This window comes from Diabrotica undecimpunctata, chromosome 11 (genome assembly GCF_040954645.1).
Source record: "Diabrotica undecimpunctata isolate CICGRU chromosome 11, icDiaUnde3, whole genome shotgun sequence".
NCBI lineage: Eukaryota > Metazoa > Arthropoda > Insecta > Coleoptera > Chrysomelidae > Diabrotica > Diabrotica undecimpunctata.
In genome coordinates this window covers 4,373,460-4,445,548 of record NC_092813.1, presented here as the reverse complement: position 1 = coordinate 4,445,548, position 72,089 = coordinate 4,373,460, and the positions used below count along the sequence as shown (strand labels likewise).

General features: G+C 34.2%; 1 protein-coding gene across 1 annotated transcript; it reads right to left on the bottom strand.

Moving 5' to 3' along the window:
* Positions 1 to 56,078: 56,078 nt before the first annotated feature.
* LOC140452604 (uncharacterized) lies at positions 56,079 to 59,779 on the bottom strand. The gene is made up of 2 exons (XM_072546921.1): positions 59,063 to 59,779; positions 56,079 to 56,087 (listed from the first exon to the last, which is right to left on the bottom strand). Exons 1-2 carry the CDS (start codon positions 59,777 to 59,779, stop codon positions 56,079 to 56,081), a joined length of 726 nt encoding a protein of 241 aa, XP_072403022.1.
* Positions 59,780 to 72,089: the final 12,310 nt, after the last annotated feature.

The window sequence follows — 72,089 nt, the reverse complement described above, 5'->3', positions numbered from 1 at the left end:
ACTCACAATAAGTAATACTGCAATGATTAGAGTTAATTATTAAATCTGCTTATTATAAACTGCTTTTCAAGTAGAGCATAACACCAATCAAACACATACACGAGTTTATTATGACATCCCTAAAACGCAGCTTATAGACAAGACTCTTCCTTTCTAGACGAAAAAGGAACATTTTATGAACAGATTTTTGGGTCGATGTCAAATACGTCTATTAGATGTTAAAAATATTTTAAAAAATTTCGTTATATTATCAGAAATAATTAAAGTTAATTCTAAAAAGGTTCTCAGGAAACCATAAAATACCCATAGTTTCAAAAGCTGCAACAGTCACTCAAAACTTTCGCTACTATTAACTATTTTTAGAAACTAGTTTTATAGATCATTATAAAAAATATCATAATGTTAACAAAAACTTTTTTTTTTAAAAGGGATAATATTTTTTTTAATAAATAGAAAATTGAAACACTAAAAAATTTTTTTCTAATTAAAATGTATTTAACAAACTTAATATCAAGTATTTTCATCACGGGTATCAATGTTAGCCTAGATTCGAGCTCTAATACTAATAACAAGTCGATATATTATTTCCCGTGACAGATTCTCTCATTCTTCTCTACAGGCACTTGTAAGTTAATGATGGGTTCTAGGAGGATTCCTTCGGGCATAATTTCGATAATTTCGATATAATTAGAGTTAATTATTCTACTTCTTCTAAAATGCTTCTCAGAAAAAGGTAAAATACACATAGTTTCAAAAGTTATGCATCACTCAAAATTTTCGATACAGAAATTTTTGTTTCAAAAACAGAATATTTTTTTAATAAATAGAAAATTAAAAAATTAAAACATTTATTTCTAATTAAAATATAATTTAACAAACTTAATATCGTGTATTTTTACCACGGGTATCAATGTAGCCTAGATTTGAGCTCTAATACTGCTAACAAGGCGATCAATTATTTCCTGTGGCAGATTCTTCTCTACAGGCAATGTAAGTTCCTGATGCTAGGAAGATTCCATCAGGCATAAGGGCAGCTCTGAAAAGCACATCCCATGCATATTCAATGGAATTCATGTCTGGAGAAATCTCAGGCATTCCAAACAGCGAATACATTCTGTCTCAAGATAGGCATTAACATATGTGGGCAGGCGTTATCATCCATAAATACAAAATTGTTCAACCACATCTCTTTGCGATAATTTCATATGAAGTTCTAGAATCCGTGTGATAAACCTTTGTCCTATTAGAGTCCCGTCAAAAACCACCGATTACGTGCGTCCACCTGCTATAATGCCTGTTCACAACATAAGACTGCCACCAGAGAAAGGAAGTATGTTATGAGCATATGGTAGTTGTAGAGCTCTTGTTGGATCTTTCCAAAGACGAATTCGCTAGCTATTACTATTTAAGTTGATTATGTTTTTGTTTAAAAAAAAGCACAAAATTTTAAATCTGCTAAGGGAGCTGCATGTATTCTTAAGCCCACTGGAGGCGCTGCAAAACATGTCTCGGTTGTAGCTAAGGAACCCTTATTGGTCGATGACTCCTTAAATCTGATTCTAAAATGATTTTTCCTATTGTACTCCAACTCCTTTCTGACTCCTGTAGCATGCATGAAGTCTCCTTGGGGGGCTGAGACAGACATAGAAGAATTTTTTTAAATGACAATTCTGATATATCTATTAATTTTATTGTTCATTTGTAACTCAGAGTCCACCAGATCGAGCTCTACTCTGTATAGAATTTGTTTCCAGAAACTAATTCCATATCCGTTAGACATCACTATGAGAAACAACCGCTCTTTCCGACACGAACCGCTGTGAATGGCCTTGTTTAACTAAAGCAATAATGCTTGCCGGTCCAACTCACAAATTAAATTACGATTCATTATAAATGACATTTTCACAAATCTTACCAAAATAAATTTCTCAAATGTTTAGACCTTCACAAAACCAGACCAATTGAATGGGAATTTAAATAAAATAGAAAAAAAAAAACCAAAAAAGGTGTATTTTATATGAAAGAGGACTATTAAATATATGATAAGGACACAGATTTAAAAATGCTTTAAAAACGTGATTACGAGGGATGGATTCCTACTCGCAGGAGGAACATTTTAGGACTTCTTTTTCCTGAAAATTGTAGCAAAAGATTATTTCCAAATGTTGAAATCTTATTGGGCACTTCATGTTATATAGCTAACTAGTGTTGTATCAATTTTTATATTATTTTTAGACTTTAATACTATTTTTTAGTCACTTGATATTGTATATTGCTGATGACCTTTTATATTTTAACATTTTATATAAGTAACTGGAGTTAACTAAGACCTATATATTCTTAGTACCACTTTAAATGAATATTTTATGTGTGTGTGTGTGTTTGGTGAGTTGGCTTGGAAACTAGTCCTTTAGCCACAGAATTGTAATGTAAGATATTAGTTTTTAAATAATGTAACCATTTTTAAATAAAAAGTTACATATTAGTTCGTATACTTCTCTACTATCTAAAGAGAGTAAATGGGTGATGTTTATGGGAGTCTGAATTTTAAGTTCTGATAGTTTTGAATACAGCTGATCTGTTTCATACCTATGTTTATCGCACTTAAAAAGAATATAGTTGATGTCACATTGTGATATATTATCGCATGAGTATACCCCAAAAGGGATAATATTTAACTTAGCCAAGTGAGCTGGGAATGCACCGTGATTAGTTTTCAGTCGTGTAATTGTGGATGTCAACTTCTTTGGCATTGCATATTTGAAAATATAGTCAACATCTTGAGGTAATGTAGGGTGGATAGTATAATATTGATTATTTGAATTCGTTGCTATGTTTTTTCTTTTTTTTTCCAATTTATAAAAATTTTGTTATAATAATGTTGTTGTAAGTCCTTCAATGTAAATATGGGAATATAGAGTCCAACATGGGTCGCATCTTTAGCAAGCTGGTCAACCAGTTCATTTCCCTCGATACCAATGTGACTTTTAACCCAAATAACTGTAATATCTTTACTATATGTTTTATTTATAATAGCACAAAGAATATCATTTCTTTTATGTTGAGTCATATCTGAGTTTAATCCTTTAATGACCGACAATGAATCTGATAATATTACTGCTTTATTTAAATTGTGTGAATCTAGCCAATCTAATGCTTTTTCGATAGCTACCGCTTCAGCAGTATATATTGAACAATGCGATGGAAGTTTAATTTTCAAAGATTCGCTTTTATGTGGAATGTAAACTGCCCAACCTCTGGCACCATCCTCTTTTTTGGAACCATCGGTATACATTATTACGTGATCATTATAGTCACTCAATATGGATCTAAGTAAGACAAAGTTTATTTGTGGGGATTCTGTGTACTTTGGTATTATGACTTTTGGTTTATTTAATGTTACCTGAAAATTAGCTTTATATATTGGTAATCTTTTTTCTTTGCCATAGATATTAGGATACTCATTAGTTTCTAAGAAAGCATCAGCAAGTGGAGGAGAATTTTTTATGCGCCAGTATTTATTTAAGAGGTTTTCAATAGATAACTCATACAGTTGACTAAGTAGATTATTATTATTTTATCTTAGGTTCAGGATATGTTTAATTGCCATAATTTCTCGACTCGATTTTGAAGAGGTATTTCATTACTTTCAGCAAGTAGTACAGGGCAAGGAGTAGACTTCATGGTGCCCAAGCATATTCTTAGACATTTAAACTGAATGCGGTCTACAGTTAATAAGTGTGTGTTACTGGCGGCACCATACAGAATGCAACCATAGTCTACAATAGATCGCACGTAGGCTCTGTAAAACATCAATGCAACTTTAGGGTCAGCACCCCATTTTCGATTAGTGACACATTTAAGAATATTAATACCTTTTTCACACCTACTTTTTATATATTCCACATGTTTTGACCATAAGAGTTTGGGATCAAGAAGAATGCCAAGATATTTGTATTCTTTGACAATAGGTATATCATATCCAGACAACTTTATTTTGTCAGGCGTACGAATCTTATGTCTAGTAAATATCATTGTGGCTGATTTGCCAGGGGAAATGGTCAGTCCATGATTTTTTACCCAGTTATTAACGTTTTCCATGATGAATTCCAGAGCCTCCAGGCAGTCAGTATACGAGTTACGCTCTGTATAGATGCATATGTCATCAGCGTATTGGATGCAATTGATTGTGTTGTCAAAAATGCCATGAATACTTGCTGAAAATATGTTGAACAATAACGGACTTAAAACTGATCCTTGTGGAAGACCTGTATGAGCAATTCTAGGACCGTGTAGTTGGTTTAAATGATCTTTAATATATATAACACGATTATTATAAAGATGAACAATATTAGTCGCTATATTTTGAGGTAATCCTATATCATATAGTTTTTTGTGTAAAATGGTTAAATTAACAGAATCATATGCCCCTTTTAGGTCTAAAAACAAACAAGCAAGATAATTGTTTCTGGAAAACGTTATTTGAATGTTGGTAACTAAATGTGATATTGCATCCAGTGTACCAACACTAGCCCTAAATCCATATTGTGTACTTGGAAGGATACTATAATGTTCTAAAAGCCATTCTAATCGAGTCTTAATAAGTCTTTCAAATGTCTTGCATATGCAAGACATTAATGATATCGGTCTGTAAGAAGAGGAGAATGTTTTATCTTTATTAGGTTTAAGAATTAAACAAATAACTATTTCTTTCATATGATCCACATATCTTCCATTGAAAAGCCAATCGTTGAAAATTGTTAGTAAACTTTGTTTAGCTATAAGAGGTAATTCATATATTATGTTATAAGTAATTTGATCGCGCCCCGGAGCCGAGGACTTTGAAGACTCGAGTGCAGCCTCAAATTCTTTCATATCAAAACTTTCCTGGAAAATATTGTATTTACAAGTTTTACTGTTATCCTGAATAGGAAGGTCAACATATGGCGGAGCAAATTTGTCGAGAAACTCTTCTATTAGTTCATTTGGCAAGGGATATCGTCTTGTACGGTAATTTTTATTCACTAGTTTATTAACAAAATTCCAAATTTTACTGATGGGAGTATTTTTGTTTAAAGTATTTACAAAGTTAATCCACGAACTTTTTTGTTTGTTTGTAAAGAGGAGTTTACTTTTGGCTTGAATTTGTTTGTATTTAATATAGTTTTCAAAATGTTATGCTTCAATGTATCTTTTGTATGCAACTTTTCATGAAATGATCGTATTTTTGCATTCATAATCCCACCAGACAGGAATTCGAGATTTTGGCTGAGAAAAATTTTTGATATTCATAGAAAATGAGGCAGCATCGTCAATTGTCTTTAACAGGAAGTCAAAACGTTCCGCTGAAGTGATATTATCGGTTATATTTTCGGATAATGTTTTTTCTATATGACCTTTAAAGATATTCCAGTTTGCTGAAGACTCTTTCCATTTAGATGAAGGAATTATTGTACATGGGTGATAGTCCAAGTCGATGGTGATTACTATAGGTAAGTGAGTTGAACCCAGAGTATCGGGAACAGGATCCCATGTGGTGTATCCAATTAGATTTGATGTAACAAGGGATAGATCCACCATTGATGGAAGTTCATTAGGTCTTGTTACTTTGGTCGGTCTACAGTCGTTTAGCAGAACTAAATTACTGTTATCTAGCGCGTCTACTATACACTTGCCCTGAGCGGTATCCTTCAAGGAACCCCACCTACTGTGGTGTCCATTGAAGTCCCCACCAATGACAACCCTACCACTAAATTGAGTTAAAAGCTTTTCCCAATCTCTATTATTGACTATTACTTTGGGTGGTTTATAAATACAAACGATTACCAATTTAATTTGTTCTATAAAAACTGCACACGATTCAATACCTTTATTAAAGTTTTTCGTTACATTAATTTCAGTAAAACAAAGGTTATTTGATATGAGGATGGCTACACCACCGTAACCATTAGGTCTATCGCTTCTGATAACGTTGTAACCTGTTAAACTAAAATTTTTATTTTTAGAAAGCCATGTTTCATTAAGCAAAATGACATCAACAACATTGTGCTCGAGATAATTAAGTAAACTAGGTTTATGTTTATTTATAGATTGACAGTTCCACTGCAGTATGTTAAATGTCCTGTTGTTCCCCATCGCTTTCAATATCTGTTAGGTTGTTCAACATTTTTTCAATTTCTTTTTTTTTTTTTTTTTTATTTAGAAAATCGCATCGACCAAATGGCCATTAGCGAAAAATTAGTGGATTACATTAGGTACAATTACTTCAATACAATTTGGTTTATTTAATATTGTGGTACTTATTAATGTCTTTCAAGAAATTCAGAGTATTGTTAAAGTTACAGTCTGCACCTAGAGCTTCTATAAGTGTTCCTGGTATCTTGTTATTGCTTCGTTGTTGATTGTAGAGGGGACATTCACATAGTAGGTGCATTATTGTTAGTGTCGTATTACACGTTTCACATCGCGGTGGTTCGCACTTTTTAATTAAGTAATCATGCGTTAACCTAGTATGTCCGAGTCTGAGGCGCGTTACTATTATTTCTTGGCTTCTTGACTTAGGTAACACATTCCATGCCTCTATGCTAGGTTTCACTTGTTTTAATTTTGAATTCGACACATTCCATTTATTTTTCCACGCACTTAAGATTGATTTTTTTATATAAGCTTTTATATCCGTTGATACTGATGTGTTTACGATCTCGGAAACGTCACTCACTATCGCGTCTTTCGCACTATGGTCAGCAGTTTCGTTGCCTTTTATTTCTATATGGGATGGGATCCAGATGAAATTTATCTCATTATGATTGATATAAGCCTGAAGAAGGACTGTTTTAATTTTTTTTAAAAGCGGGTTTTTTGGATACAGTTGTCGGATGCTTTGTATGGCACTAAGTGAGTCTGTTAAAATAATATATTTGGAGTTTGTTGTCAGATTGATTAGTTCTATGGCGCGATAGAGAGCATATATTTCAGCTGTATAGATAGTACTAACATTAGGTAGTTTGAATTTAAGAACCTTCTCTGGAGTTACTACAGACGCTCCCACACCTTCGGATGATTTTGAACCATCAGTGTATATCTGGGTATGATTTTTATAACGACTAATGATTTTTCTAAAATGGGAAATAATTAGATCAGGATTAGTGGAGTTTTTATCAAATGACGTAAGTTCTAAGTTACATGATGGTATGTTTTGAATCCAAGGTGGATTATGATCATATGTGTATGGAAGACATTCAGGTATGACAATATCAAACAGATGCAAATGGTCTTTTATTCTTTTATAGAAAGGTTTATTAGAACGGTGATTTGCATTAAGGTTTGGGTAATTATCGGTAAAAGTATTTCTAATGACAGGATTTTTTGCATTATCTTTAATTTTTGTTGCATATGTTAGACTAAGGTAAGCTCTTCTATCATTTAACGACAATTCATTTGCTTCGCAAAGTAAACTTTCAATCGGTGTTGTACAAAAGGCTCCCAGGCATATTCTGAGTGCTGTGTTATGAATAGTATCGAGCTTTTTAAGTACTGATTTCGATGCTGAGTCGTAAGCTATAGCCGCGTAGTCTAGCTGTGATCGTATCATAGTTCTGTATATAATTAGCAATGTACTCCTGTCTGAACCCCAATTCTTGTGTGCTAGAATTTTTAGTAAATTTAATCTTCTGTAACATTTACATGCTAGATTATTGATATGTTCTTTCCAATTCAACTTTCTGTCAAAAGTAACTCCTAGCAATTTTAGCGAATCTTTTTGTTGTAGCGATTGGTTGTATAGATATAATGAGATTGGTGTACTGACTTTGTTTTTAGAAAATACTATATATTTAGTTTTAGTTGTTGAAAAGATAAATCCAGTTTCCTTTGACCATTTGTCAATATCTAACAAGAAACCCTGTGCAAGTTGTGAGAGGTTGTTTAAGTTTTTGCTTTGACCAAATATTACGAGATCGTCAGCATATAAGCGGCCTTTAAGTGGAAGTTTTAAATTTCGTAGAACATCATTTATGGCAATTATAAATAGCGTAGGACTTATAACAGATCCCTGAGGAATTCCATTTTCCAATTCCACTTTTGACGACAAATTACCATTTACTCTAACTTGGATATATCTTTTATATAAGAAGTTTTTTATAAATGCAAGGCAATGTCCTTTGATTTCTAAATCGTACAGTAATCTGATGATACGGTGGCGCCAAGCTGTATCAAAGGCTCTTTCAATGTCGAAGAATATTCCAATACATTTTTGATTAAGGGAGAAGGCTTCATGTACACTGCTTTCTAGGTCTATAATATTGTCTAGAGTTGATCTATTTTGTCGGAAACTACTTTGTTCTGGAATAATAATATTTCTATCTTCAAGTGTCCAGAGGAGACGACGGTTGACCATTTTTTCTAACAGTTTGCATGCAGTACATGTTAGCGAAATTGGTCTATAAGACTCAGGATCTGTTTTGGGACATTTTGTTTTTAATATAGGTATTATAATAGAATCTCTCCATGCTGTTGGAAATTTCTGTTCTGTCCAAATAATATTAAATATGTTAAGAAGATGATTGTGTGCATTCTCAGGTAAATGCTTAAGAAAAACCATTGGGATGTTATCTGGACCCTCACTAGTCTCTTTAAATGAGTTTAATGCATCTTTGTATTCATTTATATTAAATTTGGTGTTTAAAGCATCTGTGTCATCTACAAACGGTATAATTACATTGCATTCTTCGTTCTGTTTAAAGTTGATAAAATTATTATTATAATTGCTTGTATTAGATCTATTTTTATACGTATTAGCAAATTCTTCTGCTATTTCTAGGTCATCTGTGATTATTTTATTATCTTTCTTTAGTTGAGTGATTTTGTTATAAGCCGGTATTCCAGATATTTTTTTGACATTCTTCCACATTTCAGACATAGGGGTCCTACTGTTTATACTGGACACAAATTGAGCCCACGAATTTCTTTTTGAAATTTTTACTACTAACTGAGCTTTAGCTTTAAGTTTTTGAAATTCTATTTTATTGTTAAGTGTTTTATGTCTTTTGTATTTGTTAAAGGCTTTTTTGGAAGCTTCGATCGATGTCTTACATTGTTCATTCCACCAAGGGACTGGTTTATGTTTTGTAATAGGTGCAGTTTTCTTAATGGTTTCCTCGGCTGCTTTTGATATGATGCTGAAGAAGGTTTCGATGTCTGTGTCAATACTGTTGGATATTTTACAGTTTGTGACATGTTTTTCTATGATATCTTCAAATAATGTCCAATTTGCTTCCTTCGTTTTCCACCTAGGGGCGTGCTTTCCATTTTTGGGCTTGAACAAGTTATTGGTGATTATTATTGGGTAATGGTCACTGTTATAAGTGTAGTCTAATCTGTTCCATGTCATTAATGCAGAGAAGTTATTATCCGCTATCGTTAAGTCCAAGGGCGTTGATTCGCCTGTTTGTATATTGAATCTTGTAGGGCGTCCATCATTCAACAGTGATAAGTTATACCGATCTATTAATTCCTCAATAATAAGTCCTCTTTTGTCGTCATATGTAGAGCCCCAAATACTGTTGTAAGTATTAAAATCACCTGTTAAAATACGCGGAGAAGGTATTTGTTTCACGAGGTTAAAAAGGTCCTGTTTATCAATTGGTTGTCCTGGGGGTAAGTAAATCGTGCAAATATTTATTTTTGTGGTCCCTTCTAGAGAAATAGCTACAGCTTCTAAATGTGTTTGTAGGGGTAACCTACTTGCGGTTAATTTGTTATTTACAAGAATTGTCACTCCACCGCTTGCTATTCTTTGGTTTACTCTATTTTTTGAAAAACTTTGATAATTATGTAAACAAGACTCTTGGTTGCTCTTAAGATTCGTTTCTTGAAGACAAATAATATCTGGTAGATACTCTGATTGTAGAATTTTTAACATTGGTAAGTTATTACAGTATCCGTTTATATTCCACTGAATAATTGAATTAAACGACGCCATTTTTACTTTCTAGTTATAAAAAAGTTTTAATTTTATTAAGACTCTGGGTCTGTTTCAAGTAAAATGTCATTTTCGTTGTCGGTAGAAGAAAGTTCGTCATTTAGGTGTTTTGTGATTTTTTTTCTAAGTTTGGTACATTTGATTTTAAGAGATCTATCTGTTATGTGAGCATATAAGTTACTAATCATTTCTAGTAATCCAGTAAAATCATGTGTATAATTAGTTATAGTGGTGATAATATTTGGAGAACCTGGTGCGTTTTCTAACAGATCTATAAATTGGTCGTGATTAAGGATATATGGTGGTGAATGTTCATTTATTATTATTTTTAGGTCAGTATCAGAACTTTTCTTGGGTTTTTTGTTGGGTTTTTGTGTAGGTTTCCTAAAATTTATTTCTCTTTGTTTATCTTTTTCTGACAGAGCTGGTGTATATGTTGGTGAAGGTGATAGAATTTCATCTACGTCACGCTTACGGCTTGTCTGTTGAGTAATATCTAGTGATATAGCGCTGTTATTTTCTGCAGATGTAATGGTATTGGTAACTGAGGATGCTTTTGGTTCGACATGTTCAGGATTTATACTGTTTGTTAAGGAAGTAGATTGCTGATTGGGAAGTTTTTGTATGGTGTCCATTTGTGAAGGAGTATTTAACGACGTTGAAATAGTTTGAGGTGTGGGTATTTGTTGAGAGTTTGTGGGATTTTTACAATTATTAGCATTATGTCCTTGCTGTTTGCAGTTAAAGCATATCTGATTATCTTGCGATAAGAAAATTCGATAAGATTTGTTATCGTAATTAATCAAAAAAGATTCTGGTAAAGGATTTATAACAGGGTTGATAAAAATTTGTCTTCTAAAACTGTAAATATGATTGAATTCCGGTAAGGTAGAGCTAATACGAAGAAAGGTCATTGATGACATTGGCTTGAGACCTAGGTTTTCTAATTCGTGAATGAGAATATCATGGGGAATTGAGGGGCATACATTCGATAGAATTAACCTATCCGCTGGAGTAATATATTTTCTAGCTTGAACTGGTTCATCATTTATTAGTATTATACCATCATATACCTGCATAAAGTTATCCACAATTTCTTTGCTCGCTAGATACATGCATACTCGATTATTGGACAGCCTTGAAGAAAATAAGATGTTTTTGGGCTGTATAAGTGCTCCTAGTGGTATGAGGTAGTCCTGTAGGCGTAATCCATCCTTTGAAGAGAAAACAATCGCTTGTTCAGGACTAGGATATGTATGTTGGCTTAAAACTTTTGAGTAGGATTTAACTGTGTTGGTATGTTGTGGTACAGAGTTAATTACATTGGAACTTCCATCTGATGTTACGGACATGATGAATCCTCTATATGCGATTTTAACAGGACTTTATTTTATATATAGATTAAATCAAATAAAGTCCGACTCTGTTTATTTTAAAACTAGTTGATCGGCTGGTAATTACCAAATTAGCTGAATAACGATAAGAGTACAACTAGTTTTTTGGTTAATTTGTAATTACAATTATTGATGAGAATATGTTATTGATGCTTAAAAGTGATTTCTAATCAAACTATGATTAACTGGAAAGAAGTACTTACGGCACTTAACAAATCACTGTTAACTTCTTTGATATATCACTTTTATTTATTTAAATTTATACTTTTTCTATTAAAAACTATAAAAGTTGTGGAGCTTAAAATTAAGTCGACTTTTATGCCTGACATTCAGGTGACGTTTTTGTTTTCAATTTCTTCTTTTGTATTTTTTTGTAAGTTGGGTAAAAATATTTTAGGGTTAATTTTCTTGATGATATTTTCTATCAAGGCGGGAATTTCATTGATTATTTTACATTCTATTTTTTCTTTATACGCCATAAACTCGTCCCTGTAAGGATTAGGGATTATAGGTTGGGATGAGGTGTTTGTAGCATTTGGAAATCTTGGGAAAGTTGGTGCGTTTTTGACCGCAGTAGGAGAGATAGCTTTACGCTTGTTTCTTGTTTTTTTAACGGTAGGTACATAGGATTGATTTTGATTTGTACCTTCAGGGACGTTAGGGGTTAAGGCGGGGAAATTTTGTATAATATTGAGGATATCGAATCTATTATATTTGTAGTTACCTTGGCGTATGAAGGATTGTTAGCGATGGTTTCTGCCTCTTTAAAGGTAGTGTTTTCTAAAGCCATTATTGATTTTATTTTGTATTGGTGTTTAAATGCAGGACACTGTTTAGAGAGTGAGTTGTGTTCAGTGGAGTTGCAATGTAAACAAAATAGGGAGTTAGTGCATGTTTCATTATTATCATGAGTTTGACTACATTTTTTACAACGATTTGATGTTGATTTGCATTGCCGAGCAGTATGACCGAAACGAAAGCAATTAAAACACTGAACAACCGGATATATATATGGTTCAACATTAAACCTAACCAAGTCTAAATTAACAGTCTTAGGAATGCTATTTCCTTCAAATGTCAAAGTGACCATCCGGCGAAGTATAAGAATTGTTTCACTATCCGAATCAATTATTTTCCGTTTTAACCTTTTTACTTCGACAACATTTTTATCTGAAACAATATTTTCTAAAATATACTTTTCATCCAAAAACGTATCGACTTCCCTAATAATTCCCTTCTTTTGAGTAAAAAATGATGGAATATACGCTACAAGTTTATTATCCTTAATAAGCTCATGTTCAATTAGAGAATTTGCACAAGTATAAGTTTTAAAAATTACTTTTACCTTATTTCTGCCAACAGGTTTAATGTCTAGTACATCGTGTTTAAAATATTGGTTTTTAAATAGATAATGACCGACACGTACTGGTGATAAACGGGACAAGTTTTTGTCTGTAGATTCTACAAAGACATTATAATACCCTGAATCATTTATTTTATATCTGTTATTTAAATTAATATACCTTTTGTCTTCCGTATCCATTAATGATATATTATTCTGGGGTGGCTCAACACCACCCCCCGATTCACTTATAATAATAAATAATTAGATCCTACCTTTTTTGAAGATCGGTTGGTTTATTTTCAAATTAAATACCTATTAATTTGATAATAGCACTAGTTAAGGACCCGGCACAGATTTATCGAACGATGTTCACCTGTTAACTAAATGAATATTTTATTTCTATACCTATTGCCTTACATATTATATAATGTTTTTCAGCCTTAAATTTTTTAACATCCTGATGATGCTGTATAACTAATAAATATTTACAACAACTTATGGATTATGAGCATAAGTTTCTAGTCGCTAACATTCATGAATAAGTGCTCACATCAGCAACCTGTTTATCATTATTGTTTAAGTTATAATTGTCAAGAAAAAGAAATCCTTAGACTTTCCTGCTTTGACTAGGAAAATTAATTTATAGATAAAAAAACCAATGTCAAGCTGTGTTTTGGATGCTATGAGATAAACTGTGTATATGATAGATTATGTCGTCCGTAGAAAGTAATTCACAAATAGGCAGACGATAGAACTAACTCTAATTATGGTAGCAGTAGTTCTTTCATTGTGAATATCGGTTTTTGAACTAGTTTTAACTTTTACTAATACACCTTTTTGAAAACTTTTCGAAATCTGTTCAATAACTGCAAATAATTTTTTTTATTAATTTTAGTTACGATTCAATCATCAAAATGAGATTTTAGGATTTGAAAATAACTTTCTTTTGCTATAATTTTCAGGAATATCTACAACAACTTAACACGGATTGTAAGTATAAGACAATAAACCCTAACATTTGTAAGCAATGATATTTACAAATCTGATTCCGGTAATTAGCTGGTAGAAAAATTTGGTTTTTGGAATCATAAATCAAATTGATAAAAAATGATTCGCAGTTATTGAACAGATTTCGGAAAGTATTAAAAATGGTTATTAAAAGTTAAAAAGAGTTTAAGAAATGATACCCACAATGTAAGAGTTACTTAGAGTTGTTCGTATAATCTGCATATTGCAAACTGCTTTTTGAGAATATCGTAGCAGAAGTCGATCATATATACGACATTCTATCATGGTATCCTTAAAACACTTAAATATTGCCTTGGTTTCTATACAGGAAATGATTAGTAGTTAGAGTAGGAGAAATCAAAGATTTCTTTTTCCTGAAAACTATAACAGAAACAAAGATATTTCCAAATGCTGAAATCTGATTTCGGTAATTGGCTGGTAGAAAGCTTTATTCTTTGAAATGGTAGATAAAATTGATGAAAAATTATTCGCTGGTATTGAACAGATTTTGAAATGTAATAAAAATGTGTATTAAAATAGATTAAGAAATGATATTCACAATGTAAGATGTACTGCTATAATTAGAGTGAGTCCTATAATCTGCTTATTGCGAACAGCGTTCTGAGAATTCGATGACAAAAGTCGATCATATACACGAGATTCTGTCATGGCATCCTTAAAACACTGCTCAACATTGGTTTGGATTCTATACATGAAATAATTTTCCTAGTTAAAGGAGGAAAATTCAAAGATTTATTTTTTATAAAAAACTGTAAAAAAAACAAAGATAATTCCAAATGCTGGAATCTGATTTAGATACTCGGCTGGTAGAGAGACTTACTTGTTGTAGATAAGTAGCTGTAATTGCAGAATTTTACGAAAAAAGAATTGAAATTAATACTAAGGAAAATCGGAAACTATGTTGTAGGGTGTTTAAATCATATAGAAAAACAAAAACCAATGACATAATGACGATTGAAAATGCTTACCTACTGAAACATTAAGGAGTAGTAATTGATGATGGAAAAAATATTTTTAAAATCTGTTGGGTCAGCATGAGAGACAAAAAGAAGTAAATATTTCTGAACATCAAGAGCACTTGGAAGTCAGTAGAGAAAGAAATGAAGAAGAAATAAAACAAAAAATATGCACTAAAGAAATAAAATGTTCATGCACGTGTAACACATAGGAGGAAATATTTCTATAAACATGGTAATAAAGCATGAACTTACCATGTCCAACAAAATAGGCGATGGGGAAGATGGGGACTAATTTGTAAAATGGGTGACCAAATAAACTAATAATAAGAAAGAAAGTAGATTAAGGATTTAAAAACCACAACAAGTATTATTTTTTAAATTTGGTACTTGATGGCATATTATTAATAGATAAAAATAAGAAATAGAAAAAAATAGAATACCTAAAAACATGAAAAAGACCTAACTAAGTATGAAACAAAAATAAATAAAACAAAAATAATTGTATCTAATATTAGCATAAGACAAACATAAAAATTCCTACTATTTGAAATATAGTTACTACTATTTGAGAATACCGAAATAGTAGTTAGTAACTTGAAAGTTCTTTTGGATAGAAATGACAGATTTGGCTGGATTTGTGAATTCGGTAGAAATAAATAACATTTTTATATAAACAGATCGATACAAAAGGCAGTTGCTTATTAAAACAATACGAAGAAATTTTTGTTTTTTTTACTGCAAAAATTTAGTAAAGTAAGTCAAGGGGAAAACTACTCTGTGCAGAATAAAGATACCGAATAATTGCCCAATTTTGTTACCTTTTATTTCTGTTACCCTCGGTGCCAATCCCCTTTCATTTGACGCCTCTTATGTCAAAATCAAATCAATAGCAACGAAGACACGATCTAATGTTCCTTTGGAAATGCCTTCATATTTTTTTTTATGTCTTTGTATTTGTCATCTCCTTACTTCTAATCTGCCATCTAACGTCACCGTACGACGATATCTTACGTCCCACCATAAACGAGACAAAACTAACCAGAATAGACCTTAGAATCGTTGTCTCATAAGAAACAACATGGGACGCATCCACCAAATACGCTCTTGCTGTTTTAAAGAAACTATAATGTGTCCCCTTAAAAGTTATGTACAATTAAAATTACATGAAAATCCAAGCAGCATATCAACATGTAAATCACGAATATGAAAATTTATAAAATTAAACGATTTAAACTGAACTGAACTGAGTTTGTACTTGAACGAGGTAACATCGTATCAGTGTTTTGCTCCAAGTTTTAGTGCTTTTTGTGAAACCTAACAACCACTTTTAAATACTATTAACACCAGACCGTATGTATTGACAAGCCTAATTGCATGTTTTTTTTCTTTTTAGATCGATTAGTTAATTAGCAAATCGATAATCTCTTCAAAAACTTGGGCCAGATACCAGTGGCGTAGGCCTACATAATATGTATTTTTGGAAGAAAATACATAAAACCTAACTAAATTCAACATATAATTAAATTTTTTGTATACCTTTGGCTACAGGTGTACCGATAATAAATACAGTTCTCACATCAGATCCTCACAGTTCACAAATTTTCAAGATGTCAGAAGATTTTCAAAATATTTAGCATCACTTTACTTCAACTTCCTCATATGCAACTGCAACCAAATCAACTCCCAGATCAACCTTTCCAAAAAGGGGTTAAGCTAAAGTATTGCATGCCGATGGAAATCTAAAATTGTTTAATTACGTCAAGGCAGTAGGTGACGCTATTGGCCCCAAACAAATCCTATTCACATCCAAAATATCTAATATCAGAATTTCTATATATTTAACTAATTCAGAACTCGTCTACAAACTTCTAAAATCTCATCCAATTTTGACAGTACGAAACTCTGTGATGAATATTGAATATTTGCAGGCTAGTCTCCCCCACAAAAACAAAATTAATATCCCATATATCTCCATGTATACCACACGACCTTGCAGAAAATGCTATAAAAGAACTTGGGCTCCAACTGGCCTCCACCGTCTCATTTTTAAGAGCAGGTATACCTGGCGATAAATAATCGCACATTATGAACTTTAGAAGGCAAGTGTATGTTTCTACCTCTGATGATAATTCCAATCTGCAAACTTCATTAGCTATCCCATTCAAAGGTAATGAAAACAGAATATTATTTTTGTCTACAGACAAAATGGAATGCTACATATGCAAGAAGACAGGGCACATTGCTTCAAATTGTCTCAATCCTCCCTCCAATTATATAACATCCTAGCCTCAGCCGTTAATATCAACCCAGGTAACAGATCCCTTACCACCACAGTCTTCTATACAATCCGCAACATTACCACATATGTCTGCTTCAGAACTAAACAATTCCATAATGACTACAACGCCCACACATAAACGTGGTCACTCTGAAATCGAGAGTACAAGTGAGCAGACTGATATTCCCGATAACATCTTAGTTGCAAATCCGTCCGAGGACAACATCATGCCTCCCCTAGTAGAGATATTAAGAAACCAAAAAAGAAACACAGAACAAGCTCACCATCAGAACGTTACCTTTCCCATTTAACAAAAGACGCTATCAAAGAAGCCTTTAAGCAAACCTCAGAATCACTTGTTATTCATCTAGAAAATCTAATAGCCTTTGTCGAAAACACTTTGGGCTGTAGTGACCCCTACGCTGAAGCTCTTAAGTTTACATAAAATGTTTCAGGGCTAATTTCTAATATGCACGCATTATACCGAACTTGTCAGGAGAGATCTATCAAAAACAGGCTAACCCGTTCAACCAAAAAACTGATAAAGGCCTTAGGCACTGATCCAGAAGAACCCGAAAGTATGCCCAGTCCAAATCTTTTGCCGATTCTAATGAAGATAACTAATGAAGAATGAAGATAACTAACGAAGATAATTCTAATAGTTCAAGTTAATCTGTCTTCAAGAAACTAATTTCACCAAAGATCACCCTACCTAAAAAACTACACTAGCTACAGTAAGTAAAGCAAAAAAAATCTTTTTATTTATTTAATTAACGGATATACCATTTTTACAGATATTTACCAAATCTTGGAAAAAACTCGTTAACAGAATAACTTTAGATACCCCTCCCGCCCAAGTGTGGACAAACATTAAACAAATGAAAGGTTTAAACACATGTCGCAAAATATCCGCAATAACAGATAAAGATAATGTCATTACAAATGATAACAAAATATTCAAAACGCTAGCCAAATACTTTCAAAACAAAACTTTTCGTACCCCACAAACCACTCACAACCTAACCCTATCCAAACCAATCCATTAAACCTTGCCTTTACAGAAGTGGAGTTAAATTTGACAATGTCATCAATAAAAAACTTATCTGCAGGTCCTTATTATATCCCATCTATCTTTCTCAAACATCTAGCGGCAGGAACCCTCTTGAAGCTACTTATAGACTGTGCTCTACAATAAGATAAGGTTCAGCCAAAGCTTTCCCAGTCATTGGCGACAGTCGCTTATCATATCGATCAGGAAAATGATTCAACTTCTAACGCTGCCAGTGCCTAGAGACGAATCTCACTAACATGCACAATGTGCAAGCTAATAGAAAAGATGATAAATAAACGTTTGCTCTGGTTTCTTAAGGAAAATATTCTGATAGATGCAGCACAGTCGGGATTCAGACCCAATCAGAGTACGATGGACAACCTGGTACTTCTCCAAACAGAAATAATCCAAGCAGTATCAAATAAGACTGACGTCATCACAGTTGCCTTAGACTTAGAAAGTGCCTTCGACATAATAAAAAGAGCTGCTATTATTAGAAATTTTAAGCAACTTAATTTAACGGGTAATATTCTCACCTTTATAAACAATTTCCTACAAGAGAGATCCTTCAAACTAGTTGCAAACAGGAAAACTTTTACATCACATATCTCACAAAATGGAGTCCACAAAGGCTCAGTTCTCAGCCCCACGCTATTCCTTCTTAGGATTAACGATATAAACTATCTCGTTTTCCCTCCAATAAAATACTCAATATACGCAGATGATCTTGTTCTTTATTGCCAAAGTAAAATTACAAGGAGCACATGCTCTTTACTCCAAAATACTTTTAACAATCTTTAAAACTGGTCCACTAAAATTGGAGTTACATTCTCATCTGGAAAATCTAAAGTCATAAACTTCTCTAGAAGACATCGCACTCACCCTCCTAATTTACCTAAATGGATCTCCTCTTTAAGTAGTTAATAAACAGAAATTATTAGGAGTAATATTGGATAAAAGACTTACATGGAGAGATCAGATACAGAATACACAAACAAACCGCCTAAATAGAATCAATATCTTAAAAACTTTAGCTCATCATCAATAGGGGCAGAAGAGAAAGTCCGCTTAAGAATTTACAGAACATTGATCTGCTCTAGGTTGAATTACGAAAGCATTCTCTACCAATCTGCTTCCGACACTCACTCACGTTAAAAGTCTGAATAGAATTCAGAACACTTCTTTACGTATTATCCTCGGCGCCTTTAAATCAAATCCTTCTGAAAGACTTTATATCGAATCTTCAGAACCTCCACTTTATATAAGACGGCAAAATTTACTACTGTCTTACTTCTCTAGGATTTATGCTATTTCAAAAAACCCAGTAATTAAAGTAATTAATACTCCCCACCCTGTCCCAGATAATAATTACCCTCGAGCACATTCTCTCTCACAAATTTTAAAAACTTTGCTAAAAGACACAGACCTAAAACTCACAACTCCGTTTACTACGACCACAATTCCCCCATGGACCAAAAAGCTACCTACTGTCTTTACCAGCTTGAACCGGTACAAAAAAGAAGAACTGTCCATAACTCTCTTGGTACAAGCATTTGAGGAACTTATACAGACACAGCGTTATGACAAAATTCTCTACACAGATGCATTCAAAGAAGAACAGGGTCCGTCGGCTGTGCCGTCAGTACCTCAAATACAATAGTAGCATCATATCAGCTTTTTCGCAGATGCAGTATACACACAGTAGAACTGTACGGAATACTTAAAGCATTAGACTCGCCCATTGCTAATGAGAAATCATTAGCAATATGAACCGATTCTATCTACGCAATTGACTCAATCAAAAATATATACTCCATACATCCCATTGTACAGTGCATACACAGCATCTGCCAACAGCAATCAAAAAATGGTGTTTTAGTAACTATCATCTGGATACCATCCCATGTTGGTATTAATGGAAATGAGAACACTGATCATGCAGCAAAACTGGCCTTCTCCTTAGAAAATATGGAAAACATACAACTTCACTAAGACCTAAAGGCCAGTATCAAGAACAACGTACAAAGCACTTGGAAAACACACTAGAACGTGCAAAATAGAAAAATACGTACAATTCGACCAACTGTTACCTCCATCACCATGCCTCAAATGAGCAGGAAAGACAATATTATTCTCAGAAGGCTCAGAATAGGTCACACTCGTCTTACTTATGGATATCTGATGTCTTCTGAAAACCATCCTCACTGTAAAAATTGTAATGAGTCGTTAACATTCCAGCCCATATTACTAGAATGTATCTACTACAACAAAGAGACTGGTGCAACTTTCAAAATAATTTAAGTGATCTACTAGGTTCTACCAACATGTACAGTGCCATAATTCATTTCCTAAACGACTGTTACCTTTACTACTTAGTGTAATTATATTAAGATATTGTTAATGTATCCTAACGTGTATATAAACAGAATATATTTATGTATGTAAACATAAACATTATAATAAACTTTGTATCAGTGTCAATGGCCCATAATTGAGGAGACACTTTTTATTTTAAAATAAAAAAAAAATCAAAAGTTAATAGCATAATATTTAAAAGATAAATTATTTTAAAATGTAAGATATAAATTTTAAACTAACATAAAAATTAAATAAGAAATTAAAAAATGATTTTAAACTAATACGAAAAATAAAATTTTAGATAAAACTAATATTTATACTACACTTATAATCGGCACATGCTAGTAAAAATGAGATACCCTTTTTTTAATAATTAGTTTTACCATTATGCTCTCGACTTATCAAAAACGGCAGATGATATAATATGTTCACAAAAGTATACGGTGAATTTGATGACATAAACATGATGACATTCTCTTGAAAGTAATACAACTGAGAAATGGCGTATATATAAAAAGCATAGTTTTTTATAAAAAAAATGTTCATCAATAAAAACGACAACTTTGGAAAAAATACTTCTCTTCTTTCTAAATAAAAATTTAGAAAGAAGAGAAAAGAAAAAAGAGAAAGAAAGGGACTATTAAAAAGGTTGCGTTGAAAAATGAAACAAAGGAGTGTAGTAAATATGATAAAAAACGTTAACAATTTTAAGTTGGAAACACTTTGGACATACGTGGAATTGAGAAGAAAGTTGGAAGTATATTTTTAAATATAGGCAAATAATTACACCGAAATAAAATCAATATTTAAACAAAGCAACAAATAAAGTAGAATATACAAGTAAAAAAATAGAGAAAAATATTACTTCATTTTAAAACTATATCAAGTGTTTTATAAATGGATAAAATAGAAACATAAGTTAAATGTGATCTAATACCTTACAACTAACAATAAAGATAAGGATGAAAAAAATATATATATACATCGGTTTAGAACGTCTTTCGACGTTGTCCGATACCTAAACACCATCTCTTCCTATCTTCGCAGTCGTTTGTTGTTAAATTTCTTTCGCTCATGGACTTGTTTACGCCGTGTTGCCATTCTAATCTGGGTCTTCCTCTTTTCCGTCGACCTATCGGTTGCCATTCTTCTCTATATCTTGAGTTATATTTCCTTCTATTCCCATACGTTGTTTTATTACATCATTTCTGATTTGGTCTCGTCTGGAAATACCTAAAGATCTTCTCATTGCATCCATCTCTACTGCTTCTATTCGCTTTTTGTTCTTTTCACTAATTCTCCATGTTTCAGCGCCATAAAGAAGAGTAGTTTTAATCATGGTCTCATATATATTAAATTTCCTTCGTTTCGTTATCTCTTTACTCCACAGTATACTATTGAGACATCCTAAGACTTTCTTTGCTTGAGTGATTCGTTTTTCTATTTCCCGTGTATCAGTTCCTGTATTGTCAAAGGCAACACCCAAGTAGTCATAGCTCTGACAGCAGGAAATATGTTGTCCGTTTTCGAGGTCTATGTTATCTGACTCGTTTCCAATACAAAGATATTTGGTTTTTGTTGTATTGACATTCATTCCCCAGTCGTTATATTCTTCTATCAGTTTTCTTATCATGTACTGCATGTCTTCCCTGTCGGTCGCTAGCACTACCTGGTCATCAGCAAACTGGAGTGTATATATACATTCATTGCTAAGCTCTATACCCATCCTATGTACCTTTCTTTTACATCTTTCCAATGAAATTCCATGAAAATAATAAATTCTATAAAATGCAACGGTGAAAATACTTCCCAATTTAATCCAACATTAGTTTTAAGTTTAAACTAAAAGTAAAGAAGAAATATGGAAAATTATACAAACAGAGAGTAAGTTAAATTAGGTTCAATATGAGCAGACGCTTAACCACCCTTTCCCTCGACCTAAGAGGTCTATTGTGGCTAATGGACAGTAGAAAAATACAGCTAATACAAAAAAACTACCAAAAATAAATGGAAAAATATTCATCATTTTGCCATCGGACGTAAAATAAAATTTTAGAACTTCCATCACACACAAAAACATACATAATGGATATAACCAAATTGATGTGCTATTAATGAGATCACTATTAAAAACAATGCGGGACAAGATTAAAAGAGGATTACATAAATTTAAATAGACGATGGCCATGAACAAAAAAGACAAAAGTATGGGCTAGAACTTTTAAAAGAAATTAGGTGGAAGAAAAACTTGAAAGAGATAATTGTAGAAACTTAAAACCAAAAGTAAGAAAAAACTGAAGATTGTGTCTCATAGAACAATACTTTTGAAGATAATTTTAATAAATTATAATCGAATTTAATTAATAAAAAGTGGCTTAATGAAATAGGGAACTTGAATAACACCAAATATTGGATAGGATATTATTGTAGCGAGATTAAATAAAACGAGCGGTTCGAATTTATATACATATATTTATTTATAAGTTTACAGTTCGGTAGTATCTTAACAACTAAACTAACTTCTAACATCGCGTCATTTATATACCAAAAGTATTAAGTTCCAGAACATTCAGGAGTTGTCCCACCTCTAATTCGCCTACGTGACCTGTTGTTCTGTCTCTCACTCGAAGGATCGCGAATGTTCTTATGGCCTTGTCAGAGTTGTAACCGTTATATGAGCCATATCAAAAGCATGTTCGTAACACTGCTCCCCTCTTAAATCTGAGCGTCCCGATCAGTAACTCTATATGTAGGCCCAGGATGGCGGAATCTACAGGACTCTCCAGCTCTGCATGAACCCCTCAAGAAGAAATAACAGTCTACAGACTTTGAAAGACACGATCTCTTCGGATTAATACAACACACAGTAATTCGTACGCCGGTTTCTCGGAAGATTACTTCAAGCATGCTTCTGACAATCTTCCAATCCAGATTTTCTAGTGCATGGCCTATCTTGGGTAAGGCCAAATTCTTGATGTCATAATTGCACACGATTTTCTTCAAATTAGTTAGAGCACGCCATATATCCTCGTAGCTTGCCCTGTCTGTATACGACTTTCTGGTCACCATATACAGCAAAGATCGAGAACCATCTTCTAATCTCAGTACTCTTCCAACTTTAGGCTGCTGGTTTTTTAACTCGTCCAAACGACCGAATTCCTTATAAAATACGGATGAGATTCCTTTAGTCATCTCCAGATCTTGGGCAACACAGTGGGCTAGAGAGACGTTATGCGGAACACTAAAAAGATCCTGCTGAACTTTTGTGGTCACGCCGAATCTAGCACTCTTTCTCTTTGCGTAATTTGACATAAATTCATTAAAGCTTGGTCGCCGGTCATCTTTGATCTCATGTTGAAGAGTTCGTGCTTCTTCTGTGTCATTTGAGCCAGCATATGGTGCAAGACGATTTATGTGAACTACTTTTGGTTTACCTTTCGGCAACTTCTTAATTCGGTATATTACGTCATTTATTTTCTTTTTAATTTCATACGGACCTTCCCATTGTCTTTGCAGTTTGGGAGACAAGCCTCGACGACGTTGTGGATTATAAAGCCACACAAGATCACCTACTTCGTAGCTTTCACTCTTGCATCGAGAATCATATTGATCTTTCATTCTGTCACTGGCTATCTGGATGTGTTGTCGGGCAAGTTCATGAATGTTATTCATTCTTAACTTCAGGCGGTCGACATAATCTTCGCTTGCAACATGTTCTTCGGAAGGTCTGCAGCCAAACTCTAGGTCGCAGGGTAAACGAACTTCACGACCTAACATCAGGCAGGTTGCAGTCTGGCCTATAGTTTCATTCACGGCCGAGCGGTAGGCCATTAGGAATAAATGAATATGCTGGTCCCAATCTCTTTGATGTTCTGATACAACCTTGGATAGGTGTTTACCCATAGTTCGGTTCATTCTCTCGACCATTCCATCTGATTGAGGATGCAGGGCTGTCGTTCTGGTCTTATTGACACCAATCAATTTACAAACGTTTTGGAAAAGGGTTGACTAGAAGTTTCGCCCTTGGTCGGAGTGGATTTCCAAGGGAACACCAAATCGGCTAAAGAATTCTTTAACAAGTACCTCTGCAATGGTAGCAGCTTCTTGATTTGGTATCGCATAAGCCTCAGTCCATTTCGTAAAATAATCCATGGCTACCAGGATATATTTATTTCCATCATTTGTCTCTGGAAGTGGACCTGCAATGTCGATTGCTACTCTTTCCATAGGACTACCAACATTGTACTGTCTCATGGGTGCCCTCTTTTTACCAGCTGGACCATTACTGGTTGCACACAGTTCACATTTCCGGCACCATCTTCTTACATCATCTTTACAGTTCACCCAATAGAACCGTTCTCGAACCTTTTGCAGAGTCTTCGTGATACCAAAGTGTCCACCTGATGCACCGTCATGCAACTAACGCAATACTTCTGACACTTTACTTTTAGGTACAATTAACTGAAGCTTAGTTTCTGTACCATCATCGTTCTCAAAGGTTCTATACAGAAGATCATCTTTCAGCACTAGGCAATTCCATTGGCTCCAGTTACACTTGACTTCTGGACTACATGCACTAATGTCTTGCCAAGAAGGTCTTTCACTTCGACGCATCCAATCCAATACTCTTTTTATACATGGATCATCTGCTTGAGCGTCTTGTAGCTGTTGAGGCTGCCATTGCTCATTAATGACGGTGGTTCGTCTCACGGGGCAAAGTCGTTCTTCTAATTTAAGACAGTGATTACAATTTGCACTGCACGGCCGTCTCGAAAGGGCATCAGCATTTGAATGAACTCTGCCAGCCCTGTGTTCGATCTCGTAATCATATTCTTGTAATCGTTCTAACCATCTTGCCATCTGGCCCTCTGGATTACGAAATTGTAGGAGCCATTTTAGAGCAGCGTGATCCGTGCGAAGAAGAAACTTTCTGCCATACAAGTATTTATGGAAATGCTCACAAGCCTTCACTACGCCTAGCAATTCTCTCCTGGTAACGCAATAGTTTCTTTCTGGTTGTTAATGGCTTGGAGATGTTGGCAAACCCTTTGACAAAACGTCGGTAATATGTACATAGGCCAAGAAAACTTCTAATTTCGTGTTTATCTCTTGGTACTGGCCAATCCTTAATTGCTGCAAGTTTTTCAGGATCAGCTGTTACACCATTACTTGCTACAATATGTCCCAAGTACTTCACTTCTCGTCGAAACAAGTGACATTTCTTCGGACTCAACTTCAGATTCGCTGCCCGCAATCGTTGAAAGACTTCTGTTAGATTATTGGCATGTTCATCGAAGGATCTTCCAACTACAATTACATCATCCAAATAAACCAGGCATGTTTTCCATGTTAGACCTCTTAAAACTGCATCCATTAATCTTTCAAATGTGGCCGGGGCATTACATAAACCAAAGGGCATAACTGTGAACTGCCAAAGCCCTGATCCTATCGAGAATGCGGTTTTTTCACGATCGGCTGGCTCCATGTCTACTTGCCAATATCCACTTTTCAGATCGAGTGTGGAGAACCAACGAGAACCAGAAAGTGTATCCAAAGTATCATCTATTCTGGGCAAAGGATAACTATCTTTTTTAGTTACTGCATTGAGCTGTCGGTAGTCAATACAAAAACGTGTTGAACCATCTTTCTTCTTTACTAGGACTACTGGTGATGTCCATGGACTGTTTGATGGTTCAATTACACCTTGTTTGTTCATATCTTTGATGATGTCTTCGGCTTCATCTCTTTTCGCAAATGAAAGTCGTCTAGGTTGTTGTCTGATTGGCTGAGCGTCTCCGGTATTAATTTTATGCTTTACTATGCTTGTTTTGCCATTATCCTTCTTATCCATGGCAAAAACATCTTGAAATTCTATCAGCATAGACTTCACTTTTTTAGTTCGTTCATCATCAAGATCTTGGCACGTTTTAATCATCGTCTCAACAAGCTCCTTTGGATACTTAGATTTCGACGGTTTCTCATTAGTATTCATGGAACAAATCGAAGCCACGGGAACACACTGTCCGATCAAAGTTCTTTTACTTAACTTAATAGCAGTTCCCTTTAAATTCATAACTCTTACAGGAACGACATCTCGAATTCTCACCAAAGCTTTTGCCGTTAGGAACTCGGCATTATTCACATCTTCGACCATCCTTAAACTTCCCTTTCGGCAGTAACCATCAGGTCTGGTCATCAAAATTTTCTCACTATTACCGGGTATTGTTACGTCACAAGTAGTTATTAAGCTGATAACATCTTCTTTGTCTTCATGAAACGGCAACTCTTCACCACTGATCTCGAGAACTCCATCTTTGACATTCAATACAGCCCCAACTTTCCTTAGTAAATCCATCCCCAATATGAACTCATCGGAGATCTCTGCAATTAATACTGTATGTTTCACTGTGGTCTGGCCAATGGATACTGACATATTAGCCTCGCCATATGTATTAATTATCTCACCAGTTGCTGTTCTAAGCTTTACTGTTGCAGGCAATAATTTAAGATGGCCTCGTACTATTTCTGGTCGTGCAATAGTTCTCGTTGCACCTGTATCTACCAAAAACGATCTACATTTATTATTGATACGACCCTCTATGTACAAGCTATGAATTCCACCTGAGGACGTAATGTTCACAGTTACTATGGGGGCTGTGTTTCTCGAGGTCGGCAGTTGCCCCTTGTTGTCGACCCGTTCTAGTTTTCCGACTGTTCTATCATTTTCTTGCAATTACGGCGAATATGACCTACGTCACCGCAATTCCAACATCTGGGCTCGCGTCTCTTCGGCATCGTGTTACGAACTACTTTTCGTACCATTTCTTCCAGACGTTCATCGTTTGGTTCGTCGCCTTCTTCAATGGTTCTTACTCGATGACTCCGTGAAGTTTGACTAGCTGTTTCATGTTCCAAGGCAATAGCGAGCGCTTCATCTAGAAGTTTCGGTCTTGCTAGTCGTAAAGCTTTCTGTAATTCACTTTCTTTTAACCCATTGACGAAGGTATCTACAGCAATTTCTTCTAAAATGTTGTCTGGTACCTCCGGATAAGCCAACCGCACTTCAAACTCTTGCAAATTTTCACTTGCTCGTTGAATTCTACTTCTTAGTTGCGCCTTGTAGACTTGTTGTAGATGGGCATCTCCGTAACGTTTGTCTAGTCGAGTGAACAAGGTCTGGTAACATTTTTCTTGACCCTTAGGAATCGATCTTAGGATATCTGCAGCATCACCTTGTAAAGCAGCAGTCAAGGAAACAGCTTTTTCTTGTTCTGTCCAATGATTGGCTGTCGCAATAACTTCAAATTATCTAAGGTATATGGACCAAGAAGACTTTCCATCAAATGGTGGCAATTTGAATCTCATATTATGTGTTGTTTCGTCTCTGGGTAATTCTTCTTTCACTACCGGATCTAAGGCTATCGTATTAACTGGAGGTAGTACTTTAGTGTTAGTTATCATGGTCTCTAATTGCTTGATCTTCTCTTCTACGTCTTCTATCTTGTCGTTTACATTTTTCTGTATTTTATCAAATGTTTTAGAAACTTCTTCAAATTTTTCATTGTTCTTTTTAGAAGTTTCTTCCATCATTTGAGAAACATTTTCAAATTTCTCGTCGAATCTTCGAGATACATTTTCGAATTTCTCATCGAATCTTTTGGAAACGTTCTCTAATTTATCATCTTTTTTTTTAGAAGTTTCTTCAATTTTTTTAGAAGTTTCTTCTATCATTTGAGACGTTTCATCGAATCTTTTGGAAACAGTCTCGAATTTTCCATCAATTATTTTAGTTAAAACGGCTTCGTCTGCTGACTGGAACTGGAATGTCTCTGGGTCTTCTCCATTCTTGTTGAGAACAGTCTTCAGTCGTTCTTGGAGTGTCTTCTTGGACCCACTGCAGTCTTCATCGCGTTCTTCTAGCTGCTCACGCAACTGTTTTACTGAAAGTTCTACTAGCAACATCTTTGGTCAGGCACACACGTACTTTTTAAATGTTCTTTTATATAAAGATCACTACGCGGATGTTCCCGACGAATAATACTTTTCAAGTTCAAAAGTCTTTTTCAAAAGTCACTGCTGAATTTATTTGCAAATCTCACACCGTAACACCACTGTAGCGAGATTAAATAAAACGAGCGGTTCGAATTTATATACATATATTTATTTATAAGTTTACAGTTCGGTAGTATCTTAACAACTAAACTAACTTCTAACATCGCGTCATTTATATACCAAAAGTATTAAGTTCCAGAACATTCAGGAGTTGTCCCACCTCTAATTCGCCTACGTGACCTGTTGTTCTGTCTCTCACTCGAAGGATCGCGAATGTTCTTATGGCCTTGTTAGAGTTGTAACCGTTATATGAGCCATATCAAAAGCATGTTCGTAACATTATTGAGTAAGATCATTTTTAACTCCCAATACGGGACTAGGATTAAATCCTTGCTTGCTCTGTTAAGATTAAAAGAAGATCAAACAAATTTAAAGAGAATAAATTGAAGAAGTAATGTCTCTTAGGAAAATCGTTTTTAAAGATATTTAAAATAATTTTAATCGATTACAATCTATAAAAAAAGTGGCTCAATGAATAACGCAAAACGGTTTGAAAAGAAGAAGTGCAAGGTCAAAATGATAAATCCAAGTAAAGGGAATACAGAAAAATACAAAAAAATGGAAAAAATGTATACAAACACTAATTAGACAATTTGATAGGGTAAGTAGAAGATTAAGTTTACTACGAACTAGCCAATTTAAAAATAAAATTACACAAACATTATATATTAAAAAATAAAATGTTTAAAATAAATAGTATATAATATTGAAGAGAAAAACCTCAATGGTATGTATTACTATGTACCAGGAAAGTTGGACGAGAAATAAATTAGCAGAATACAAAGTAATGTAAACGGGGAGAGAATAATAATACACAATAACTTTTGCTGTCGTCATCTGGGTATAAAATCATTAATATTATAATAATATAATTAATATTAATTAATATAATTTTACGAAATAGCCAAAACTAAAAATTATTAAAATTAGCAATTAATAAAAAATGAGTTAAAACTCAGTAATAATTAAGGAGAATCATATTTACCCTCAAAATACCAGCTCTAAGAGGAATAAGATTGTTGAAGATTTGCGTTCGATGTTACATTTTACACTGAACTAACGGAACGACCAAGAAGCGAAATATTTATATTCTAAATAGCTATGCCTAATTATGATTCATATTCCAATTAGAGAATTTACATTTAGATATTATAATCAATAAATTCTTCTACGACTTGATCACACTTGTTGATTGAATTGTTTCATGCTGGCAGTTTTTCAAGCTTACTCAACGATTTTGTCGTGGGTAGCAACAATCAGTACAGTGATATCAAATATTAACTTAAGGTTACATAAAATAAGAGCTATGTAAAAAAGTGTCTTTCTTATTTAAAAAATATTTATCTTAACGCAAATAAATATTCATTCTATATATAATTAAATATAAAGCTATCAAAATCCCATATAATGTACTCCTTGTTCATTTTTATTATTATCCCGGTTTTTTTATAGCGTTTCCACCTTCCGTTTTCCAGTTTCCAGCTACGTCGGTCATTCCATTCGCCAGGGTGAAGGTTTCTTTCCGACATTGCCTTCTGAATGCCGCCCAGCCAGGATTGTTTTGGCCTTCCTCTCTTCCTTCTTTCCCTTGGCGTCCATTTTAAAATTTGGTTTGGCAGCCTGTTGTCGTCCATTCTTTTCACATGACCATACCAGATCAGTTGTCTCCTTTGAATTTCGTCAATGATGGTTGACTTGACTCCCATTATATTTCTGATTCATTCTGGTCATTTTGTATTCGATCAAGCCTTGATTTTCTAGCTGATCTTCTCCAGAAGTCCATTTCCAATGCAAGTAGGCGTCGCTCAAGGGATTTAGTAAGTTGCCATGTTTCGCATCCATAGAGCACTATACTTTTAAAGATGGAGTTAAAGAGGAGATGCTTTCTTTGATTTGATAGTTCTTTTGATCATATCATCGGGTTTAGGTATCCTATCACCCTTTTTCCTTTCACGATTCTTTGCTCTATCTCTTTTTCGGTGCGCCCACTCTTGTTGATTGTTGTTCCCAAATATATATATTCCTCACAGTTCTTGATTGTTTCATGTTCGTTGACCATTAGATCTTCTACTTCATTCCCGATGCATAAGTATTGCGTTTTGTTTCTATTTACAGAGAGGCCCCATTCTTCATATGTTTTAAGAAACCGTCTCGTCATGAATTCTAAATCTTCCTTGTCTGCTGCCACTACTACTTGGTCGTCCGCAAAATGTAGAGTGTATAATGTTGTATCGTCGTCAAGTTGGATCCCCATTCCTGAACATGATCTTCTCCAGTGTTTTAGTGCTTCATTTAAATAGATCTTAAATAGTATTGGAGAGTGGCAGCATCCTTGTCGTAAGCCTTTTGTTACTGGAAATTCTTCTGATAAGGTGTTGTTTAGTTTGATTTTTGATGATGCTTTATTGTATAATTGTTTGACTGCGGCGATGATCGTGCTATTTAGTAAAGATCGTTTAAGAGACTGCCACAGCTTTCTCACAGGAATCGTGTCATATGCTTTTGTGAGATTCACAAATAAAAGATGTATTTCCTGGTTTCTTGCAAGTTTCTTTTCATTCAGTTGTGTTAGGGTAAATATGTGGTCTACGCAAGATCTTCCAGCTCTAAATCCTGCTTGCTGTTCAATTTCATGAGGTTCTTATTCTTTCTCAATCATGTTTTTTAAGATTTTACCAAACAGCCTGCTAAAGGTACTGACAGAGATACATCTGTAGTTTCCGCAAATATCTTTTGGACCTTTTAATTGGAGTAATCCATGCTTCTTTCCAACTATTCGGGATTTCTTCCCCATTTAAGTATCTTGTGAATAGCACTTTAAGATAGCTTATTGGTTTTGGTGTTCCGTTTTTTAGAAGTTCTGCTGGTATGTTCTCCGGCCCGGATGCTTTTTTATTCTTCATCGATTAAAGCGCTTGTTGTATTTGTTCTTCTTCCATGTTTACATATTCACCTTGCACTCGTATTCGTTGAGGTGAGTCAATATTATAAATATCTCTGTCTTCATTCAGTTCCCTTGCGTAATGATCTTTCCATGTATGTATCTGGATGGGCTGTATTCGACTTTTATTTGATGTGTCGGTTTTCAGGTTTTTTATTAATTTCCATGCCGTTGATTATCGCGCTCCTCCGATGTAACAGTCAACTTCTTTACATTTTGCATCCCATGTTTCATTTTTGTTGTTCCTTGTCATATCTTTAAATATTCTTTGCTGTTCTTTGTATATTTCTTTATCTTTAAGATTCTTAGTGTTTAGCCATCTTTTGTACACTTCCTGTTTCTTATTTCTTTGCTCTTCAAGCTGTGTATTCCAAGTGATTTTTCCCGCTGATCTGTGGACTGTTCTGGTTTCTTCGCCTAGAGCTTCTTGGGCTGCGTGGTGAATACAGTCAGTTTATGTTCGTATAATTGGTTGGTTTCAGCAGCTAGGTATTCCTCGAGTAGTTTTTCATTTAATCTATTTTGGTATAAGATTTTAGTGCTATATTATTGTAGGCTTCTGACATTATATCTCTTCAGATTTATATCAGTTATTCCTCTCATTTATTATTAAGGACAGGTAGTAAACCTACAGGCATATTTGTAGGTATAATTATCTACGTTTAGGTTCTCACATCAATAAAATTGTGTGCACTTCCTATAGTTTGTTTTTCGTTTGTTTCGTGTCGTTTCAGGTCCACAGATTTTCACTCCGCATGTTTTAATGGGGTTTATTGTGTAATATCATTCGCAAATGCGCATATCTAAGAATATCTTATCCTTATACAGCCGGTGATATCTAACTTTCAGTTTAGCTTTATAAAAGCCAATTCAAAGAAACTAAGAGAGATATAAAAGGGTGGTGAGATGACGTTGAAAACGATATAAATATAACAATAAAACAGTGGAAAGATAAATACAAAAGTAGGAAGGAATGAAGGTAGATAATGTCCGGTATCATACCGGACACAAGAACTGTGTGCCAAGCATCTTGTTCCTTTGAACACTGAAAAAATTTCTCAAAGGCTCGAAAACAATTACTTTTTATCCAAGATATCTCGTAGAGTATTAATCAGACCTATGCGAGAAATAAACTTTCGATATGTAACAACAGAAAAAGTGTGTTATTAGAAAGAAATTCTTGTGTGGAGAAGAAAATATTTTAAAGAAATACGCACACTTCACAGCATTGAACGGAAAACATATTTGGATGAAACCTGGATTAACGAAGGTCATACAGTTGGAAAAGATTGGCAAGATTTAAAGGTCAAAGACAAACGCGAAGCATTTATAGAAGGCTGCTTTACAGGATTAAAATCTCCATCAGGAAAGGGACTACGTTTAATCATTATCCCTATAGAAAGTGATACAGGGTTCCTTGATGATGGTTTGCTTCAATATGAGTCAAGAAAAGCAGGAGATTATCATGAAGAAATGTCTTCCGAAGTATTTGAGCGCTGGTTTAAGAGAATCTTAATAAAATTAGAATCTGGTCAGGTCACGTCAATAGAAATTTTAGTGTAACTTCCGCGACAGCCGGGTAGCATCAGTAAGCTTTCTGCAAATTTATTTGTTTTTTTATACCTTTCTGTAACAATAATACTATGAAAACTTTTTTTTCGAAACTTCCACAAAATTTATTATAAAATCTTATCACTATAGCTGTTTCGGCACCTTTCTCAAGTGATTTATTTTTGGTATGCATTTACACATTATAGTCTTTAACCTAAGAGGTTGAGGAGGGAAGAACTGTTTGTCTCAAGTTGGTTAAAGACTATAAAGTGGTTTCGTTAAAGACTATAAAGTGTAAATCCATACCAAAAATAGATCACTTAAGAAAGGCACTCGGCCAAAACAGCTGTAGTGATAAGATTTTATAATAAGTTTTGTGGAAGTTTCGAAGACAAAGTTTTCAGTGTTTTATTGTTACATAAAATGAATTTCCATCAAGTAACGGTCGAATCCATCAATTATAGCTTTTTGCTTATGGCATTCTGTATTTTTAGGGGAATGTAGGGAATAAGCCATAAAATATATTCAAATGTTTAATTTACTGACGTTTCGATCTCTATAAAGAGACTATTTTCAAATATATAAATGATAGATATATTTATTTTTTATAGCTTTTTTAGCACAATATATCTATTTATATGGTTAATTTATTGCCGTTTCAATCTCTATTCCAGAGACCGTTTTTGAAATTAGAAAAAAAAAAAGAAAATAAATAATATAAGATTATATAAATATAATTATATAAATATATAATAATAAAAAAATAAAATAAATGTAACTATCATGTATATCTTTGAAAACGGTCTTTGGGTATAGAGATCGAAACGTCGGTAAAAACCTGTAAATAAATTTATATTGTGGCCCATTTCGAACAAATAATATTTAAAAAATATAATATAATTAACGTTGAAATAAAAGTGAGTGTACTCCACTGGATTTTCATACGTCTTTCCCCACTTCTCTGCCATCAAACAATGAAATCACTCTCTCAACTAGTGGAATTATAGTATAGAGTTGTATAAATGCCATTCTTAAAGAAAAGTAATTAACCCTCTCCTAGTTCCTCCTCCTTGTTTCATTTCCAGTACAAATTTAACATTTGTAGCTATGGCATCAGTGTTGGTTTTCTAAAGGCGAATCGATCTATAAAAAAATTCAGCCTTTGTTGATCTATCCTTTAACAGAAAATAATGAATAGTATTTAAATCCCTTTTCTTGGTATGCTTCCGCTCACAAAAATTTAATTCTTAATTTAACTTTTAGAATTAATTCTAACAGAATTAATTCTTCTTTTCCTTCTAATGGTAAATACCAGGCCTGTAGAGAAGAAGCGACTAAATGTCCATTGATATATAAACTAAAATTACAAGTCTTCTAAAAATTGTGTTTTTGTACAAAAATTTATCAGAAAAATCCTACAACTATTTACGTTCAAAACATGCTTAACAAATCCAATAACCTTAGTTTTGAACTTGCCAATCAGCGTCTTGCCTCGTCTCATTTCCAATAGAAATTTAAAATTTGCAGCTGTGGCCCCAGTATTGGTTTACTAAAGGCGTTTACTAAAAGCGCTGTAAAAGAAATCAGTTTTTAACATCTGACTTATAACAAAAAATTATTACAAATTCTTATCTTATTCGCAACATCGATTTTCTTAGTATCCTTGCTTCCGATCAAAAAAATATACAGAATTGTTTCTTCTTGATAAACATGATGTCTTCTAGGGATGCTGTCGACCACATTAACTTATTTTATCCTATTCATAGCAGCTCGAAATAGATCAGCTGATGTTAGACCAGTCCATTTTCTACGACAGAAAATCTTCCCAAAACCGTTAAAAGAGCTTTTGCAATATAATATCTGTCATCCATTCTTGCTTGTTGTCTTTTTTTGATTTAAGATTTTCATGTGAAAGTACCTATGGTAGTAGATGTCTTCATTTCGTTTCACTGTTCTATGCTGCTACTAGTGTTTTCAACTATTTTCGCAAAATTCTTACTAAGCTTTGTTTTTACTTTTTACAGAAAGTTGTTTTCTTTCAGTAGATTTTGGGCCTCATTTTCTTGTAAATTATTTTGAATCGTATGTTGATATTTACATCTAATAAACTATGATACGAGAAGACATCTTTTTTTTTGTTGATAATATCAACATTATTTCCTTCTAGAGTATCACTGGGTGCTTTTAGTGTATAAAGCCTTCCTGGATGTAATTTTAAAAATGTATTCATTAAAACCATATACGTGTTATGGCAAAATTGAATCAATCTTTCTCCTCTTTCGTTTCCTATGATAAGATCATATATCTGCGCCACACTCTCGACTGCCTTGCCCTATTTTGGCGTTTAAACCGCCCAAGATAATAGTTAGTGTTTTTTTCAGTTTTAGGGAATCTTCTGGAGTCAGATAGAAAGTTTCTATTTCTTCTTCAGTAGATTGGATGTCAGTGCGTAGACTTCAATGATGTTTATATTAAAAGAGACTTGAGTTAATTTTCCATAAAACATCTTTGTCTGATAAGGGCGCCATTTCTATTTCTTGTTAAGTCATCTCCCGAATAAATGATATGGTCTTCATGTATAATTATTACTCCAGAATTTAGCCATCTAACTTGTATGCATCGCATAAAATGATTTGCTATCTTGTCTGCTTGGTAAATGTTTCAAATGTTCCACTTATCGATCCTTTTCACTTTAGGGACATTTATTGGCTGACCAAGGGGTCTCTAGGGAGCCTTATCATCCTCTCCCTAAGGACTGCCCAGAACTGATCGCCATTTCTTTTGGACTTTTAGCGACTGTGGTGTCCTGGAGATAACCTTATGGATCTCTGATGTGGTAGTCATCTCGTAGCTTTTAACAATTCAATACAGTTAAAAAATGTAGTTCTTTTGTCTTTGAATTCAATTTGTCAGCTTGAGAGTAATAAAGTGCCCTTTCACTGACGGTTCTTCTATCCTTAGCGGTTTACCAACAAGTGAGGAAATAGTTATACCAATAATCGTTTGGTTACTATAGTTTGTAGTAGAAGGAAATATAATGACCCTTCTGCCCTCGGAAACCTAATAGCCATTCGGGGTCGGAAGAAACAAAAGTTAGCTAAGAGAGATTGACAGGAAAGACTTAAAACATTTTACTTATGACAAGTTGAAAAAGAATAAAATGTGAAGGCCCTTATAATCTGTAAGGTGCGTATCATAAGCGTATGAGTATTGATACACTTTGTGTTCCCGCTCATACCTCGGGGTGTAGACTACAGACTGTATGGCTCGTCCAGCATGCCATAGCATGGAGGGTGCAAGACATTTTACTATGTAGATACCTTAACTGCATGGCCTAACCTGACAGAATTACTCCTGATACCAACAACAAGATCAGTAGTGCCATCACAGCATGGTGATACCATTTTTTGTAACGGCTTGGCAATTGAATTATAATTGTTGAAAATATGATTTCTGACTAGTAATTGGTTTTACCGGTAATACCGGTAAGTAATAAAGAATAAGTAATATAAACACCAATTATCCAGAATATAGACCACAAAAGAGAGAATTCGGCCCTGATAGCGATCAAATCTACCACGTTATCAGCTGTCCCGAAATATAGTCATTTTAAATGGTAAAAACAAATCATAATTTAATATTTTATACCTCTACTACAAATTTAAGTGCATTAGTTAGTGCTGACAATATTATCTCAAGTGAGTAGCACTTCTTTTCGTATTATTTTTATAACAACAACGAAATAACCTTTAAATAATACCTACGTAAGGAGATAACAAAAATTCCAGTTGGGTCTTGACCAGTTTTTTGGACCGGCCACAGGACCGGCTCAACTTCTGATCAAGAAAATTAATAAAATGACTTCATACAATAATAATACTACACAAAACTCCGCAAAACACAGTTACTCAGGTGTCGTAAATTATTTTAAACATCGAACAAAACAACAAGCAATAGTCATTTCCAGCATTAAACGTACAAAAATCCATGATTACGTCGTAGCTGTTGGATCACTAGTGGGTCCAATTAATGTACTTTTTGCCACCAGAATTGCTAACAATAAGATAATGCATATAATTCTCTTCAAAAAACACTGTTTATGCTCTGCTTCATTCTTATAAATATATCGAAATAAATGGATGTCAAGTCGAAGTAAGAAGATTAATTTCTTCAGTCCAGAGATTTCTAATATCTAATGCATGTCCTACAATCCCGAACGAAATAATTAAACAAGAATGACAAAAAATTAGTATTCACACTGTATCTAAAATGACTTTTCTTCAAGTTGGTATGTCTGAAAGTGAGTACAGTCATATTCTGAGCTTTAGAAGGTAATCATTTGTTACACCCCTGGAAAATATGTCTATTCCTGACTCTTTTGCCATAACTCATGATAATACTTTCTACAGGGTATTTCTCTTCATATACGGATTCAGTTACTCCAAATGTAAAAAAACAGTGGTCATACTAATTTAACTACCCTCTTGGGTTCAATCCAAACCACATCATTATTATCTAAACCTCATGAACTTAATGATACCCCTTCAACTCCCTTCCCTTCGTCGTTATCTAAACCTAATGATAAAATATATCAATCTACGGAAACCGACCTTATCCAAAACATATCTAAAGACAATCCACACACTTCGTCTTCTACTTCCAAAACAAAATCACCAGCTGTAAATAACACTGAAAATAATACTTAAATCGACCTCATCCAAAACATGTCTAAAGATAATCCAAATACTTCGTCTTCTTCTTCCAAAATATCAGCACCAGCTGTAAATAACACTGAAAATACTACGACACTAGAAACAATAATAACCTTAAATAATGCAGTCAACTAACAGCTAAAAAGACATAACATATCGTCTCCTGAAATTAACGAAGGCAACCCAAAAACCGACTCATCCGTTTTTAATACCCCTAAACATAAAAAACCAAAAAAAAAGCCGAAAACCTCTTCCAAAACCCCCCGCGAGGATGTCATTCACTCCCTAGAATCCATCAAAAACAAAATCGAAAATAGATCACCTCCATTTATACTAAATTTTATTGAAATATGTGATTTTATGGAAAATGTTTTAAACTCTCATAACCCGAATTAACTTCTAAAGATTACTCCAATGAACCAGAGAAACTAATCCAGATCCTTAATTTTGTTTGTTGTTACACACAAAATTCTAGATTAAAAAATAATATCACCCGACTAAAGAAAAACATAAACCCTAACCCTTTTTCAGCTGATAAAACTGACGAATCATCACTAGTTGAAGGATAATCAAGGGCTGACTAATGAGTTTTATACCCGCTATAAACAGTTAAAACTATTAATCGGCCAGCTTTTAATTCTGTGTCTTCAAGAAACTCACTTCAAACAAAATAACATAAGTTTAAAAAATTTTCAATGTTTAAAAAAAAAATCGATATTTTCACCAGAGCTGATTTGAAAACTAAACCGATCGCGCTAAGTACTAATCTTGAAGCTTTAGCTGTCTCTATTAGCTATCATAAAAAGATTAACATAACATTTATTTACCACACAATAGTAATCTACATATGCACGAATTAAATAACCTTATAGACAAAATTCCACATCTTAAATTAATTTTAGGAGATATGAACTGCCACCACCCGTTATGAGGAAGTCACATGAAAGAAACTAATAAATACGGTAACTTATTGAAAAACCTAATTTATTGTTCTGATTTATTGTTACCTAATGCAGGGAATCCAACTAGATTTATTTCTTATAACGGTTCATTTTCTGCCATTTATATATACTTATGCAGTCAATCACTCTCAACTACATTGTCATGGAACACTTTGAACTCATTATATAATAGTGACCACTTTTCAATTTCTATAACATCAGATCACATTCATCCCCTTGATTTCCCAATATATCAGTCCAGGAAATTAAAAAATGCAAATTGGGTATCCTATCAGTCCTATATCAATAATAAACTTGAAAATTTCCATTTAAGCAACGATATAAACCATGATCTCACCTCTTTAAATAATATTATTATAGAAGTAGCTTTAGAAAGTATAGGAAAGACAAATCCTGTAAAAGGCAACCCGTACCTTGTTAGAATAGTGAAATTGCAAAAGCCCTCTTATCTTGTAAATATGCCTTTAAAACTTAAATAACATAATACAGATGAAAACTTACTTAATTTTTAAAAACTCAGAGCTGAATCAATATATCTTATGACAGACAGCAAATAAGATACTTGGAAAGACTACGTATCGTCCATAAATTCATCAACACCTTCACAGGTTATTTGGTCTAAAATTCGGAAACTTAAAGGTACTAAGGTCCTTTAGGCATATAAATGCACTGCGATATAATAAGGAGATCATGACCTGTAAAAAAGCTATTGGTGAAACTTTATCCGAAGTATACCAAGAAAATTCTAGCGACCAAAATATAACGCAGGAATTATTATTATATAAGCAAAATATAGAATTATTCAAAATCGTTGGTTAAGAATCTGGTGATCCATTAAATGCTACCATAACTCTTCAAGAACTAGAATACTCTATCGTAAACTCTAAAAATACATCCCCAGGACAAGATGATATTTCACCAATATTCATAAAACACCTACCTTTATGTTTTATGTTTTTTAAAACATAAATTTCCAAAACTCTGGTCTCGGTCAATAACTATTCCCATTATTAAACCCAATAAGCCCAAAGAGATACCCTTATAGTACAGTCCTATTTCTCTTACATGCAACATGTGCAAAATACTGGAAAAAATTTTGAATTTCCGTCTAACATGGTATTTAGATCTCCTTACCCCATTTCAGAGTAGTTTTCGCAAGGGACGGTCTACATTAGATACTCATATTTCACTACAAACCTTAATCCATGAAGCCTTTGCAAACAATGAGAAGTTGATTGTAATGTTCTTTGACATAACCCAGGCTTTTGATAGGACATGGAAACACTCTATACTAGCAACACTTAATAATTATGGAATTCAAGGCAACATGCTTGCTTTTATAAAAAATTTCTTAAGTAATCGTTGTATACAAGTTAGAATAAATGGAATTACAAATTCTCAAAAAATGCTAGATATTGGAATCCCTCAAGAATCCATTTTAGGTCCAACCCTATTTTTAGTGGCTTTTAATAGCATCATACATGTAATTAGAGCTCCTATTAAAGCTAGCATTTACGCGGATTTTATTTTTATTTACACCAAATCTAATAACCTAGTTTCAGCAACAAATATATTACAACTTATGTTAAATCGACTTCAAAACTGAGCATTACAAACCGGATTCAATTTTTCTGCAGAAATAACTCAATACGTAATTTTTAGTAAAAATAACACTCACCATACAATTAATTTAACATTAAATGATTTATTATACCTATAAAGCAGTCAACGGAAGTAAGTTTTTTAGGCCTAACTTTCAATCAAAAATTAAATTGGAATGTGCATATTAATTTATTACAACAAGCATGCCAAAACCGGTTAAACACACTGTTAATAGCCGTTCTAAAGGGCCCTTTTAGGTCAAAATACGTATTAGCGGATACACAGACGCACTGTACGTGAAATCAAATCTTAACTGTATTTTTCATTTTATTCCGATATACTCTGTACGAGTTCTAAAAACCAAATTTGCTAAGGATTTATGCTTAGTTGAGGAGACATGTTGTGGAATACAATTTTTAGATTCTCCATGTCTCTATTAACATCTTTATCAACGTCTGTTTTGCCTTGCAATTCTTAGAAGGCACAGATTAAAGCAAAAATATGAATTTGATTTCGAAAATTAGTTTACGGATTTTAATACTTAAAATATTATCTAATAAATTTTGGGGTGCCGATTGTAAAACATTAAATACCTTTTACAAATCACTTATTAGAAGTAAATTAGATTACGGTTGCATATCTTACGGTGCTACAAGCAAAACTGCTTTAAAAAAACTAAATAGCATACAATCTACAGCTTTGAGATTAGCACTGGGTGCCTTCAAAACTAGTCCTATAAGTAGCTTACAAGTTTTAGCGAGAGAACCACCTCTGTATATTAGACGCCAATAACTATCCCTAAACTATATAGGGAAAATATCGGCATAGAAACAACATCCAGTATTCTCCCAAATTTGCCATCCCAGTATTGGTTCTACAAAACTAACTAAAAATAGTACTCCCTTTATAGAACGAATAAAATCTTCTAACTTTGATATGGATAAGCTAAATCGATATCTACAAGTCAGTGTAAATTTGCCTCCATGGACAATCCAACCACTTACCATTGACTTAACCCTCACAAAATACCCCAAATCAACTACAAATACAATTTTCAATAAACAGTTGTACTCCGAAGTGATATCTCATTATCCTAATTATCTCCAAATTTTCAGTGCTGCCTCTAAAGCTCATGACGGACACGCTGCTGCATACTATTGTAAATACACTACTCACACTATATCCATACCTACAAACTGCTGCATCCTTACAGGCGAAACCACAGCCATTTTGGCAGCCTTAATTTTCTTCAAAACGCGTAGTGAGAATAAATGTGTCATCATCACTGACTCATTAAATGCTCTATTAGGTGTAAAACAAATAAACCCTACAAATCTAATATTTTGAGTTATGAAATATGAGATAAATATAATTCAATCAACTCAAAAAGAAGTAGCATTTATCAGGATATAGTTATATACACAACCAAATCAAGAAATTACCCATACTCCGATCTCAAAAACCTATTTTTTTTTATTTAGAATTTCCGCATCAACCATTAAAGGGTATTAGCGGGTTTTACAAATTTTACAGTTGTTATCAAATATAGGTACTAATTACAAATTGCGTATTAAATTATAAATAATAAGAAATTACCAAATTACAATTATATATATATATATATATATATATATATATATATATATATATATATATATATATATATATATATATATATATATATATATATATGGGTGATTATCTGAAAAGTGAGTCTCACCATGTCTTTGTATCAGAAATTGAGCAAAAATAATTTAATTATAATACTAAAATTATTACTGAAATGCATAACATGTACTAAATTAGTGCATTCGAATAATTTTACAATTAAAATTATTTTTAGTAATAATTTTGTGTAAAGAATGTTCATTTGTAATTCCCGTGTCATGTCCCGAAACTCATATCACAAATATGTTCATCACAGTTTCTCTATCCTTCTACTTTTAACAACCTCTGTTTGTAATTGGATTAAAAGAATAATTTAATATTTAACATTTTGAAACTCAAAGCCACAGAAAGTCAAAATTCAACTACAAAAAAAATTATATATTTTGTCCCTGGCAAAATGAGTAATTCCCGTGTTACAAACAAAAATTGTTTGTAAAAATCGTAGATGTCTCTACTTTCAACGACGCTGACAACCTGAAGCTTGTGATTCAACGCTGTGACTCCTAACCTATTAGTTAAGCATTGGAAAGCAATGAGAGTAGATGTATTACTGTTTAAAACTCTGCAACCACGTGTGTAATATTCAACAGCGTAATTCCCGGGGTAAGTTTATTTTTGGTAAAAATAACAAATTTTGCAAATTTTTATGCATCATTCAATGTTAGACCTTTTTAGAATCTGCTTTATAATATAATATTTTCCAATTTTTTATTTTAAAGCTTATAATGAATGTAAAACATGTATTTTGTAATTCCCGGGTCAGTAATTCCCATGTCTTTTTAGTGACATGGGAATTACAAGTGAGACACGGGAATTTCGACCACTTGATATTTTATTAGTGATCTTAATTTTTTTCCAGAATCGTGGCTAAACTTTCCAAAGAAAAGCTTTTAAGAAGAAAACGAGAAAGGGAGACAGAAAGACGCAGGAAAATAAGAAAAGATCCAATCAAAACAGCTGAACAACAACAAAAGAAAAAGAAAAGTATCTGAGGCAACGAAAAAGTAAAATAAAAAAATCTATCAATGAGATGACTCAAAGACAACAAAGACTTAAGAGGAAACAATGGAGAACTAATTTAGCTGCATTCAGACAAAGACAAAAAGCTTTGAAGGAGACTGGACAACATTTGGAAAAGAATACACCCCCAAATTCTTCAGATGAAGAAAATGTACCAGAAAATATTAAAGCCGATATTGGGCGAAGGAGGGCTATTCAAAATAGAGTTAAAAGACATAGAGAAAAAGTAAAAACAAGAGAGAATACTAAAAAAGGTATCAGAGACTTAAAGCGGAAAACAGAAAAAAGAGCTACAGATAAAACAGCCCAGAACCCCTTTAACACCACTAACGATAACTGATTTGATTATCGATGAAACACAAAACAAAAGATTCTTTTGGGTCAGGTTATGGAGGAACAACTAAGATATTCATACAACGAGTGTGAGCAAAATAGAACAAAGCAAGTTATAAAGTAACTTATGTCTGGAAATATTATAAGAAAATATTGATTGAAAAAATACTGCTCAAGAAAGAGGGGGTTTAGGAATTTTAGCCCCAAAAAATATCAAAATAAGTCTATCTTAGTACATGAAAAAAAAAAAAAAAGGTCTGTAGGTATGGATACTGTTCGACGACAAATACATAAGTATTTTAAAGAGGATTTAAATGCGAGAATTTGTACTGGAAAAAAAGAGTACATAACTCAAAATAAAACTGCAGGTTCTATTGTTAAACCTACCTCTTACTGTATGATGTCAGAATGTCTTAAGCATGATGTTCCTGATATTTGGGCCCACTTATTACCGGTGCTAAAGGATTCAATAGGAGATGCCACTACGGTTCACTTTTTAAGTGATAGCCCAGCAACCCAATATCGCAATAAATTTATGTTTAATTTTTTGGTCAAAAATTTAAATCGACACTTTAGTCAAATAAAAATGGTGACATGGAATTATTGCGAAGCTGGACATCGAAAAGGATCACCTGATGGTATTGGAGGGGTATGAAAACGAACTGCTGATCGTATTGTAGCACAAGGATCTGATATTGATTCACTAAGAACAATCATAGACGTGCTTGAGAAAAATTGGTCAAAGATTAAGTTCTATGTCATTACGGAACAAGAAATTAATAAGATAAGGCAACAGGTGAAACAAAATGATAATCATTATGGATTTGGATGTTTGAAGTATAAAGATTTTGGTTCTAAAGATGTTCCTTGTACAAGCAAGACGTCAAAGTTAAGATATGAAGATGTTTACAGTGATTCTGAAGAAGAAGAAGATGTAGTTGTAATTTCTTCAAAAATAAAACTAGGCTGCCACATTCTTGTCTGTTTCCAATGAAAAATACAAATATTCAGCTATATGCCCAAGCGACATAGATAAAGATGGAGAAGTTAAAGTTATGTTCCTCAAAATATGCAAAAGTAAATCGAAGTTTTTAGTAAAGTAAGTAAATTTAGTTTGGACGAAGAAGACATCTCATATGTAGATTTTAATAATATTTTACGTATTCTTCCGGATCCAACTCTTGTCTGCAAAGGCAATCGAATTTACTATTCATACCCAATGGAACTTGACGTTTATGAAAAATGAGATTTTTTATTTTTTAAAATTTAGAAACATATTTAAGTTATCTTTTTTATTTATGTTTGAGTTAGAAACACATTTGGTTTGTATACTTTTTACAATATAACACTCATTTGATAATCTCTAGTGTTTTATTGTAATTCCCATGGACTTCGCGAAATTCCCGTGTCTACCATTTTCAGAAAATTGTAAAAAAATCAAAAACCGGTCTTAATTCAGAACGTTTTTTGATAAAATCTTCTTTCTAGTAAAAAACCACATCTAATAAAATGAAAATGTGATATCTTGTTTGAACTTTTTTGTTTGCCAAAAATCTGTATTATGAGACTCATTTTGCAGAGAATCACCCATATATATATATATATATATATATATATATATATATATATATATATATATATATATATATATATATATATATATATATATATATATATATTGTTGTACTTTTGAATGTCCATAAGCAATAAAAAACCGATATACAAATTTTATTACTTAAATAAAAATTAAAATTATTGATATTTCATAAAGACACGGGCATATAAATTTTCAAACATCCTGTATAAGACAAAATATGTATTTTAAGTTGTTCAAAGAATTGTTCATTAGGCCTCAGAGACAAGACTTTCAAATATTATCGATAAGAAATTTAAATAAGTCGGTTATTGTGGAATGGATTTACCCGGAATAAAAGTGTATATAGAAAGTGTTTAAACAATAGACCGGGATTTGCGGTGGTTTTTCTCCCCGAAAGATTATATCGGTAAAAGTTTATTAACAAAAGACATTGAATTGAGAAACAGGTATCGTTTGTAGCTATTAGTAAGAAATATTTGTAAAGCAGATAGATTTAGTTAGAATAATTAAAGAATGTTGTTTTCTGGAATTACCCGAATGACGTTTTATAGAGAGAGTTGGTTGGTAACGATATACGTCACAGAGGTGGATGATTTTTATTGGTCAATTTTTGAATGCAAGGAGGTGGTGGTTTTGGCTATGATATAGGAGAGAGGAAAAAAGTTAGTTAGTCAGTTTTCGTTGTCCAAGAAGGAAGGAGCTTTGTGATTTGTGTTTGTTTGAAGTCCCGAAGACGTAATTTACCGGGTGTGTTTATTTGCTGTGTAAAAGCTGACCAGTGTGACGAACGGGGTACAGAGAGATAGAAAAACCAAAGGGTATAAGAATATTAATATCAGACGAAGCCGGAAACATTTGGAGTTATAAACAGGCGCGGAGATTGGCTCAAAAGGAGGCTGCATAGACTAACACGAGTTGTTGGGTTTGCAGATACAAGGACAGATAGGAGAAAGGTGTACGTCATCTGGACCACAATAGGAGCAGAAGCAGAGAAAGGATTTTTTTTTGTGGCGTGGCCATAGAATTGCAACGGCAGAGAAAGAAAGGTCAGTCAATTTTCATTAGAGCAGGAGTGTGGTTTTCATTTATTAATTAAATAAATTGAATAAATAATAGAGACAGTTAATTTGCGATCATTTAAAAAAAAAAAAGAATTATAAAAAGAGCTTAGTTATAACACATATTAAAAATCAATGTAAAATAACATTTGGATCCATGATAGAAAACAACTTCTCATATATTTAAAGTTAGTATATTGCAAATATTACAGGATTGATTTTTATATAAAATTTCATTAAAATAAAGGACATCTCACATATAGTTCAGTTGAAATTCTATGTATTTTATTCAGGTCATATTACCTATCCCAATTAGGAAGCCAATTGGAAAATATTTTGAATCCACGATCAAAGGTAAATAGTACAAGTTAAATAGCCTAAGATTGTAATTAATTAATGCTGATTTATTGTGATTAATTGGAGATTAGATCATTTAATAAATATAGACAGGAATTTTTCTAAATAAGCAATATAATACAATTTAAATAGCATAACAAAATGGCCCCCAACGTGTAAAGCTTTGAAAAATATTTCTAGTTGGCAAATATAAAAGGATAGGAGTAGACGAGCAGATATTTGAAAGTTTATATGCCGTGGATAAAGTAAAATATTATGTAAAATTTGAGGACATAAAGATTTATATATATTTTTTTTAAGATACAATTTACCATAATTGATTTATTCGTGATATTGACAATTTATAGGTTACCATAATTGATTTATTTGTGTGATATTTACATTTGATAATTTTACCATACTTGATTTATTTGATTGATTTTGACATTTGATATTTTACCATTTGATTTATTTGTGGGATATTGAAATTTGATACTCTTACTCAAGAGTTATTACATTTGAACAAGAAAAGTCCCGTTTGTTGCAACAGACCAGTAGAATTTTATATTTGGCGGGGATAAAAACATAATAAATGCCAAACACAAGAAACAAGAGCAAAGAGAACAAAAAACAAGAAGATAAATCAGAACAGGAAGAATATTCAGACCAGGAAGACGTATTAGACACAACAGTAATGGAGACAGAAAAACAAGAATCGGGAATAGAAAAATTAATACAGATGATGCAACTCCAATCACAGAAGATGGATGAATCACAACAAAGAACGGAACAAAAATTGGACAGTTTGGAAGAAAACCAAAGAAAAATGGAACAAAAAATGGAAACGCGTATGGACAAATATGAAAACGAAATAAAAGTCTGTTTAGAAAGAAGTAGGGAAGAAACAGAGAGGAAACTAGAATTGCAGAGAGAAGAAATCGAAACTAAAATGAAGGATATTCAGAGTATGCAAGAAAGGGAATTAGAACAGATAGAAATAAAATTTGAAAATGCGCTACAAGAAGACCGGAAAGAAACGGAAAGGAGATTTAAACAAATTGCAGAGATGGAGATAAGAGGAGTAGAAAGAAAGGAAGTCATTGTACGTAGCACAGAAGACGTAAAAGTACGATTTGGCGGGGATATAAGGAAACTACACCCAGTGCCTTTTATAAATAACCTAAAGGAAAAAGTCAAATACATAGGACCGTTTGCAACAGCAAGGGAAACCTTTAGAAACCATCTCAAAGAAGAGGCAAATCTTTGGTTTGTCAGCAAGGAAGAAGAATTTGATAATTGGCAAGATTTTGAGAGAAGATTCTTAAATTATTTCTGGGGAAAAATCCAGCAACTACAAGTAAATAAAGAGTTACAAAATGGAAAATACCATGAGAGGATGGGCGTATCAGAAAAGATGTACGCATTACAACTCTATAATAATGCAAAACATTTGCAATATAAATATTCATCAGAACAATTGGTAGAGTTGATATCGCGACACTTTGAAGATACCTTGGAAGACCACATAAATCTCCAAAATTACAAGGACATTGACAGCTTATGTCAATTTTTGCAAATGAGAGAATCACGTAGGCATGAAAGAAGAGAAAGAAGACCGCAAGAAAATTATAGACAAAGAGAAAACCAAGAATATAGAGATAGAGGTCAAAATTTTAGAAGAGATTATACAAGACGAGAATTCATACCTAGACGGGGATACGAAAATAGACCGAACGGAAGAGAGAATTATGAACCCAGAACCCAGAGATGGAATGAAAACAGGGATCGGGAAAATCAGAGTAGAAATAACCGCCCATACCAAGGAAACAGATACAATAACCCACGGAATGAACAGGAATCTCGCGGTAACCGATACGGGAATGATAGACCAAAAGAGAACAGAAGAGAAATAAATAATATGCAAAGAGAAGAAAATGAATATGAGAGAGAAGATGACGGGAGAGAAAACACAGAAGAACAACAGGCGTGTTTTCAAGAAGGCGCTCACTAAAAACGAAGAAACAAACAAACAACAGAAAATTAATCGAAGAAGTAAATTTAACAAGTCTAATTTATGAAATACCTAGGGTGAATTTAGTGGGCGCAAATAAACGGACATTGGCAACAATAAATGAAGGTATACGAGTAATGGTACGATTGAAAAAAAATATGTATACACTTCAATGTGTAATAATGCCGAATATGTCACATGACATGATTGTAGGCGTTGACGAATTAACGGAAAAACATGTAGTGATCGACTTCAAAACCAATACGATGAAAATAACAAAGGAAAAAGAAGAAGAACAGGATAAGGAACAAGAGAAACAAATTACGGACGAATCAGAGAAAGAACAAACGGTGGAAATGAACCTGGTGACGAAGAAAGGAAAAGGAAGAAAGATGGGAAAAGGTCAGAAAAAGATCAAAGAAAAAAAAACCTGGGATTCCTCAAAAGATGAGACGAGCTCAGGAGAAGAAGATGGAAAGATTTTGACAAGAAATGAAAGCAAAACTTGGGATTCCTCAAAAGAAGAGACGAGCCCAACAAAAAAAACAAAGGAAAATGAAGAGGACACAATGGAGACAGTGGTGTTTGAAGAAGACACGGAGTACACGGTGAATATGTGCGAAAAAGTTGATGGGAGAGAAAAAAAATTGATATGTGGAGAAGGCAAAGAAAATGATTTGCGTATAATTTTAAGAGACTATGAAACGCTGATAAATGAGGAAAACCGAGTGGCCACAAATTATGAGCACTCATTTGAGGTGAAAAAGTTGGGAAATTTTCGATCGAAGACTTATCCAATTCCTTATAAGTATCGGCAAGAAGTAAAGCAAGAAATCAAAAAAATGTTGGAAGATCAAATCATTGAGAGATGTGACTCACCCTATATTAACCCAATTGTGATAGTGAAGAAGAGCAGTGGAGAGTTAAGACTCTGTTTAGATGCCCGAAATATCAACCAACACACAGTATCACAATATGAATCACCGTTAAATATCGAGGCCATTTTTGGAAGAATCACGGGATCACATATTTTCTCAAAAATTGATCTAAAGCATAGTTTTTGGTTAATACCTTTGGCTGAAAAGTGTAGAAACTACACTGCCTTTTCAATTGATGGTATAGTATACCGATTTAAGGTAGTTCCGTTTGGATTACAAAGCGCCTGTGCAGCACTTGTACGAGCTTTGCATACCATTTTGAATCACCATGAAGAGTTCATCGTCCATTACATCGACGATTTATTAATTTTTTCACAAGATATGCAGAGTCATGTGGAACATATCAAAATAATTTTGAAAGAATTGGACACAGCGGGATTAAAACTAAACATTGAAAAATGTCAATTTTTTCAAAAGGAAGTGATTTATTTGGGTTTCAAACTTGACACCGAAACTGTAAGTCTAGCCGAGGACAGAGTAAAGCTCATCGATGAATACCCAAGATCAACAAATCTAAAAACATTGCGAGGGTTTCTCGATACGATAAATTATTTCAAGAAATTAATTCCCGATTTAAGCCAAAAAGAAATTCCTTTAATAAAGTTGTTAAAGAAAGGGACAAAATGGAATTGGAAAGAAGAACAGGAGGAAGTTTTCAAAATATTGAAACAAGAATTTGCTAAAGGAACGAAAATATATCACCCTATTTACAATTTGCCGTTTATACTCCGTACGGATGCGTCGATACAGAAATTTGCAGGAGTGTTGTCGCAAATACAAAACGGTCAAGAGGTTCCGATATGTTTTATATCTCGAGTGACTAAAACACATGAGAGAAAATACAGTGTCACCGAGTTGGAATTCGCCAGTGTACTATTTTGCGTAAACAAATTAAGGTTTTATTTATTGGGAGCTAAATTCACCATCGAAACGGATCATGCAGCATTGATACACATCATGAAGAATCGATTGGTAAATAACAGAATACACAGAGGCATTCTGCTCTTACAAGAGTATGATTTCCAATTTCGATACATCAAAGGGAAAGACAACATAATAGCTGACGCTTTAACACGGGACGAAGATACAGGAAAAAAGGAGACAATTACATTACATGTGGGATTGAATATATTGACACAAGACGAAGGGATATTTTCGTTAAATGAGATAAGGACCGACCAGGAAGGCCTAGAAGAAAGAGAAAAGAGAAGAGCAGAGCTAGAAAACGAGATATTTTTTAAGAGAATAGACGGAAAGGAATTATATTTAGTGACACCGACATTGGCAGAAAGAATCATAAAGAAACTGCACGAGGAAAATGGACATATTGGCAGTAGAAAGGTATGGCTGGTGTTTAGGAAAAACTACATCAGTCGACAAGATTACCGAATTGCAAAAGAGATCACACAGAAATGCGAAGTATGCCAGAGATACAAGAGCGGGAATTTTAAAAACGAAAATATTGCAAAGAGCATTGTATCCCGGAACAACCTGGACATTATAGCCATCGACATGTTAAGCGATCTAATTGTGACCACCCAAAGGAACAAGCATATTCTGGTGATGGTGGATGTGTTCTCAAAATACGTGAAATTATATAGTTGCCGCACCACAAAAGGGGAAGAAATATTGAGAAAAATAGACAATTTCATCGCTACGGTAGGAACCCCAAGAAAAATTTTACTAGACAATGCAACGTACTTCCGAAATGATCGTTTCAAGGGACAGCTTAGAGAACGGGGAATCGAGACGAACTTTGTAAGCATCAGGCATCCCCAAAGTAATCCTTCTGAGCGATTTATACAAGAGGTAACGAAATTTCTTCGCATTGCAACGGATGGTCAACATCGGCGATGGGACAGAAAATTGGGAGAAATAGAGATGTACCTAAATTCCATGCCAAGTACAGTAACGAAAGAAACACCACAATACATCATGAAAGGCGTCATGCCGATAAGACCGTGGGAAGATCCAGAACAAAGAGAGTATCGACAGGTTATAGAAACGGTTCAGAGGAGATTAAGAAGAAGCAATGAGAAATACATCCAGAGACAGGGTCATAATAGGAAACTAAGACCAGTAACTTTCCAAAAGGGTGACAAAGTAATGGTAAGAGCATTAAGAGTGTCAAATCTTCAGAGCGGTATTTGCGCAAAATTGATGCCTGTTTTCGAAGGGCCATACATAGTAAACAACGAAGATGGAGTAAACAGCTATGAGTTGAAACATATGGATTCTGAAAAGATCAGAGGTATTTATAATATCCATGATGTATATAAATATCACGAATGAAGATTTAAATTTGTATAAGTAGATAGTAGGATAGGATAATACGTAGCATAAGTACAGCTAGCATACAGGAAGTGCGTTTTAGTTTGCCTCCAGAAAATTTAGTTGCATAGATTGATAAATTTTATCGATTACAAAGGCGGGGATTTGTTGTACTTTTGAATGTCCATAAGCAATAAAAAACCGATATACAAATTTTATTACTTAAATAAAAATTAAAATTATTGATATTTCATAAAGACACGGGCATATAAATTTTCAAACATCCTGTATAAGACAAAATATGTATTTTAAGTTGTTCGAAGAATTGTTCATTAGGCCTCAGAGACAAGACTTTCAAATATTATCGATAAGAAATTTAAATAAGTCGGTTATTGTGGAATGGATTTACCCGGAATAAAAGTGTATATAGAAGGTGTTTAAACAATAGACCGGGATTTGTGGTGGTTTTTCTCCCCGAAAGATTATATCGGTAAAAGTTTATTAACAAAAGACATTGAATTGAGAAACAGGTATCGTTTGTAGCTATTAGTAAGAAATATTTGTAAAGCAGATAGATTTAGTTAGAATAATTAAAGAATGTTGTTTTCTGAAATTACCCGAATGACGTTTTATAGAGAGAGTTGGTTGGTAACGATATACGTCACAGAGGTGGATGATTTTTATTGGTCAATTTTTGAATGCAAGGAGGTGGTGGTTTTGGCTATGATATAGGAGAGAGGAAAAAAGTTAGTTAGTCAGTTTTCGTTGTCCAAGAAGGAAGGAGCTTTGTGATTTATGTTTGTTTGAAGTCCCGAAGACGTAATTTACCGGGTGTGTTTATTTGCTGTGTAAAAGCTGACCAGTGTGAGGAACGGGGTACAGAGAGATAGAAAAACCAAAGGGTATAAGAATATTAATATCAGACGAAGCCGGAAACATTTGGAGTTATAAACAGGCGCGGAGATTGGCTCAAAAGGAGGCTGCATAGACTAACACGAGTTGTTGGGTTTGCAGATACAAGGACAGATAGGAGAAAGGTGTACGTCATCTGGACCACAATAGGAGCAGAAGCAGAGAAAGGATTTTTTTTTGTGGCGTGGCCATAGAATTGCAACGGCAGAGAAAGAAAGGTCAGTCAATTTTCATTAGAGCAGGAGTGTGGTTTTCATTTATTAATTAAATAAATTGAATAAATAATAGAGACAGTTAATTTGCGATCATTTAAAAAAAAAAAGAATTATAAAAAGAGCTTAGTTATAACACATATTAAAAATCAATGTAAAATAACATTTGGATCCATGATAGAAAACAACTTCTCATATATTTAAAGTTAGTATATTGCAAATATTACAGGATTGATTGTTATATAAAATTTCATTAAAATAAAGGACATCTCACATATAGTTCAGTTGAAATTCTATGTATTTTATTCAGGTCATATTACCTATCCCAATTAGGAAGCCTATTGGAAAATATTTTGAATCCACGATCAAAGGTAAATAGTACAAGTTAAATAGCCTAAGATTGTAATTAATTAATGCTGATTTATTGTGATTAATTGGAGATTAGATCATTTAATAAATATAGACAGGAATTTTTCTAAATAAGCAATATAATACAATTTAAATAGCATAACAATATATATATATATATATATATATATATATATATATATATATATATAATATAACTTAAATTTTGTGTAGTAAATGTATGTCCTTAAGAAATTTGATTGTATTTGATACATTACAGTTTAAAATATATTTAAGTTTCTTTGCTTCTTCTGGTACGTTGTTTATCACTCTTTCGTAGGAATAAACAGGACATTCAATCAACATATGTTGAACAGTTATTGGACAATTGGACATTCACAATAGAAACATTCAGGTGGTAGTTCTTTTGTTGGTGCTGGTGAGTTAACGCTGTATGTCCAAATTCTTTCGGTTTATAATCACCAGTTGCCTTCTGTTTTGTGGATATTGTAGTTTAGTACCAATCCTACCTTTAACGTTTTTAAGGTTCGCCTTATTAGACTTCCACATTTGTTGCCAATTTTTACACAGTGCTGTTTAATACTGAGCTGGATATCACTAAATGGAATTGTAGTCATTATTTCAGAATGCTCGTCAGTAGCAGCATTCTTGCGAATTCATCTACTTTTTCATTTCCTGCAATACTTGTATGTGATGATACCCAGAGAAATTTAACGTTCACGTGTCTGTTTTGTAGGTGATAAAGTGCTAATTGTGTTGCAGGATAGAATGTACTGGATATATTTGACTCAAGCTCTGAAGAACAGATAAAGAGTCATCAGTAATGATAAGAAAGTTTGAGCTTGCATGACTCTTACACATAGCACCCCTAATAATAAAGTGGCACAAATCAAAAAATATGATTTTGCAGAAAACGCAAAAAACGTTTCTATAATTACAGTTATCTCTCTTGTATCGTTGTTAGTGCCGAACCTATAATACTTCTGAGACAATATATTTCACTGAAAGGAACCTTGTAGTTTTTAGTGTAATCTGTGAAAATTTCGTATAATGTAATACTTTTGTTATAATTCAAATTTTGATATTTTTAGTAAAAAGAAACTTGTGTCACTTTAGTACTAAAAATTTTTTGAATATGAAAGTATTTTTAACAAATGTGCCAATTTATGATTGAAAGTAAAGTTAGAACATAAGGACGTTTTCAAAATACTGCTGTTCATTATTTTAATTTAAAATTATCTATTGTTATAAAATATAATGTGTCAGTTTACTACTACCTCAATGCACTAAAATTAATGTTAGGTTTTTAGTACCTACAAAAATTAATAAAGTATTTATCATAGGTGGATAAAATGAAAGACGAAAAGGTTAGACAAACAAAAATGATTTATTTCTGTAGACTAAATAAACATTGGGCATCCACGAAAAAAGTGTTTACAAAAAATTGGCAAAAGTAAAAAAAATTATTTAAGCATAAGTTTGTAAAATTCTGCATAATAATTGGGAATCAGATTCTTGGAAATTAATTCTTGGAGATCTTTTTTCTTATTTTCACCTAATTCTATTTTTTTCTCATATGCGCGTATGGAAATTATATCCTTCAAAAGAGGCAGTTTCTTTCTTTTGTTTCGTACGTTAATTTCAAGAAAAGTGTCCTGTTTATACGATGTTTTATAAAAAAAGGCCAAAGATTCCTTTTAATCACTTTTTCAATTAGACTGTGCACATTGTCACCTTCATTTTGGCTATGACCCTTAATCAGAAACATATGTGTTATAACTTTAATATTGTAGTGAGTTACTGCATATAAATATAAAGTGGCAATAATTTTATTTTTATTTTGTCCACAGCAGTTGTCCAAGGAAAGGTAACTTCTGGTTCTTTCTCTGAAAAGTTGGCATTTCTGGAGAATATTTCAAAATACTTCATTATAGAAGACCCGATTTCAATGCAATAACGTTTTGCATCTGTTTAGTTTCAATAGAGACAATGAACATCACTATAGGCTTTTTAATATTTGGATTTATTTTATTTAGTTCAACCAAAGTAAAATTATGAGCATTAAGTTTTGACTTGTAATAAAACGCAGATATATCATCCCTTGGGCACGTATAAAAATTATATTTCTTACATCCTCACTGACTTTCTCCCTGCACTTTAGCCGACATTTCTCAAGGCCAGGTGGTTTAATACTTCGAGCCTCAACAACTTTTTTAGATTTAGACATTGAAACATAAGACTTACCAGAATTTCTTAATCTTTTTGCTGTATTCTGTTTCCATTTACTTAGTTGGCGAATGCGCTTTTTACTCTTTTTAACTGTCGTTGATGTTTTATTTTGTGAGGACGAATGCGGAGAACTAGAAGATAAATTGCCTGATAAGGAATCATTACTGAAAGAGCTGCTATTGGATAACATCCTTCGTTGACCCCTCTGCTCGACTTTGTAGGTACGATCATTGTCGCTTATATCAGCATCACTCTCATTAGAATGACATGGTGAAACGTAGTAGTTCACAGTTTCCTTTCGGTTAATGTAAATCTTAGTAGAATTATTAGGGTTAACAGTACCTAAAAATTGTTCAGGTGTTACCACGCACTTACGATAAGTTTCATTTTCATTGTCGTTTGCATACACAAAATCCCAAAGCAATATAAAATTGTGAACTTATAATTCATGTTTAAAAAAATACAAATTACGATCATCAATATAATAATAATTAGCTTACCTCTGCACATCCAATGGTTTCCACAGTCAAACTTCCTTTAGAAGATGTTGGGTGTGTACATGTGCTTTTTGTGTCGGCATGATCTTCATTGTTTTCTGTAAAGCTAATGTTCTGATTAGCCAAATTATTCGAACACAGCTGCAACAAAAAAGAAATTTTTAATACTAAAAACTTGAAATTGTTTTGCTACTTACAATAAATTTTGAATCTTCTAATTCCGTCAACATTTTGTTCTCATTCGTGCTATGCTCTGAATCATTAGTTTTCTGTATTAAAACCATGTTGTTAATGAGTTTTCCTCTCCATAGCGCGGTATTTGCATCCATGATAACTTTTAAATTGATTAATTTCTTATAAACCCTACAACAGAGATTTTTATAAAAATAATTTAAACAGACTATCTAAATATTTGATAATAAACAGACACAATTTGTAGAAGTTTTACCATATTTAAATGATTTTGAGCAATAAAATGATACAAAAACGAATATAACTGTTTATGATTCAAATAAAAAAAAAAATAGGTACCATAAGTTTAAGTAATAAACTGACAAAATCCTGAATATTTCAACGGTCGATGATGTTCTTTCTTTCGCTGCTGAAGTAACACTTTTTTTTTCGTCTGTATAGAGGGGGGGTCTGGAATCTTCAAAAGACATCTCAGTCCAGGGCGCCGCCTGACTAACTTTAGTGCAGGATTCGTTCTTCGTACTCCCGGCGATAGTTCCCGAGGTACTTTAAAATGCCCTCTCGTCGCCGAGTCTACGCCAAACGCCTACCTGCTAAACCAGACCCTCCTCTGTCATCCAGCGATCCGGAAGCGGAATGGCCGCTGTAAGGCCGGCATCACTTCCGAATCACTACCTTTATTCATTCATTCTCCATTCATACACATCCACACTCTATTCATCAGCAAGGAGGTTCCCTGTCTCGTTCCAGGTAGCGCGTAGAAGACACTCATCCCTCCTAGTTCGGCATTATTTCCAGATGGGCATTTCCTCCTTCCCCTCCTCATTCCAACTCACACAGTGTGACCCACTTTTCTAGCTTCACCTTTCAGCATCATTCACTCTTACCTTTAGCGTTGGTTTAGCAGTCTTTCTTCCTCTTCCTTTTTCTTGATCACTGCACGGATATAGCTGTGTTTGTTAGTCCAAACGAATTTATTTTCAATCATTCTCTCAATCATTTCTCTCACTGTAACAAAATTCACACCTGTCTCTCTCTCCATTCTGTTCCTTTCCACTATCCATCTGCTGCAATCTAACATCGTATGTGTCCCAGTGTCCGAGTATCCACAGTATAGGCATTCATCTGTATCAGCCTTTCCGATCCTATAGAGGTAGGCCCTAAAACACCCGTGTCCTGTGAGCACCTGCGTCAGGAAATAATCCAGTCGCCTGTGGCCACAGTTCACCCAATCTCTTATGTTCGGGATTAGCATTTTCGTCCACTGTGCCACGTCTTTCGTGTTGTTCCATTCTTCTTGCCATCTTTCAACTGACCTTTCCCTTTCCTGTCTTTTCTCGGCCACAGTAAGGTTTGGACCTCTTCTCTCATAAAGCTCTTTTCTTTCCACCGCCAAAACATGCAACGGAACACATCCAGTGATGGTCCATAAGGCTGCCGCAGACACAGTCCTGTAGGCGCATGCCACTCGCAACAGACTTGTTCTGTCTACTCGTGTCATGAGACTCCTACAGGCAGTTATCTCTACGGCCTCGCTCCAGACTGGTGCCGCATAGAGGACGATCGATTGTACAACACCGTGTAAGACCCTCCTCCTTTCGGATTTGGGTCCTCCAATGTTCGGCATCACCCTCCCCAACGCAGCCGTACTATTCGCAGCCTTTCAGACCATGTCCCGCACGTGCTTTCCCCATTTTCCATTCTGGTGCAATGTCACTCCTAGATACTTTACATGTTTCTTAGGTGTTAGACATGCTCCCGCACATTTTAATTCAATATTTTGCCTATTCCTTGTCCCCTTCAGAATGATGGCTTCGGTTTTCTCTGTCGCAAGTTTCAGTCCGTGCTGCGTCATCCATTTCTTTAGGACGACGCCTGCGTTTCTAACCCGGTATTTGAGATCTGGCTCATCCCGAGCCACTACCAGTACAGCGAGGTCATCCGCGAATGCAAAGGGGGTTGTACCCTCTCCGTATTCACAGTGCATAACCCCGTCATATGCCAGATTCCATAGCGTCGGGCCCAAGACAGATCCCTGGGGTACCCCGGCCGTCACGTCCACGATCGTGCCCTTTTCCACCATAATCCTTCTCTCGGACAGATACTCCGCCACCACATTCATCAGGTAACCAGGACATTCTCTTTCCTTCATTGCCTTTATTACCTCGTTCCACTGCAACGTATTGAATGCATTCTTAACGTCAAACAACAGCAGAGCCGCCCAGCGATGTTCATCCCCTCTGTTGCGCAATGCTTCGAGTACACTCATGATTGCATCAATCGTGCTTTTCCCTTTACAAAAACCAAATTGCCTCCTTGATAAACCACCTGACCTCTCAATCATGTCGTCTATGCGTACTCGCAGCATCCTTTCATACAGCTTACTGATGCATGGAAGCAGACAGATGGGGCGATACTTTTCCCTAGCTTTGGGAAGCAGTATTAACCTCGATGTCCTCCAAGGCTCAGGAAAAGTTTGTGCTTCCAGCAGTGCATTCATATGTTCCAGAAGTCACGCAGGTTCCACCCGTCCTAGACCCTTCACCGCCTCAGGTGGTATATGATCTAGTCCTGGGGACCTACGAGTCTTCAGTGAACCCAATGCCTCGATAAGTTCATCCATGGTAAAGGGTACAGCTCGCTCAGCTCCTTCATCCTTCCATACACCATGACATCTGCCGTCCGGAAAGAGCTCTCTTGTTACCTCAAGCTTCTTATCCATAGGCATTTCGTAAGGAGAATACGCATGGAACTTCTTCATGACGATCTTGTACCCCTGACCCCAGATGTCCTCATCTAGCTGTTCACACAACTCTTTCCAGTGCCTTCTTTTTTCTGTACGGATTTTCCTGTACAGTTCCCTCTTCCTTGCGCGGTACTCTTCCTCGATCTCCTCGATGACCTCAGGGTTGATTCCTGCTCTACCTCTTGCTCTTGTTAACCTTCTTCTCATTGCTATACACACATTTCTTAGTGCCTCGATGTCCGCATTCCACCAATATGGCATCCTGTTGACATCTTGGCGACCAATCTTGCTTCCCTCCATCGCCTCCCTCCTCTTCTTTAATGACTCTCTCCAGGCTTTCCACTGTCGGTGATTGACCCTGCATTATGCTCATTCTCCATTTAATTAGTTCCTCGTATACTTTCCAGTCATTCCCATCGCCGCATCTGCCCATCGACGTCCCGGATGCACGGACCATGTTAGTGGTCCCCTTTCCAGTTATCGAGAACTCAATGTATTGATGTTCAGTTCCAGTGTAGTCTGGCAAAACCTTCCAACCTACTGCTTTCGCCGCTATTTCTTGTGTCGCCATGGTCACGTCGATGTACGTACCTGTACCTCTCCTAACAAACGTAGGTTCCAGACCTGTGTTCAGAACCACTAGGTCTAGAGCACCCACCCAGTCAGTTAGTGTCCTGCCGCGAGCATCGGTGATGGGAGATCCCCAGTCCGCTGCTTTTGCGTTAAAATCTCCCAGCACTACGTATTCTCCTCCTGTGTTTCCCACTTCCTGCATGATCTCGTCTATCTTCATCTCGTACTCGCCCACCGTCACGTTTGGAGAAATATAACAGCAGACCAGTCGCACCCCCTCCATCCGAACAATCACATATCCTTCTTTCGGCTTAATTTCATACACTCGAAGTTTCCTATTGTAGATTCGTACAGCAGCTCTCCCGGTCGTATCTACAAACCATCCTCTTCCTTTCACCGCTGTTGGATTTGGTTCCGCCGTCACCAGCACATCGATGTTCTTTTCTACTGCGGCAGTCTCAGCAAGATCATGTGCTAGTCTTGCCGTTCCCATATTAGTTTGGAGCACTCTCAGCTCTCGAGTCATGTTTTCTTTGTTTGCCATTTCTAAACCTTGGATTTCTTTCGCGCTCTCTTTTACACTCTCATACTCTTGGGACTAGTCCTCAGTTATTTCTATTTTCAACCAGTCGGTTGAACTTTGGGCATATTCTTGAATTTGCCACATGCCCATTCACGTCGCAGTTGAGGCATCTGGTTGTTTCTTCCTTGCATTCCAGCGCTATGTGACCCTCTTTGCCACATCGGAAGCAACATCCTCTTCTGTTCTGCCCCTTGCAGTGCCATTGTTTGTGTCCAAAGGCAAGACATCTCAAGAATCTCGGTATTTCTAACCTTGATTTTATCACTCGGCAGGATGTGTAGTCTACTTTTATTCTTTTCATTTGCAAGATCTTTTCGGCAACATCTTCATCCACATCGATCACGGCACTCATCATCCCTCTTACTGCGCCTCGTGTCTCGGTCCAAATTTTTATAATGTCACAGACCCGCTCTTTTCCAGCTGCTTCCTCTGTGGCATTTTGGATCTCTTCCTTTGTTGTATTGGGTGGGATTTCCTGTACTAAGATTCTTCCCTTCACGATGCCTCCTTTTGCCACTGCTCTCGACACGCATGTATTATCAGAGAGAAGTTTCTTCACTTCCTCTGCCTTTTCCCGTCCTCCGACCAACTCCAGTGATATTCCTTGGTCTCTAGTCTGTCTGATCCTTTTAATGTCAATGTCCTTTCTTCCTGTCAGCTTGTTTTTTACCTCTGTCATTAAATCCACAAAGGATTTTTCTTTGGTTTTATTGATGATTACGACTCCATTTTGTTCTTTGGACTTGGTGTTGATATTGGTCCACCTTCTTGTTGTTTTTTTACCTAGGAGCGTGATCGTTACATCTCTTCCTCTTACAGCCCATTCCATAATTTTTCTCGATGTCTCAACTCCCAGTGCTACCGGTGTGTGGATTCCCAGGTTTTCTCTTCCCAGCTCCTCCATCTTCTGTACCAGTTTCCTGCATGTTTTCAGGAACTTCACCGGCACAGGTTCTTCCTTTTTGTTTGGGAGAAGTTTAAATCCATACTTCTCCTTGTGGATCCACGTTCCATCTTTATGAACAGACATCGTGACTTTCGTAGTTCTCAGGCCGCCCTCCACATCCACCTCCGCTGGAGCACCTGGTAGCTGCGGAAACATAGCTTTGGCCTTTTCCATGGCTTTGTTGTCCTCGTCATTGTTGGTGACTGCCACGTCTCCTGTTAATTCTGAGATGTTACCTTCTTTCACTATAGTCCTAGTGAAGACCTTCTCTGGCCAGTCTTCATTTAGAAATTCTATTGTTTCCTTCTCTTCCTTACATGTTGTCATCTTATTTGTGATAGCGTCTACCCTTCGTTTAATGGCTTCTGGATTCTCTAGATCCACTTGAACCCCCATTGTCGCCAACTTCTTAACTTTCAAGGGTTCCATGTTGATCTGCACGCCTCTGGATGTCATGCATACAGACTTTCTTGGAGCCTCTTCTTCATTATTTTCCTCCACTTCCTCGGTATAATCGAGCATCCGATTTCTTAAGATGTCGACCTCCCTCTTTATGGATAGCCTTGTATTTGGCACCTTTCTCATAAGTTTCTCGAGTTCCGCTACGCTGTCCTGGAGACGCTCCAACTTTGATCTAGTTTTGTAGTTCAGTGGCTTCCCCTTTTCCTCTAAACTGGACGTTTCTGTCCTGTTGCTTGGTTTTCTTTTTCTTGACCTCCTTTTTTTCCATTCATCATCAAAGCTGCATCTGCTGTCTGAGCTGCTTGCTGCGTCGTCTTCCTTTCTTTCGTTTTCTTTCCTTAAAATCTCCTCCCTCATTTTATTTTTTTCTTTCTTCTGCCTGTTTTCCCCTTTCTCTTTTTCTCCTCCCTTTATTTCTTCCTCTCTCTTGGTTTGCTGATTTTCCCTTTCTTCCCTATCCTTCCCGCTATTTCTGTTTGTTTTATTTCTATCTACAATTTCTTTCACTTCTCTTCTCCAGTTTTTCTTCCCTTGAGTTTCATCCCTTTCTTTCACTCCTCCTCTTTTACTTTCTTCTTCATCTCCACTGTTCCCTTTTCCGTCTCTTTTATTTTTCTTTTTCTTTCTCATATTTCTTCCCACGAGTTGGGTCGTGCTGATCGGTCCAGTGGGGCAGTGCGCCCTTACCCCACCAAGGCTGTTTTCCCCTCAGGTTCGCCACCTCCCTTGGGCATCGCTTGTGGCCCACTTTATTACCCCTGGGCCATGCACCTCTTTGGCACGATCCGTTACACCTTGAGGTTAGGGAGGCGGTATATTAGGATTATGCATAGCCGCCTGCCCTATGCATATCCGTTTGTATGGATGTTAAGAATCTAAATTAATAAAAGTGTTGAAGTAACACTAAAACCGGTCAGTTTATGACTTAACCGCCAAAATAGAACAGTGCGGTACTAAACTGATGCAAGCAGAAATCTACCCACAGGGGTGTCCGATTTCAACATGTGTTAGTATTAAATCAATAGAGGGCACCATGTTCAGTTGTTTTATGACTAAAACTCAAAATTTAAGAATTTTGAGTTATGCCACTTTATTATTAAAGGTGCGACATGTCTAATGCCTTTAAAATGACGATTGCTTCTCCCGTGAAAATGCTGCAGAATTGAGGGATGCGAACTGCATATTCAGACTTTCCTAGAATAAAGGCCGATGTATGTCCGTTTTCAGTTCTTAACGCATTAGTAAAAATCTTGTTATAGCCAGTGTATTCTGATATCCGTTCTTGATATAATTTGTTAATGATTAGGGGTGGAACTTGATGTGATATTGCTTTGGCTGTAGACTTCGAATATTGTAGACAACTTTAAGCTGTCAGTGTTAGACAGAAGTCACTGTCACTGGCGTATTAATTTCTATTGTTTTAATCAACATAAATGGAGAAGTATCTAAGACCCGAGAGGTTCGACGGGGATCCATCTGTGAAACAGCAAAGGAATGGGACCATTGGAAAAGAACTTTTATGAACTTTTTAGCTGCCCATATTGTCACTCCCGCTGTTTCTGCTGATGGTGCTGCTGTACCACCCCTAGATATTAATGATACTAAGCTACAACTGTTAATAAATCATATTTCGCCACGAGTATATACATATATAAGCGATTGTAACACTTACAACGAATCCATTCAAACTCTTGACAAAATATACATCAAACCAAACAATAATATTCATGCTCGTCACATACTAACCTTATATCCTAGGTTTTGCTTTATCATTTCAGTACTCTTTGGATAGGCCGTGAGGGATATATCAATAGTGGGAAAATTAATAGTCCGGGGAGGTATAGTTCGTTGTGTAGGATAAGAATGTGTCAGCTGCTCCATGTCAAATCCATATCTGGTTAAACGTTCTTTAAGGGGTGGATAGTTTTGTTAATGGCAATGAGTAGATGGATATACTTTGTAACGAAGTAAATAGTTTATGTTATTAGGGTTGGAAAACAGTCTCGCGGCATAATTTAAAGAAATGTGTTGTCTTCCTGAAAACTTGAAACGGGACTAGTTCAGTAAGCAGCCAGAATAAGTCTTAAACGTCTGTTTTGTGTAGTGTCTAGTTTTTAAAAAATATAATTACTCGCAGTTGAATAGCATATTGCACCATAATTCAGTTTATTCGGATTAATGATTGGTATATATGCAGCAATTTTATGGTGTCCGCTCCCCAAGACCGATTTGATAGCATTTTAAGCAGATTTATTTTAGATTGGCAGGATACGACTAGCTTTTTAATATGTTCTGCCCATGTTAACTGACTTTTCTTTTATTGAATACGATGAAACGAGATTTATTACCTGAGAACGTAAAACCAGTTTTTTGGGGCCAGTCTTCTAGTTTATGCAGAAATGATTTTAAAATTTTTGAGGCTAGTGTAATATTGCAGCTAGTAATACATACAACTAAGTCATCTGCATACAGATTTGCTTTCAAAAGTAGCTTTATCTCTTGAGCAATCTTTCTATAAACCGTGTGTAGCTTTATCTCTTGAGCAATCTTTCTTGACCGCGTGTGTGACTTAACTGTGTAGGTCCTCTATTAATCTTCTAGACTCTGTAAAATGAATTAGTATGTAAAGTAACCTAAAATTAGCAGTGAGGTATACACTCAAGTATATTGAGGCCTCACATCACTAGTGTATATTTTTTTTGAGACACCCAAAGTAAACACCAAAATTAGTGATAACATGCAATGGATTCCCTTGTCCTATCCCATTGCAGTAAAAAACTATGCTACTTCAGACGCGAAACCATCGTGTGCCGTCGGGTCAATCATTCCAAATATATGCGTGTCTGGTAGATAAGAATCAAAATAGACGTGGACGCATTGATGGTCGCTGCAACTTATTTTTACTTTAATGCAGTTGGCTGTGTAAATACAAAGTTACTATATATATATATATATATATATATATATATATATATATATATATATATATATATATATATATATATATATATATATCTATATAGTAACTTTATATTTAACTTTGTATATGGTATATATGTGCCTCTTATCTTGGTACTTCCGGTTGCAGCTGCTCTCCATCGGGAATATTTAAGGACCGTCTGGCCGAGATGTGGGAAGGGAAGGAAGTATATGAAGGAATTGGAACCTGTTTTTTTAGAAACAGTAGCTGGTGTAGGGGCAGAGTTACCAAGCCCTGAAATAGTCTGTTTTTTACTGGAAACTGTAAAAGAGTACTATCCGTTACCCCGTATCATTCTTACATCCTGATCATTTATTTCTCTGTTTCGTAATTATGTTTGTAAGACTTCTATGTTGTAGTTTGTCGAAGAATTCAACTTGAAGTCAACAAGACATATGAATACGTCACAGTTTACATCTCGACACCATTATATGAGTGTTTGTATAGTAAATAATATCTCTCTAGTGCCAAAGTCTTCTCTAACTTACAGTCATACACATTTATGTATTACTCACATGCAGACTTTTGAAACATAGTTTATCGAGCTAACTGTTCTATATTCTTCACATTTTATTGCGTAGTGTTTTTGAATATTGGAATAAACTTAGATATTAGTCATTTTTCGGAATTTTCCTGGTATATTAAATTTCACTGAATAATTCTACTAACATCAATGTGATTCTCTGTTAGTAGTTTTAATATTTCTGGTATTTCATCCGGTCCCATGGATTTATCATTTTTTATACGTTTTACTGCTTTTTCAATTTCCCCTTTGGTAATTGTATGTCTATTTATACTTTTTGATTCCATTGTTTCCATTCTTTCGTTGTCTTTAAATATCCCTTTTATATATATTTTCCTCAGTTCCATCTAAGCTTTTAACGAGAGTAGACGTATTTACGATAAGTATAGTGGTGAAGACAAAGTTTATTTTGTGAAATGGAAGTAGTTAGAAAGGAGATTGATGATCCTGGTGGAACAACAATGACATTGAGGCTATTTGTAATTGGTTGCTATTTGAACTTATTTATAAATTCAATTATTTTTATATTAAAAAAATGTTTTCAAAATTATAAAAAATTTTCGGAGAAACATTTATTAGATTAAAACATTTTTGTATTAAATATTTTGAAGATGTAAGCAGTGATTTTTACTTACCAAACTAATTTTTATTTGGTAAGTTAAAAAAATTGTTTTTTCTTTTTAGTTCAACCTTGTAAGTATTTTGTCTTTTTTAGCTCTTGATAATAATTGTAAACACAATTGAAAGCTCGAGAATAAAAAAAAAATAGTTAACCAATAGCCCTATTATTGACTCCAACCCATCCAAAACAGTTATATATATATATATATATATATATATATATATATATATATATATATATATATATATATATATTGTTGTGGTATTCAAAATTGAAGGGTAAAAATATTAAATGTACGATGAAATCAATATTTCAGAGATTATAAAAAATACTCCGAGCTGCCTGGAATTAACCAAAGGTAATCTTAGTCATAAATAATCTTTTGTATAAATATAACAAGTGAAATAGTGCGGGTACAATGAATAGAAGTTCGATGGTTTATATATAAGTTTATAATTAATAAATAAATGATTGTTCGGAATATGTAAATACCCAGTAGGAATTAAGTGTCCTTGTAGAAATAATATGAATTAGGAAAGTTTGTAGGTATTTCTGATTTTATGTGGGAGTGGTATGCAAATTTTTGATTGGCCGAGAATTTGGAAAGTGGTGATTGGTGTGTATAATGAGAGGTTGGATAAATGGATAGAGTAGATGAGAGAGTCAGTTAGTTCCAGTTTCTTAAAGTGAATGGTTAGTTTTCGAGGTAGTATCCAAGGGTAGTAAGTGATAAAGAATAAATTGTGAGTTGGTGAAGTAATTGTGTCCGACGGTAGCTGATCTGGTACAAATTTGTAAGTAAACTTTTCCTACTTGTATTCTACGTATCGCTGTTTATTTCGGAACGAGAGATTAAGTTTGGCAAGAGGAAAAGAGGCTGGCATCATTGGAAAGGTACGTGCATTCGAAGGAGAGCACTGAAGACACTAAATTGCAATATCTTGTTTAATATTGCCAATTACATAGGAGGTTGCTGAGAACTGATAGTTCATTTTGCATAGAACAAGGAATTGGACAACTCAAGGCAGAGGAAGCATTTCAACGGGATAACTATTCATAATGTATTAAATTTGAGAATTTTGGGTTAAAAAATATTATATCATATTAGTAACGTGTGAATAAGTTGTCGATAGTCGAAGGAGATCAAATTCGTTCTGAGAGGGGACACGGAGCTGTGGAGAGAATTGGATAATTCATACAAATTTTTCTTGGTCAAATGTTATATCAATATTGCATTAGGAAGGACACTGTATATTATTTGATTTGTTTATGTAGAATAATAAGCTGTATCTTAGATTGTAGTTGTATTATATTATCCATGCATTATTAAAGGTTTACGTACGTAGAACGAATATTGAATGCTAATAATTTTTGGAGGTATTTTAATCAGTTTATTTTATTACATTATTTTCACATCATACTTTGTTGTTTTATTTCGTTATTCTTTGGACCTAACCCATCAGCTGTAAAGTATAGATATTGAAGCACGAGTAAAACCTGAGATAACATAATTGAAAGGTGTGATATAAATCATCAATCAAAAATTTTAATAATGTTTTATATATATTTTTTGTAAAGTTTTAAAATTAAAATTCTAGATATCACATTAATATATATATATATATATATATATATATATATATATATATATATATATATATATATATATATATATATATATATATATATATATATAAAATAAAGTTTTATTTTGAGGTTGCAGTCATTAATAGGGCAGGAAAGTAAAACTCTTTGTTCTTTAATCAAGCTTTCGCAAAATTTATTTGCTTCTTCAGGATATGCTAAAATATGGTAACAGTAAATACAACGAAATTAGAACTAAATAGCATTGTATAAAACTAGTAAAAAAAAAAACTTACAACATGAGGTTAATCCATTAAATTTTCAAATTTGCAAAACATTAAAACTTAACTTATTTTAAAAATTATACAGTTATGTAAGTACAATATTCCAATTTAATTTAATTTTGTAAAAATTCATTTTGACATTGATTGTTTGATTTATGTCAGAAAGACACTCGTTTCTGTTTATTATATTTTTTGTTGTTGATAACTAGCTCTTTATCAACAACAAAAAATATAAAAAAAAATATAATAAACAGAAACGAGTGTCTTTCTGACATAAATCAAACAATCAATGTCAAAATGAATTTTTACAAAATTAAATTAAATTGGAATATTGTACTTACATAACTGTATAATTTTTAAAATAAGTTAAGTTTTAATGTTTTGCAAATTTGAAAATTTAATGGATTAACCTCATGTTGTAAGTTTTTTTTTTTTTACTAGTTTTATACAATGCTATTTAGTTCTAATTTCGTTGTATTTACTGTTACCATATTTTAGCATATCCTGAAGAAGCAAATAAATTTTGCGAAAGCTTGATTAAAGAACAAAGAGTTTTACTTTCCTGCCCTATTAATGACTGCAACCTCAAAATAAAACTTTATTTTACATAACGTGTCAGTCAATAATACCTAACTACTTATATATATATATATATATATATATATATATATATATATATATATATATATATATATATATATATATATATATATATGGCTAAATTGGAAGCTCAAAAGCAAGGAAGGCATGGAAAACGTTGAGGATTACATATAATACCCATGAAAGGGGAAAGATAGGGACATATGGACGAATGGGTAATATTGTTTATTATATGGGACTCGTTTGGAATTCCTTTCCCCAGGTAGCTGTAGCCTCCTCCGTGGTTATTGTTGGTTGTTACCCTGGAAACCATCAGGGTCTCCTAACTGTAATGCTACAAATTGGTCGCATTGTTCCTGTAGTAATCCTTTCCCAAATTAACATGCTCCTTTTCTAATTTGGCTGCACCGTACTGAAGACGACCAATAGTCAGATATACGTATATACGGTTGCCTTCCATCGATATACCTTTTTTGGTTTTCTGTTTTGCAAGACATGCCATTACATTTTATGCATTGAAGTAGCTCGTATCTGCCTTGATTTCTCATTATATGTCCCAAGTACTACAGCTTACGGCTCTTTACGATGTTGACCAAATCCGCAGTTGTGTTTATCCTCCACAGTACTTCTTCATTGGTGACTTTGTATGTCCATAGTATCTTCAGGATCCTTCTGTATGACCATAGCTCAAAAGCCTGAAGGTTTCATAGAGTTTCCGCCTTCAATGTCCACGTTTCTATTCCGTATAGAACATACACATAACATTTAAGGAGTCTTATTTTTGTTTCTAAGGTGAGGTCATGGCTTTTGAACACAGAACTTATAGTCAAGGATGCACTTTTTGCCTTTCCGATGCGATTTAATCTCTTGGGTACTGTCCCACGACTCATTGATTATAGTTCCCAAGTAGTTGTATTTTGAGACACGTTTAATTCTCATTTGGTTCACATACAGATTTGCTACAGTTATGTTTTCCTTGCTGATGATCATTAGCTTGGTTTTGCTGGTGTTTATATCCAGTCTATATTTTCTACATGTTTCCGTTATTTTGTTCATTAAGTTTTGCAGCCCTTCTATGGTATTGGAAAACACTATTGTATCATCTGCATACCGCAGATTATTGAGCTTGACTCCATTTATTGAGATGCCTTTATCAATATCCTTTAGAGCCTCTTCAAAAATATGCTCAGAGTACAGATTGAATATCAGTGGTGAAATTATGCACACATGTCTCACTCCCCTTAAGATTTTGACCTGATCTGTATATTCTCCATCTATTCGGCCTACCGCGGATTGATTCCAATACAGGTTAGCTATTATTTTCAAGTCTTTTCTGTCCATCCCTGTCGTCTTCAGCACTTCTATCATTTGTTCATGCCTGACTCGAAACCCTTTTTGTAGTCAATCAGGCATGCAAAAACATTACAGCTGACATCTCTACATTTCTGAAACAATACCTGCACGCTAAATAAAGCTTACCTCATACCAACGACGTTCACAAATCCAAACTGATTGGGCGCAATTTGTTTGTCGCATTTCCGGTAAATTTTGTTGTGGATGACTTTTAAAAACAGCTACAGCAGATAGCTCATTAGGCTTATGGTCCTATAGTTTTCACAAACTTTTGCTCCTGGTTTTTTAGGCAATGGTAAGAACTCCGATTTAAGCCACTCTACTGATATTTTTCCTGCCTTGTATATTTCATTAAATATTTAAGTTATTATTTTTATTTGTTCTGCATCTAATACCTTCAACAGTTCTAAAGGAATTTCATTTAGTTCCGGTGCTTTTCCATCTTTCATTTGTCTGACGGCTGCCGTTATTTCTTCTGGTAGGATTTCGGGACCCGAATTTTCTTCAATGGTGGGCTCTTTTATTGTTCTAAGGTCATGGAAAAGCTTGTCCAAGTATTCTTCCCATACTTTCTTTTCATCTTCTTTGGTTATGGCAATATTGTCTTTATCATTTATTATTTTTTCGCTGTTGCGTTTTCGGAACTTTCCAGCTATTTCCTTCACCTTTCGATGAACATTGAAGTTATCATATCGACTCTGATACTCCTCTATTTCTTAGCATTGTTCTGTTTTTTGTTTCTTCTTGGCTTCTCTTATTTTTCTTCTGACGATGGTATGTATTCTCTTATATTCTTGGAGATTTTCTTTGTTTTCTATTCTCTGATCTATAAGTTCAAGTATTTCATCGGTCATCCACCATTAACGTTTTTCTGTATCTTTCTTTAGGTGTTAATCTTTAATTTCTCTCACTCTTTCTTGAATGATGGTCAGACTTTCCTTTATAGTTCCTGCATTTTAGCACCTTTGTATTGAGGTTTTCACTCACTTTCAGTCAAACATTTGGATCTTTCAGTTTTCTAACTATCATACTTCTTCATCGACTTACTTGTAACCTTCTTCATTCTGACTTTGAAATTACCTATAACTGGTATATGATCAGAATTTATGTCTGCCCCGTGTATGTTTTGACAGATGTACAGCTGTTCCTATACCTCTTATTTACTAGCATGTAATCATTCTGATTTCTTACAATCCTTCCCACAGAATCGTGTGGAGATTTCCAGGTGTACAGTTTCCTTGGATGTAGCTTAAACCAGGTGTTCATTATTACTAATTGATTTGCTTCCGCAAAAATCTCCAACGTTTCTACCCGATCGTTCCGGTTTCCTAGACCAAATGGTCCAACTGCAGATGATGTTTTGCTGGCCCCAACTTTGGCGTTGAAATCACCCATGACAATTAGGTTAGGTCTTGCTTTTTCAACCTTTTCACGACTTGATTAATGCTATGCTATAGTTCTTCTATCTCTTTTTCTGTTCCTTCTGTAGTAGGTGCATACACTTATATTATTATTATATAATATTATTATATATTATTATATTATATATTATATATTATATATTATATATTATATATTATATATTATATATTATATATTATATATTATATATTATATATTATATATTATATATTATATATTATATATTACATATTATATATTATATATTATATATTTTATATTATATATTATATATTATATATTATATATTATATATTATATATTATATATTATGTATTATATATTATATATTATATATTATATATTATATATTATATATCATATATTATATATTATATATTATACATTATATATTATGTATTATATATTATATATATAATATATATTATATATTATATAATATATATTATATATTATATAATATATATTATATATTATATATTATATATTATATATTATATATTATATATTATATATTCATCATCATTCAATCTTCGCTTATCCACTGCTGGACATAGATCTCTCTCATAATTTTCCATCTATTTCGATCTTGTGACTCTTGCATCCAATTCCAATGACAACGTTTTAGATCGTCAGTCCAACGTGTTGGTGGACGACCTCTACTTCGGTAGGCATCATCTCTTGGTCTCCATTCCAGTATCCGCTTTGTCCATCTATTGTCTGTCATTCGAGCCACGTGACCTGCCCAGTTCCATTTTAGTGTTGCTACTCTCTCTACTGCATCAGCCACTCCTGTTCTTTGTCGTAGCTGGCGATTTGGGATCTTGTCTCGTAGTGAAACGCCCAACATAGCACGCTCCATCGCCCTTTGACACACACGGATCTTTTGAACTGTTCTCCTTGTCATGGTCAACGTTTCGGCACCGTAAGTTAACACTGGCAAAACACACTGATTAAACGTTTTTCTTTTAAGGCATATTGGTATATCAGACGATTTGAAAATATGGTTCAGCTTGCCGAAGGCTGCCCAAGTCAGTCTTATACGACGGAGAAGCTCAACGGTTTGGTTATCTTTTCCTATGCGAATCTCATGACCTGGGTATTTATAGGCCCTTACCTGGTCTATGGATCTTGTTCCTACGCATATATCTTCGCTGACTACAAGATTTGTCATCATCTGGGTTTTAGATATATTTATTTTCAATCCCCCTTCTAGCGAGGAAAGGTAGAACTGATTTAAAAGTTCTTTGGCCTCATCTATCCTATCAGCTATTAGTACAATATCATCTGCAAACCTTAGATGGCTAAGATTTTCTCCGTTTATATATATATAGAAGAATGCCACTTGGGCGTCTCAGTATGCAATGAAGAGAAAACATCCAATCATATATATTTATATATATATATATATATATATATATATATATATATATATATATATATATATATATATATATATATATATATATGTATATTTATTGCGATAGTTATCAAT

Coding starts and splice junctions, on each gene's coding strand:
- LOC140452604 (XM_072546921.1), bottom strand. CDS start 59,779: ATGGCAAACAAAGAAAACATGACTCGAGAGCTGAGAGTGCTCCAAACT.